Raw genomic sequence first — 72,089 nt, forward strand, 5'->3', positions numbered from 1 at the left:
TGACAATTATTCATTACCTAAACTAATCCATAAGATATTTCTTGTAATAATAATGTTAATGTCAAATAAAGTGGTTAGTAATAAGTGAATAACGTCGTCCCAAGAATATAGATAACAAATTTAAATATATTAACTATTACTAAAACAGAAAATGATGACATCATCACTGTCCACGTGTCGTTCTCTTGATAAAAATTTTCCCGCTTAAATGCAATGATGATGTCATCTCTTTTCTTTCCTTTTCTCTCTCTCTCTTTTTTTTTTTTAATTTTTTTAGAGTTATCCAATTTAACATTTTTGAAATTTAAATATTATAAGCTTCTATCTTACAACTAAAACCTATTAATTTATCGCAAGAAATTGAAACAATTTTTAATAACACACTAATAAATGAACACCTACATTGAACTAAGAATTAGACGACGTCAAACAGATACTATATTATAGTTTTGATGAAAATAAAAGATTTTAAATTACAAAATGTACACAATTCTTATATATATTCATGTATAATAACGATTTATTATTATTAAAATGGACAAATTAAAAATAGGTTTTATATAAACCGTGCATCCCACGGGTTCTAACCTAGTTATTACTAAACATTGATAGGTGTTCAAGCTTTCTACCACCGATTTGAACATTCCCCCAATAAATTAACTAATAGTTTGGATTTATTTTGTCTTGATCTTTGATAGAGATTGTCTTACCTTTTTTTTTTTTTTTTTGGTTAAAAATGAAAATAATAATTGTTTTTGCCATAAAATTTGAGCAAGAAAGATGGGTTTTTAGGTGCATTATCAAATCATCATTTTCAAACGAAGTTACTACAAATGAACTTTATCACCTATATGATCAATAATTTGGTGGCACAGTTAAGGTTTTTCGTAAGTGTTGTCCAAGGATTGAAGCTTACACTAGACCACATTCCTTTAGAAGTTCAAGTGGGATCTTTACTAGAGTTTCGATTATTCAGGAAATTGTTGAGTGTTATCCTCGATTGGTAAATTTTGTCAATCAAGTGGCTTTTTTTCCAATCTTTTTAATTTGTAAAGAGTACATATATGCTCATCAATACCTATCGAACATACAAACATTGCATCTGGTTTTCCAAATACAAATAACCTTGAAAAGAAAATAGAAATGAAAAGAAAAGAGAAAAGTGTGACTAAGGTTACTTATTTAGGGGTTACCCTGCTTGTTTCTCTGTAATTCTCATTCATAAACTCGGCCACAATACAATATTTATATAGTTAGAATACTTGAGGGGCAAACCCTAATATTCTCTAAAGATACATCACAATCTTTACACAATAATATCTTCACAATATTTTACCATATTTGATATTATCCCAATACCTCCCTCAAGTTGGAGCATACGAGTAAAAAATGCCCAGCTTGCGGAGTGGATAATCAAATTTAACATTCCCCAAGGCCTTGGTAAAAATATTTGCCAACTGATCTGTCGTAGATACATATGACAGACTAATCGTGCCATTAGTAATCGGCTAATCACATCTCTCACAAAATGATAATAATTTGCCTCTATATGCTTGGTTCGTTCATGAAACACTGGATAAAATCACTATATAAAGCGGATTGATTGTCAAAATAAAGGCACATGCCATTTGTTTCGGGGTTTTTTTAGAATCCCTCGCGACACTAGTCGCGTTCTTTTGACAAGTAGACTCGGACACCTGCAAAATGAACGAATATTCCTTTAGTGGAATATTCGCCTCCGACGATCAAATTAGTGATCGGAAACAGAAAAGCTAGAGAGAGAAAGTAGAGAGAAGTGGGAGCTATTTAGTGCTCTATTGAATGTTATGTCACCATCCACCCCTCCCATCATAAATGATTGGGGTATTTATAGGGGTGGAAAATTGTGCCCTTTAGGGTTTGTACCCTAGATTTATGTGCCCTGATTGGCTCAGCAATTAGGTGACGGCACATGTCAGATGGGGCGCCGTTTTGCGGCATTCTACACTATTTTCGGGATTTGGGCCTCTGATGTAAGAAAAGCCCTTTTTCTCTCATTTCAGGTGCTCTTTTTGAGCTTTGGCACATGTCATCTTCCCATAGGAACACGTGTTGCCCTTTGGTTGGGTCACATGTCACTACGAGATTGGACCACGTGTTACGGGTATTTTTACCCTAAACACCATTTTCATGTTGAACACCTAAATCTCCAAGTAGTTGTTTCAACCATTTTAATTTACAAGTCACACCACTTGTGAGTGAAAGTGTTGTCCCACATTGATAAAAGTATAAAAGTGTAAAAGTGTATCTCACATTGAAGAAACAAGAACGTTGTGTGGCTAAGGGGCTACTCCCCTCATTGCCATATGATTTTGAGGTGGAACCTCCTTAGTTATATAAAATGGACAGTTGTGACGGGTATGGCCAGACCCGTTTATCACATGCTAATCGACTGACTAACAAGCTCTCAAGGTAACTATAAATAAAAAAATTCATACTGTACGACTTTTAATTTACCAATGCAAGTGTTAGAGGCTTTGAGCCAAATTAAAGTTTTGTGTGATTTTGTCTATTATTTTTTTTAACGAAAATATTGTTTTGTTTTCAGTACAAAGTATAACATATGTTAGTCATAAAGTTTGTGGGCTCATAAGCCCAATAGCTTATTACGCTAGGCCCTTTTCAGTCACATATTTATAATTGGTACACACTAGACCCTAGTGTAGGTACCACACCTTACACCCCCTTTCTAAACGATGCGTTTAACAATCTCCCTCATATACCTACTTTATGCAATTGTACAGTAAAAATCAAACCACCATTTATCTTTTTTCACTTTCTCTCTCCTCACCCATTTTCTGCATTTTCTCTCTCTACACCCATTTTCAGCATTTTCTAATCCAAAATTTTCAACAAACTTTGCGACAAATTATCCAAAAAAGTTGTTCAACTGCTACATAATTCAATAAATCAAGGTCGAAATTCAAAGGAGCAAGTGATTTTGTTCATATTTAATTCGAAAAAGAGTATAAACCCTAATTTTTATAATTTATTGTTGCAATTGTGTTACAGGAACATTAACAATTTTTAGTTTTAAAACTAGTAATTTGAACAAGTACATTTTGAATTTTGAGTATGAAGTATTTCATTTTTTTTTATTGCAGTATGAAGGAAATAGCTTCAGAGAAGAACATCAAAAAAAATCTGGAGAAAAGTAAGAATTACTTAAATTAGTTCGTAGTGGTTTTTTTTTTTTTTTTTTTTTTAAAAAAAAAAAAAATTTGTAACTGTTCATTTTCATTTTGATAAATGTTCATTTTTATATTAGTATACAATCATTCACATGTTAATAAATGATTAATACAAATATTTATTCATATATTACTACATAGTCATTGTAAAAATCTCCTATTGTAGATCAAGAACTTTTAAAAGATATTAAAACTTATGGTATAGATGTTAACATTTCTACAATTCCGAGGTAATATATGAACATATACTGAATTATAAATGTTCATTTGTATATTTGAATCTATTTGAGTATATATTTGACTTTATATGCCAAAATAAAAAATGTTCATTTTTATGATACGTTATGCACATTTATGAAATGCATAAATATTCATTCATGTGAGTTGAGAAACTGACTTTTTCATACTATGAAATCTTTTGATCATATATGAAATTCATAATGTTCATTTACATATATAGTAATGTAAATCAATGTAAGTATTATACTATAATCTTAGCAATTTTTATTGAAGAACTAATAAATTATATCTGTAAATTCTTCAGTTTTGTTTGCAGAGCGAAGGAAACCGTTTCAGAGAAGAGAAACAAAGATTATAGTTCGTAGTTATTTTTTTATTATTATTATTTCTTTAATTTTTTTTATTTTTATGAATGTTCATTTTCATTTTGTTAAATGTTCATTTATATGTTAGTATAACGCCATTCACATTTTAATAGATGATAAATGTTAATTTACGTATTGATAAATGTTCATTTTCATTATATATAAATGTTAATTTACGTATTGATAAATGTTCATTTTCGTTCTTATTCATGTTCAACAAGTAAATGCATTAATTTTAAAATGAATATGTGCATATACTTAAAAGTTCATTTTTATACTACTAATTAAAGCACCCAATTATATCATGAATTAGTTATTTTAACAAATTTAATAAGGAATTTCAATAAGAGTGTGTGCTATGTTGTAGTTTTCATGGAAATGACTCTTACAATTACAATAAGGAGTGTGTGCTACCTTCAAAAATTTTCAATAACAAGTACAAAATTATAAATTTTATACATTTTTCATCTACAATAATGCTCCTTAATTAAATGTTCAATTATAAATAATTGTATGTTCATTTAAAACTATTAATAAAATATGTTCAGTTTTGAAATATTATATGTGCAAAATGACGTCACTTGGGGAGGGGGGGTGTAGGTAGCAGAAGCTACACCGGGGTGTAGTGTAAAATTTTCAACATATTTGTGAGATTAATCCATGATTTTTTTATCTTTTTACATAGATTTCATAATATAGTAATATATTCCACATTTGTAGCTGTTATAAACTTGCATACATTGGCTATTAAGTTGTGGAATCATTTGAAATTGGAGCCTTGCATACATTAGCTGTTATAAACTTGCATAAACTTGCATACATTAGCTGTTATAAACTTGCATACATTGGCTGTAGTTAGGAATGCCAACAATGTTCATTCTGTTGGTATTACGGGTAGTACTTGCTGTAGAAAGCATTTTCTGAATCCCATTACTAGCCATGTATGTTGGTATTTTGGTCTCTTGACTAGTAGGGATCTCAGCTTTTGTTGTAATATACTCTTTAAGGCTATAAGCCATTAATATAATTTCGTCGAGTTATGTTAAAAAAAAAGTTGTGGAATCATTTGAAATTGGAGCCTTTAACCATTTTTTTTTTTTGTCATTTGATCTACTCCCTCCGTATTTTTTTAAGTGACACACTTTCCATTTCTGGCCGTGTTTTTTTAAGTGACACACTTCCTCTTTTAGAAATTCCTTACATTTTAATAACATATCTTCACCCCATTATCTCTTACTTTATCATTTCTAACTACTTTCATGGTCCCCACTTCCTCTCACATTCTTTTACTTTATCATTTCTCACTCCTCCAACCTACCCCACTAACATCTTATTATATTAAAGTCAATAAAATCTCCTAAAATCCCTATGTGTCGGTCAAACTGTGTCACTTAAAAAAATACGGAGGGAGTACGTTATATTGTTATTACTCAGACCATTTATTTGTATGAACATTTCGACACTTAATAAATTTACAAATTAGACACTTGAACATGTTGACCGACACTTGGATCTAATTCCATGTAACATTGGACTTGATTCAATACTCCGTAAAAATGATTATATGTTCACTCAAATTGCAACATAGTTTCATGATACATGATTTAAAGCTGTAGCGAATCTAGCATTTTATACAACTGGATTCAAATTAAATTCAAAAATAAATAAATTATATTATAGTTATTTATAAATAAACAAATTACATAAAATTACGTATATATTATATTGAACATGTTTTCAATAATATATATATATATATATATATATATATATATATATATATATATATATATATATATATATATATACAAGACATTATTAACACATAAAATTATTGATATTAATGTAACAATCATAAATTTATTTTACTTGAAATGCTCTTAAATTTTCATGGGTGGCATTTGCATGAGACTCAGGATCGTGTAAAAAGGACATCTATAAGGTAAAATCATAAAAAGCAGAATAAGGGAATAAATAACAACGATCCATACTCTCACGCATGCAGTAGCAACCACGCCAAAAAAATTTTAGGTATATGATTTTTCTACCGTTTTTTTTTTTTTTTTGAAAGAATTTTCTATATTTGGTTGAACTATATTGATATGTGTTGTAGGGTGATGATTGTGTTATATTAAATATATCGAAACAGATCTACAGTGTGTTTTATGGAACTACACTTACAATAGAGGATGCCTATTTCTTTTGCAGCATCCTCTTGCAGAAATAAAACCCAACCATCCAGAATATCCCCATCATTAAAATACAATGTAAAAGACATATTTTGAGTGAAAGATTCGCTGACATTGTGTCCACACGTTAGAATTACCGTTTAGACACTATCACTGTAAATTACCATCCCCGTGCCGAATACATAAACATCAACGTTTGTAGTTTGCTTAGATACAACCACAACAGTCTTATCATCCACTTCATTCCAAAATAAAGGATCCATTTTTTTTTTGCTTCCCTTTCTATCTTTCTTTTCTAATTTTTGCACTTTTTTTTTTTTTTTTGAAGGGGGGAGATTAAAATTCATTAATAATAAGTCATACGACACTTACATAAGAGATCGTAATTGAACAATACAAAAACAAAAGAACCAAATACAAGTTCGAAATAAAGGAAACTACAATTGCACTCGCACAATGACTTTCTTAATTAAGTACCCTTGGCTCATATAACGCTGTCCTATGCAGCCTCTTGCAAGGGGGTCTGGCAATATGTTGTAGTTTCTGAAGTGAACCTTCATTGGCTCAGAATCCCGTACTCCTCAACCTGAAATCAAAATTGGTGTCGTACACTTCACCATAGACAAGACTACGATTCAAACACGGATATCGGCGTGGAAGCATAACCCTTTAGTCCAACCCAACAGAAGATCAAACCGAAGCCCCATAGCCAAAAAACCCGGCTTAAATCCTGCACCAGAAGATCGGTACACTGATCTGCATGCCCCATATCACCCAACCACACCACACAGATAAAAAAAATAACAAAACTAAAAAGCACACAAAGACTCCTAAAAGAAAAAAACAGGAAGAAACTTAAAAACTAAGACAACGAACGAAACCCTAACAACCCACCCCGCCGCCACTCCGAGCACAACCACCAAAGCTTCGAGGTTCACCAACCCAACCCACATGCCGCCTGACAATAAAACCTAAACCACCAAGGCCCGCCCGAGAAGCCCATACCCCCACACCCCTGAACCGCGGCAGCGACGGCCCTACGCGAGGGACTAAGAACGGCCCTACGCGAGGGACTCAGAGGGATCTCCCTCCCCGTTCTCGAAAACAACGACGCAACTACGGACAAAACGGAGGGGCATAGCCACGGCGGGGAAGCGGGAATGAAAACCGGCGGCAAGCCAGCAGCAAGGCCGGTGAGGAACTGGAGCGACCGAAAAGGGGAAGCGGTGCGCGATGCTAGGCCGGAAATACAAAAAACCAAAACGAAAACTAAAACACAAAAGAGAAAGGAAAAAAAACAAACTAAAGGAGTAGATCGGAGGCTCGCCGACGCCGTGGCATGGGCGGTGAGCCTCACGCCGGCCGGCGAGCCTCATGGCTGGAGCAGTTATGGGGAGGCGATAGGGTTTGAGAGAGAGAGTAGAAAAAGGGTTTTCCTAATCTATCATGCAATAAAGGATCCATTTATACAACCTATTTTTTTTTTTTAAAAAAAAAAATGAAAAAATCAATAAAATTCGGATATCCAAAAACACAAAAATTTCAACAATACTAATTTGTATTTTTCACATTTCTTCTAAATAATGTATGATGTTCAAAAAGTGGATTATCTAGCTAGTGTATTATTGCATGTAATAATGGTAAGATAGAGAACTACACAGGTGCAAAAATAGAGACAAAAATGCGAAAAAATAAAAAACAGAGATAAAAACGCAAAAAACAGAGACAAGAGAGAAATAATTACTCAGAACATTTTTCTTTTGTCATTTGATCTACGTTATATTGTTATTACTCAGACCATTTATTTGTATGAACACTTCGAGACTTAATAAATTTTACAAATTAGACACTTGAACATGTTGTCCGACACTTGGATCTAATTCCATGTAACATTGGACTTGATTCAATACTCCGTAAAAATGATTATATGTTCACTCAATTTGCAACATAGTTTCATGATACATGATTTAAAGCTGTAGCGAATCTAGCATTTTATACAATTGGATTCAAATTAAATTCAAAAATAAATAAATTATATTATAGTTATTTATAAATTAACAAATTACAAACGTATATATTATATTGAACATGTTTTCAAAAAAAAAAATATATATATATATACAAGATATTATTAACACATAAAATTATTGATATTAATATATCAATCATAAATTTATTTTACTTGAAATGCTTAGCAACCACACCAAAACATTGTTAGGTATATTATTAATTACTTTTTTTTTTTTGAATTTTTTGAAAGAATTTTCTATATTTGGTTGAACTGTATTGATTTGTGTTGTAGGTTGATGATTGTGTTATATAAAATATGTCGAGGCAGATCTACATGGTAAAAAATTCCTACAATGAGTAATGACACAATTAAGGTTCGGATTTTTATTTATTGTTGAAAAAAATTGACCCCATTACTTTAAACATAGATCTGCCTTTAATTTAAAGAAGTCATTAGAGTACTTTTTTTTTTTTTTGGTGAAGAGTCATTAGAGTACTTAAGTATACATACCAATACATCAAGATATATAATTTAAGCACCATTAAGAGAAAAGGGAAAGTCTTGTGCTTAGTACTCTAGTACATAAGAAAAAGTGTAACACCCCCGATTTACTAACTAATAATAAACAATAAATAAAGGAAAAACAAACAACCTTTAAATAAAATTTGCGGAAGCATACACCTAAATCGGAGGTATTACCGCCACACTCGACAACCTGTCAAGTGTTAAGGCTTACAAAATCCCAATAATTACAACCCAATAAACTAGGTGAGCTATTTATACAACTTTATAAACTCGTTATAGATACTAATCAATCACTTGAGCTCCTTTAGCTACGATCACTTGATCAACCTGCTAAAATAATCTTGTCTGCTCACCATTAAGGACAAATTCAAAATAGATCGTCGTAGGGCCACCATAAGAAAAAAGACATGGCCGCAAACACAAGTAGCACAACAAAATAACACACACGTCAGCAAAAGCTGAGTAATCACCACATATCAGAATAAAAAGAATAATTGAATAATCTATATTACTAGCTCAATTAAACAATGTAGTTCGAAACTACATTACACATTGTACTCTGAAAAAAATAACCTTTATCAACTCAACCTCGAATAGTATAATACAACCCTTTACTCAATTAACTCATAACCAATGAGTGTGCCACACTCTTTGTTTTATACCTAGCCTTGGACAAGGGTAATTCGAATAACAAACCAACAAGTATAAAAACTTGAATACTCCCAATAACCAGAAAACACCTTGAACCAGACCACATACAGGCCAATTCCCACTATAGGGGACCATAGAAAAATAAATAATAAAGATTGTACCTCATTCTTAACTCATGATTATCATCCTCTTACCAACATGCCAAGGACTAAGGTATATAACGCCGAGCCTCAAACCAAGAACAAAATAATAATTCCCAACCTTTTGATCTCATACATCGATCAAATAATCATTCACAAACTCACTGATGATATCTCAATAATGGCACAAGTACCCAAATAATATAACAATTCGAACTCTGTTCAATCATAGTATATCTCGACTCTTATAGGACAATAAAACTAATACCCAAATATAATTAACTCACAACCCAAAAAAATTATACTCTGCACTAATAACCCTAAAACCTCAATAAAACAATACTCCCTATAGCAACAACATTAAAACCCTAGAAATAATCAATCATACAACAAAATAATACAACAATTAACTTATATATATCAAGACATATTAACCAATATGTACACAAAACTTGATCATCATAGAATAACAACAAATTATAATATTTGCACATAATTATACAAAAGAATATCACAAACATCTCCAAAAAGTTTCGTTTGATAACAAATTTAGAATCATCCATATTACACATCTAAAAAAAAACGATCAATTAACTCCAAATTGTAGGGAATAATCGTGTGATTACCTTAGCAAAAATTAGGCAAGATTAGGCAAGACACTCCACCTTCACATTCAGCAAGTCACGCACATGAATAGCAAGTTGGGAGAAAGTAATTATTGATTGCTCAAATGTTAACATGGAGATTATAAGTATTAATTGAACATATGGGGCTGCTATAAACCCACGGACAGAAGGTGAAGAGAAGGATTTTCAATATCAAAACTTAAGGCTGCACAAATATTAATAGGGTTAAGATCAGGACCGTTCCTGACATTTTATGGGCCCTAGGCAAAATCATAAATAAGGGCCCTTAGAAAAAAAAAAAAGCAATCTCTAGTACAATATATACAATATACTGCATACTCCATATTACTCCGTATTACACTTAGCTATTAATCTAGACATAGTTCTGTGTACTACGGAGTAAATAAGAACAATGTTTCATTGTAACTATGATATATTGCTATACTATGTAGTATATTTTAAGAGTATGAACAATTGAAATATTTTTTAATTACATAGATTTAAAATAAAGTTGAATACTTGATCATAAGTTTGTTAATTTAAAAGTTAAAACTACAGTATCTAAATTAAACACTAATTCCCAATAATTATCCATGGATAAAAACAAAGAAAGGAGAGAGAAACTTTATCTGAATTTAAAAGAGAATAAACACAATTAGTGGACACAAATACAGGCAAACAACTCAATGAGATGATTAAATAAATGATTTTGTTATTTTCATTCATAGTAGGATAATTAAAATGTACGAGTATAATTGAAGCTAATGACTGGTGTAGTCTTTTACGAGTAATAGTTTTTAACAATATTTTAAGTGCTTATAACATTCCCATAATTTCATTTACATTATCAAAATATTTGGGGAATTGATAAGAGTGAAAGGCAAGACCCATTAATTTACTTGATGGGAAATGAAGTTTTTTACTTGAATTTAATGCTGAGAGAAATGGATATAGTGGGAATTGCAACAATTTTGAAGTGAAGCGAACGATGAAGGATTAAAGAGTGTTGTCTTTTTTTTTTTTTTTTTTAATTTATTTATTATAATTTTATGAAAGCTGAGGTAATATATTATTTTGGGCCCCCATTGGCTATGGGCCCTAGGCCATGGCACTCCCCGCCTACCCTCAGGGCCGGGGCTGGTTAAGATAGTTTATATACGCTTAAAAAAATAAAGAGTCGTATTTAAAATAAAATAGAGTTTTAAACTTTTTCGAACTCTAAAATAAAAATATGAGATTAGGAAAGTTTTTTTTAATAAATAAAAATAAACTATATATAAAATCATAAAATATTCGGGTATTACAAAAAGAGCTACAAAAGAAAAAAAAAAAAAAAAAGTACATAATTTATTGGAGATCTACCCGTAATCTAAAAGATATTACAAAGTTCAAGCAGAAAAATCATGTTTATTTGATCATACTACAAAGTATAAATTAAACTTGTCTATTATTTAGCCGGTACCAGAAACACCCAAGTCTTGCTTATTAGGAGGGTCATCTTTACCGGCCCCAAAAACCGGACCGCCTTTCCCGGCGGCATCCTCAACTTTATCTTGAAGTTTGTCAATCTCAATCCCCTTGTCATCCTCCCAAGACCTTAACTCGGTCCTTGGCCTACTCTTTTGCTCCTGCTCCGACACCGACTCATACGTCGTCGCCGTAAAAGACATAGGCGGCTGCGCTCCTTGTGCTCCTGACATTATTCTCGATCACTAGTATGTATATGATTATGCAAAGATATTGATAAAGGGTATGGTAATGGAAAATTGTAGAGCAACGTAGCAAAGTTACAATGGTAGTAGGCTAGTGTACGTTCACGGAGGGTGATATATGAATATATGTTGATAAGAATGCATGGAAATCAAATGATGAGATAAACATAAATAAAAGAATGAATAAAGCCATTATCATTCAAATGCATTAGATGTTCACACGTAAACATGTAGGTGATACTTGGCGATTTATGGTATTGAGCTTTGCCACCGCATCAGTAGGCTACTGTGAAGATTAAAGACCTGTTCTCATACGTTGAAATTCACTTCAATTCAGTTCAGTTCAGTTTAGCTCCTAATTTCCTTATCTTATAAAATATTCATTTCAATTCAGTTCAGTCAATGAGAACAGGCCCTAAGTGTTACCCGCTCTCTTCAATTCGTACCAAAATAACTAACACAATATCATGTTAGATTTTTTTTTTTGGATATTCATATTTTAATTTTGACTGGCCTGTTCTCATTTACTGAGTTGAACTCAATTGAACTGAACTGAGTTGAACTGAACTAAACTGTATATGAGAGAAGGAAATTAGGAACGGAGTTGAACTAAAATTAAGTTGAACAGAACAGACCCTTAGAGGTGATCATTAAGCGGATCGGGCCGAGGCAAAAAAAATAGTCTAATTTTCGGGCCAATCCGAGCCAAATTTTGGGTCAGAAATTACATATCCAAAATGGCCCGATCATGCGGGACTTTCAGGATAGACAAAAAATAACAACTAAAATTGCATATAACGCTTATTCAAGCCTGTCCACAAATTTTAAAAATCGGGTCAGGCCGGCCCTGGCCCAATTTTGGACCAAAAAAATTCTTCCCGAAACCTCCCCAAATTTGGGCTGGACTGACTTTGATCATCTCTACTACTCCCTCCGTGTTTTTTAAGTGTTACAGTTTGACCGGCACATAGTTTTAGGCAATTTAATTGACTTAAATAAAATAAGATGTAAGTGGGGTAGTTGGAGTATTCAAAAATTGTAAAAGAAAGATAGTGGGGTTAATAGTTTATTGAAAATTAATGAATGTGAGAGGAAAGATATAATAAAAAAGTAGTAGTGGGTTTGGGTGGGGACCATGAGAGGAGAGAGATATAATATTTTAATGTAGCTTTTTACCAAAAAAGGAAGTGTAACACTTAAAAAAACACGACCGGAAATGGAAAGTGTAACACTCAAAAAAGCACGGAGGGAGTATAGTTTTATTAAAATAATAAAAACATATTTTATAATAACAGTAAGGTCAACTTACATGTGTGCGAAATTTAAGTGGCCAGAGGGAGTACAATATTACTTCTTCAGTTTTATAATATAGTACTCCCTCTGTGTTTTTTTAAGTGTTACAGTTTGACCGGCATATAGTTTTAGGCAATTTAATTGACTTAAATAAAATAAGATGTAAGTGGGGTAGTTGGAGTATTAAAAAATTGTAAAAGAAAGATAGTGGAGTTAATAGTTTATTGAAAATTAATGAATCTGAGAGAAAAAAGTAGTAGTACATTTAAAAAAACACGGCCGGAAATGAAAAGTGTAACACTTAAAAAACACGGAGGGAGTAAATATATATGGATGAAATGGTTCGAACCCTTGACCTCTTTGAAGAAATGTTATTGTTTAACCATCTAGGCAAATTGTTGGTTATGCTTTAATGTTTCACACTAAATAATATTATACCATAAAAGTATTGAATATACATACTACATACACACTATTAAATGCTCTTAAAAATTAGCACTTGCACAACTACAAAAGTAGTATCCCGGGGCAACGCCCGGGCTACTCACTAGTTGAGATCTAAATAGTGTAGTTTGAGTCGGATTATGACACGTACAAAAGTCCATGAAACCCATCACATTGCCATTTCCCTGATGACTTTTTTACCGTCACAATATTTTCAACCATTCTAGCTAAGTAAATGGCTCGATAAATTCGGTCGCTATTAGTTAATTCACATTTGGCATGTACCGTTTCCAACTTCTTAGTAGAAAAGCTTAGATAATTATGATTTCGGTTCATATCCAAAATTCATGGCCATCCTCATATACACTTGTGCAAATTTTGGGATAAATGTACTATTATACCCCTTGGCTTGGACCTTGCAAAGTTGCAAATTTGCAAATCCCATAGGCAACCGGGGTTTAGTGTCACACACACACACAAGCATCATATGTACTATGTAAACATCCCCAAAGTAGTTGAAGCAGCTTGAAAAAGGCCTAAAAATGGTGTTTGGAACAGCAATAAGGTTATTGATTGCCAAGAAACCAAAGCCAAAAATGAAACCAATAGAACTCAAATCTCAACAACCTGAACAAACTCAAACCATTACTCGCGCCATCTTTGACATCCTCAAGGACCACGGTCCTCTCACTATCGCTCAAACCTGGGAACGACTTCAGGTTCCTCCCTCTTTTTCAATTGTTTTTTTTTTTTAATCGAATGTTGATGATTTAATGTTTATTTCGGAATAGTATAAGGTTTTCTTGACAAATATTTGTTATTATGTAAATGTAATTGCTGATTAATATTTGATTTTGATATAATTTTGTTCATTACTTATGATTAATAGTATGTAATTCTTTCTTCGTATTATTGAATTGCTGATCATTTTTTGCTTTTGGGATGTTAATTTTTTGCTTTGCTGGTCATTATTTGAAGTGAATTAAAGTCTGTAATTTCACAGAAAAACGATAGTTCTAAGATTTCACCAAAATAACATAAATAAAAGTTTTAGGGCAGGTCTAATCAAGGTTGATCGGGTCCAATTAGGCTTAAACACGAGGTGAAATGAGGGTTGATCAACCAATTTAGGTTGTCACGTTAATAGTTCAAATTACACCGTCTATCTATGTAATTAATAGTTATATGCGGAGGGAGGACTGCCCTCACTCTTGAAGAAGCAGTGAAAGCTGAATTTGATACTATGAGGCTTCAATGTACCAATTTTCCCTTGCTTCAATGCTCTAAATTGTTGATGATGTAGATTTTTCAATGCTAAGACTTTTAATAATCGTGTATATTTTGATCATATATGTGTGTCTTATATAGTCGGCTTGTACTTTGTATAAGAAATCTTACCTCAATCCTGAATTTTTCTTGTTTTCTTGGTTGTGTGGCATGTGTGCCTAACTTGGTGTTCTGATTGATTTGGGAGCATAGGCTGCAGTTATCCTAACGTTGTTCCATTATATGCATGGTGATTTTGATGCATTTTAAAAGTGGAAATCGTTACAAACATTTTAAAGATTTAAAGCGTGTCCATAATGTTTTCATTGTTACAAGTTCTGATGCTGTTGTAAGGTACTTCGTATTTTCAAAATTAGGATCGTGGCTTGTTTGGCTGCTCTAGATCTGTTGCTGTAACTTTCAGGCACCTTCAACACAATTTGTCTTCTGAATGATATTTACCTTTTTACTTTTGTATTTGATTATTGCCATATTGGTTTATCATCTAATGAAATTTTGTCAAAAGTTTGATAGCTAACGAGTATTGAGCATTGCCTTCTAGCTTCTATGATCACGAATCCTTTCATGTGGATTGTGGACAAAATTCCTGGGCAGTTGAGGAGCTCATGGTTTACCATTTCCTAAGTTCAATCTTCATTTTCGAGTTTCTGTTATGTGATTGCTAAGATTTTTGTGTAATTTCAGAGTGTTGATTATTCATAATTTACTTTTAAAATGTTAATTTAGTAGTTTGAATAATCATATGCTTGCTTAAACTATCAAAAGTGTGTTAAATAGACTGATTTGAGTAAGTGATTTACCCCGAAAGGGTTTGAGAATATGCTGTCTAGCTACTAGATTGTACAAAGTACTCCTTGTTTGTTTTGGTCATCTTTGATTATCCGATGTATGTATGGCATAAGGAATACTAGCAACTTGTTTTAACCAAGCTGTAATACCTTTCAGGAAGTTGGTTTGAAGGAACTAACAAGCAAAACACACATGAAAACAGTTATGAGGTGGATGCGAGAGAGACAAAAACTTAAAATGATTTGTAACCATGTTGGGCCTCATAAGCAATTTCTGTATACCACCTGGTTCACAAAGGCAAATATCAAGCCTGCAAAACCCGGAAGTTGTGCCTCAAAGTAGTAAGATGTGTGCATCACCATTAGTTTACCATTCAAGAATCATTCAGGCTTTGGAAACGTTTTTGTGTCAATTAAATCATGGCTTTGTCATATGTTTCTAGCAGTTGCTTGGTTTTGCTGTGAAAACATCTTTCATGGATGTTATGAACTTCATATCTTTGTAGCCTGTACCTATACCTTTTTTTTTTTTTTTTTTTTTTTTTTTTTTTTTGACACAAGTAAAATACAAATAGCAAAATCAATGAACGGGAAGCTAATCAAGGAAATTTTTTGCTCGTTGCCTACGAAGACTATGGTTGGTTACTTGGTTATATCTTGTAAGACTTGTAAACTAACAAATCCCTAAATGGATCACAATTTGTTGGACATTGTATCTTGAGGATGCTAAAATCTCTAATCATTTTTACATATGATATAATTCAACTTTTGATTTTGGAAAATATTTAAGGGGCCAAGATTTGAACTATCTCACTCAAAATGCCACAAAATTAATTGATTTATTATTTACATTTCATATTAATAGAATACTATTGGTGAATAGATTTCCATTTTTTTTATTTTATTTTATTATTATTATTATTATTTTTTTTTTTTTTTTGTGTGTTAAGAAAGAGAAACTGTAGAGATGTTGGCAAGTATGCGATGCCGAACTCATTAGTTAGATCCTTTACCGATAATTTTCAAGTATGTTGTTCGATTCATTGTTTCACTTGAGTATTTACTTTAACTGGCAAACGAGTGACTACCTCATTGAAGAAAATACTGATGATGGTGCCTATGGTTCAGATAACTCTCTTCGGTTATGATAGGAGTAGGACATTGATCTTATGTTAAGTCTCTACTCTCTAGTTGGTTTTCTAATTTGCCCACCAAAGATGACACCGTACCATGGCACACTAATTCTATTAAGTTCAACTAAGTACTACTGGTGTATTTGTACTTTCGATAATGGTCTGTGCAACCTTTTGTATGCCTAGGGTACCTAAAATGGCCCAAATCGGAAAGTGGACCTGAACCGTACCGTCAGATTCAGGTCCATTGTCGGTCCACATGAACCGGTCTAGGTCCAATCCGGTTCTGGTCCTGGGTCTGGATTGGTGTTCACCCTCAAGTATACATAAAATGGCCCAGACTGGGAGATTCAGGTCCATTACCGGTCATCGACACCAGTCCAAACCAGTTCGAGTCCGGTATCTTTAGTGAACTGAAAAAAAAAAAAAAAAATTGTCCAGTCAGCAAGAACCGTAGAGTTATAGACTGATAAGTTTCCGATTAAGCAACTAATAGAATTCGCCTAGAAATCAAAATTGATGAGAAGATTGAGAACAACTAACAATGGTGAAAGCTGTAGTCGGTGAAGAAACCCGCCTTCAGTTAGCCGAAGATCGTCTTGCTCAATCTGCAATCCCTGCTCAGGTTTTCTTATCTCTCTCCTCAAAAATCCCTAATTTTAGGGCATCATCGCATTATAATTCAATGTTTAATTTTGATTTTCCAGGTAGGGTTAGTGATTGGCAAGCTTAATTCAAAATTAGATCGAGGTTTCATCTTTGATTTAGTTCCAACACCCCCAAATGATGCGGGAGATCCTCCATGTTCAATCATTGATCCTCTCAAAGGGGCTGCTGATAAGAAGAAACTTTCTAAGCCCAAATCTTCTGTTGATTCTTCGTCGCTTTCGATCGATAAGGAATGGGTCGCAGAGCACGCTCGTCAGGTTATTTCAATTCTGAATTAAAGAATTATGTGTTTAATTTGTGTATTTTTCAATAATTGGTTGTTGAATTGCATTTTTCTGGTGGAGGATATGTCATTTGTAGTACATTGCTTGTGAATTGCAGTTGAGTTTGGGTTTAAGAGTGTGGAATGTTAATGGAACTGCTATAAATTTGTAGTTGGATATTCGCCAATTTTGGGAGATGATGTAGGTGGTTGGTGTTACTATTCTTACTAATAATGTGAAATTGCATGGTATTCAAATTGTGTTTACTCTTTACTCTTTAGCTTGAGAATCCTCCGATAATTATCAGACTTTTATTGGCTATTAAGCTATGTGTTGTTTTTTGATTGGTTTTAGTGATTCTTTGGTGTTGTACATTTATTGCCAACTATGGATTTTTCGACGAAGTAAAAATTTATTCATTAATAGAAGAATCATACAAAATTTACTACAAAAATCAAGCCTAGCAAGTACAAATTAAATTGGATCAATAATATTCTAATTGGGCAAAATTGTGATTCTTGTCGATGACATCTGACATTGGTGAATACTTTCTCATACCGTTGTTTGATATAGATTTCCATGCGGGGTCATTTAATCTATTATAATTTTGAAGTAGAACATATTTTAACGAGATTTGTTGTAGGTGTAAAATTGACCTTTGTTGCGACACCGCATAAATCTTCATCAACAAAGAATTTTTCTTGCATAATTAAAATACATAGCTGTAACTTTAAGGACACAGATAAAACCCAACATATGGGTAGATATGACCCAAAAATTGTATAACTTTGAAATTAAATATTGTATTACTTTGAAAATGGTAGTTTAGAATGTTATGAGTGGGAGATTCAAGAATGAAACCCTTACCTTAATTACTACCATGTAAAGACCCTAGTTCATGCTACAAGTCCCATTTAACTTATAAGTTATTGAATTTAATTGATGGGATAAAAAAATAATCGAAGTTAAAGATTACTTAATGTAAGTTTCCTTGGAAAAAAGCTGTTAATTTTTTTTTTTCTCAATGTACCCTTAAGGCCGTAACCATGTCCTAAATTTCAGACGGCCCCCCGTGTCTTGATTTTCGGGATTGACGTATGAGACATTAAGATCCATACCAATATTGGATCCCTCATATCTGAGTCTAGGCAAGAGATTACATAGATTTTGTCCTTGTTGCGCTGCGTGGGTTTTATTTTTATTTTTGTTGGATTTGAGTTGCTTAAAGTTGGCATTGGATTGTAAGGGATGGAGGAGGAAGTTTTTTGTCGATGACTAAACGAAATAATCATTTTTGGTTCATGTAGCCGACCCTACTTATGGCCATTATGGGATTAAGGCTTTGGTTGATTGATTGAGTTGCTTAAAGTTCTATCTACCACTTTATATGTAGAGGTTGGTAATTGGGGGCTTATGATGTGATTCATGTGAAAGCCTCAAAAGGAAGTCATTTGGAGCAATTAGGAACAATTCTGTGCAATAAGACCCTAAACTGTGCACAGTACACTGCGCTAGACCTCTAAGTCCTGGGAGCTAGTTATTTATATAGCTTCTATGAGGGTTCACATTATGGGGATCTCAATTTTGTTGTATTTCTGGCTCTCCTCCTTTACTTTCATTTCTATTACTTATTTATGAATCAAACAGAAAAGTATGTATTAATATCTGATTTGGCACTCTTTGAAAAATATTGATGGAAGTAAGCCTTATCGTTAGGATTCATTGTGCATCTATAATATTCGGATCCAAACATTTTTCTTTAGCTACACTAGTAGTTTAAAATTCTCTCTATCTCATCACCTGCATTCAAGGTTGTTAATTTTGTTGTTTTGCAGGTTTCTCGGTTGCTGGTAGGTGGTGTTAAGGTTGTTGGTATATATGTATGGGTCGGTGAAACTTCCTTCAAGAACTCAACTTTAGTACTTTGCCAGGTAAATATATTGCTTCTACCTTACTCTTTGTGTTAATGCAGTATTCTTGATTTTTAAATTTCTGCAAAGGCATGGGTCTGTAGACTCTGTACAAATCTGATGCCTTTGAAACCTCAAAATTTCACAAATAGAAACATATTTGTCGCTTGTCTTTGAATGCATGATAGAGGCCTAAGTTGTGAGTTTAATAATATATTCCTACTGCAGGCTATAACACCACCTCATGACCAATTGAACATTATATATTTCTGAAACAATAGTGCTTCTACTCTTCATTTTGTGACCAACCATCCCATTGATGGGGATATTTAATTAGAGGTATACCATCTATTTTGGGATGTTTATCATGTATACCATGTTAATGTCTTTATGTAATAATGGTTATGGCTGAGCATAGGAGAAAATGCTAAAGACATCTGTAAAGGTGTAAATCTCTCCCCTGCTTCCAAATTATATTTTAGTCAATCAAGCTATGCATTAGGTATAGTTAAGACCAAAAATTATTTAAATTATAAGACCAAGGGGGCAATTCATATCCTTCAAATAGGCTTGGTGAGAAATTATACACCAAAATATCATGTCACTCCTATCCTACATAACATCAACAAATGACATAACATTGAAATTGCAACAGAATTTTTCCGCCTCATATTCTTACCAAAATTGAAGTTAGAAACTTGTATATGCATCGAGAATAGTCAAAGTATTTAACACTAATTGTGTACAAATAATGATGACCTCTAAGAGGTTTTTCAGGCATAGATAATTTGCGTTGTGTTCACAATCACAATAGGATGACGGTATCAATGTCGTGGAATCAGCAAGTGTATTTTGTCATATATATTGTGTAAATTGACAAACTATAAACTTTTCCATTTTGTCAACATATATTATGATGCATTTTGGAACTCAAGGTTCTTCATGTTAATTCATGTGTCTGGGAAGTCCATAAAATTTCAATTCCAGAAATGCAATACTGCTCTCTTAGTGCCGACGTATTAGAACTTAGAAGGGTATTCTATTGTAATTATGCTTTTAATTGTTAACAGATTTCTAGGTGAAATGGTAGCCGGAGAGTTGCATTAGTTTATTATTTTTCTTAGAGTCAGCTTTCAGGAGGAATAAGTGACTGATGTTCCAAAAAGAAGAAAACGGAAAGAGTGTAAAAATGGGAGGTCATCACTAGAAAAACTGATTTCATACATCCAAAATGAATTTAGTAAATGATCATCTTGATTATATCACTTATAGTTTTATTACTATTTCTTTATTGAGACAGAAGGACGTACCAATGGAAGTCTTCAAACAATGCTTGTCCTTCCTCTTTTCTTAAATTTAATAAGAGAAAGTAGAAGCTCAATTCTTGTGTCTGTGTCATTACTGATGAGTGGAAGGACCACAACCAGCTTTGGTGTTTGCATTGATGCTGGCGAGTGATTGGTGGTGTGATGGTGGAGTGGAGAGAAAGGTGTTTGAGGGAGGAGCTCTGCCTTGTAATTATGAAAAGAAGGCCTGGGTTAGGTTGATGGGTTTTGGCTAGGAATTGTAAATTTTAAGGTATAACATAGTATTTCAAATGCTTCATTTATTGGTTTTAATCATTATCGTAGGTCTTGACCAATCTTCAATCAATCAACCAAAGCCTTAATCCCATAGTTTGCTTGCAGCACCTCGAGACAAACGCAAGAAATGGGAGAAATGAAAACGAAAAGGCCCGAGTGGACTAATCTTCTCGAAGGTCTTTCGCTGAACCCTCTTTGAAAGCGGATTTTTCTGCTTATTCAATGGATTTTTCGTACCTTCTTGGCTTAGGTTTCAAACTGAACTTAATGGCCTTGAAGCCCCGCCGCTAGCAGAAGCTAAGCGCTTTGGAAAGCGCGCTAAAAATGTTGCTTCAGTTTCCGTGCAACAGTCCACCGGTAGCGGAAGAGAGGGAGGGTTGGTGACATGAACCAAATTTGATCATTACAAAAATCTTACTCCTCCATCCCTTAAGATCCAATGCCTCATTCTCATGCAAATCCATATACTTCATGTTCTTCCTAACTCCTTCCAACCAAATCATTTTCGGTCTCCCTCTCCCTTGTTAACCCCTCCATGGTCTCACTCTTCCATTCTTTGTACCGGTGAACTCTCGGGTTTCCGTCTTACATGCCCAAACTAACGCAGACGATTTTCCTTTAGTTTGTTTGCAATGCTTGCTACATCTACTTTCTTGCGAATACCCTTATTTCTGATTTATCTCTTGGAGTAATCCCGCACATCCACCTTAACATGCGCATTTCCGTAATCTCCATCTTTTTTAATGTGATTCTTCTTAGAAGCCCAACATTTTGTACCATACCCTTCAACTGTAAGGAATGCTTCGGTCACATAGCACTCTCGTGACCGCTCTCAATTTAAGCCACCCCGACTTAATCCTATGGGCCACGTCTTGATCATTCATCATTGTCACCATTTTTGTGGATGATTGACTTGAGATACTCCAATATAACGGGGTCTAAATACATTAATGTTAGGGTTATGGTAGTGCTTGAGTATATAAGAGAAGCAGGCTAGCATTAGGATGTTTGGCAGAGTGAGTGACATTTTGAATGTGAGATTAGTAGCCTCAAGCTACCACCAAGAGTTATAGCCCAAAGTTACATTTATCCTGTAAGCTTTTGCTAGTTTCATTTAAAAAAGACTCAAGCTTTCTTATTAATCTTACAATCAGATTACAATATTTGCAGCAGCAATACTAGTCTATAACAGTTACATCAAGAAAAAATAAACCACTGCCGTATTTCATTTTTTGATTCATACTCAAGTTCGACATGTTTATCTGACTTCTACTACCATAGGACCATAGGTTGGAAAAATGAATGGGTAGAGTGGTGTTCTGGCTTTGATTTCAATTTGGTATAGTGTTGTTTTGTGACCAAGGCATAGAAATTCAGAAGATACAGGACTAAACACCAAAAGTGTATAGCATTTTCACTTTGGATACAGCTAGGCTTCAACATTCTCTACTAATTTTGATTTATCAGTTATCACTTCATATGATATTTTTTCTTATACCTCATTTTAGCGCTGATCTACTCAAATCTTCAGAATTTTGGGACACCGGAGAATTAGTTTTAGAATCCATACATTAACATGTATTGAATATTAAATATAGTCATTATTTAATCATCTCATCACCATTATATTTCTGATAATTGGGTATAACTTATCATTCCCAAACAACATAGATGATGACAATAACTTAGTAATACAAACAACAATAATTGGAAAAAGATTTAGGCTAACATCAATTGTTTGATCTAGTTTTTCCATGCTGTAGTATTTAGTCAAGACTAGATACTACATCTGTGAGTCTGTGACATCAGATTGGAATCCCCCAGTTTTCTCTAGAGGATAAGCTTTTTCACGTACTCTCCAAATCTCTTTAGCCATAGATATGTCGTCTGGTATGACAGTGACACGTTTAGCATGAATTGCACACAGCTTAGCTGCTTCAAAGAGATCAACAAGGTATTTCTCTGATGCTATGTGAAGAGTAGAGATAGCTTGGTCCTCTAACTGTGTGCCAACTTTCTTTGCTATTTCACATACAATTTTTGTGAAAGGATTTTTTCGAATAGCATCCCGAGACTTTTGGTTGTCATGAGGAACAACTTTGCGAGGCCGATTGCTATGGTGCATCATCATGCCATCTCGTGAAATAGACTTACCTGCAGTTTTCAATTGCTTTTTTATAACCTTTAATGATGAATATCTCTGTGGAGTCTGTTTGGTACGAGCCATTGGAGTTTTCTTCGTTGTGAGATATGAAACGTTAATGGTTGAATTATTATTTGTCGCTCTCTCTTTCTTTGAGAAGCTTTGTGATTATGAAGGGAACTGAATCATAAAGGATCATTTATATAAAACCTAATTTACAAAATAGAAATTCGGACTTTTTGTGATTATAATAATCTCACAATCCATTATGATATGGAAATCGTGGATTACTTTCTTTAGAATATTTACAAAAAGTGTATAAAATCAATAAAACAAGGAAACAATATCGCAATGATATATGTAAATAATGAAAAAATGATTATTTCCTCCATCACTCTTTTTGACCATATTATTATGGTAGAAAAGAAATTATGTGGGGCTTTGTTAGTTTCATAATATCAACTTTTACAATTTTTATTCTTATATTATTATTGATATTTAACATATAATTTGCTTTGGGATGCATAATTTTATCCTTGTTGCAATTTTATTAGTACGGAGGAAGTATTTTTTCAATGAGAATGTAGTTACATGAAAACATTCTTACATATATTAATGTAACTAGTGCCAATTGTTTACGCTAATTGTATATACCATCCGTTCCAAAATAAGTAACACAATTTTGATTTTATTTTACTATTCATGTTTTTATCAATACAATCTCTCCTTAGACTAGACCTCTCTTGGAAATGCTTTAATTGCTAGTATAGTCACCATTTATATGTGAAACTAAAATTAATTTATCAATTAACAGTCATGTGACCAGACCTGTACCTTATAAGAGTAGTCAAAGATTAACAATTGCATACAAAATTAAATCACATTAAACTCAACTTTTGCAAAATTATGATCTTTGTGGATGTGATCAAACCTACGTATCCTTTTTCACACTCTTTCCCATATCGCTGTTTGCAAAACCTTCTATGCAGGGTCTGACAAGATCTGAACTCAGTTGAGAATTGCATAAACTTTGAAAAAAGATAACTTAAACCCAAATATGGGTTAAGATACATTGAATAATGGAGATTTATTGTGACAATAATTATAGATCTTGCTAAAAATAAGAAAAGAAAAAGGGGCTTCCTACCGCCGTAAAGGCTGGTGGCGGCCCCAAGATGAACAAGAAAGAACTAGGTGTGTGAGAGAAGAGAGATAGAAGGAAGAAGGCTAGTAGATTGCTGAACTATCTAAACAAATCTCATTTAAACATATTTTGTCTTCAAAATTTATTACTTTATTTGAGGCTGTCTTATTTGTATGTGAAATTGTGAATTTGTCTGAGGAAACTTATTTTGTTTGGAACAGATTAATGTATTTTTTGTGAACTTTTGTCCGAATATTTATGAACTTTATTGGTGTGAAATAAGTCAAAACAAGTTGAATTAAATGGGACCTTAGTACTTCTGCATATTTTGTTTAGATACTTCTTATCATTGTAATCTTTGGCCATATAATAGTATTCCCACCCTACATTCTTTCAGATTCTTTTTCTGGTGGCATTCTTTATGCACAAACAAGTTAATGAGCTATGGATTTGAAAATTCTATGTGCCTAAGCTCCATATTTTTTTTGGTGTGTAGTCAATGGAATGAATTGACTAGATTTTTTATTTTTATTTTTAAATTCAGACTGTTACAGGAGTAGCAGATGCAGCTCCTTTATTGGAAAGTGGTTCTGATGAAATGTTGCTTCTTCACATATCTTATAGCCCTAGGAGGTAACTTTATTTTTTTCCTGCTGCCATTTTCTTTTCTCCTTTAGATTGTTTTTGTCCGAATGGTTATGAGATTGACATATCACTCAAGCAGGTGGACGTGTCGAAATTGCTCAGTGTCCTCAAATATAACATCAAGTAGCCTTCGACCTTGTGATTTTAAATTGGGAAAAGTTCTAAATTCCCTCCAAACTTTTCGGTGCATCTACAATTTTTGTATGAGGTATATCTCTAGATGTATTGTAAAATTATTACTTTGGCTCATGTTTGTTTGTGATTGTTGGATGTTTGTTATTTTTCCCTTTATCCATCTGTTATTTTAAATTCATGTACTAAGTATTCTGCTTTGCTTATCTCCTAATTAAACCAGGGTTATCTTTTTTCTGTTTTTTTTTTTATACAAAAGTCAGTTCATTGACTTATGAAAAAAAATCAGGATTGATAATTTTTTTTTTCTAGCAGTAGGTTGGGAGAATTTGATTTGTAATTAAGTCATTCACTAAAGTCCCCCTTTTTTTTTTTTTTTTTTTTTATCTTTTATTTTTTATCCGGAAAAAGGAATAGTAACTCTAATTTTATCCGTAGGGATGGGAATGCTGTTGCTCATCACCTTGCTAGTTTAGTGCCATTTGGTTGTGAACAGGTCTGGGAGAATCACTGTCCTTCGGTCATTGCTCCGGTGCTCCCTATGTACTTATGGACACTTTGTCCATTGATTAATGAAATGGCTCCTAAACTTCCCCCCCCCCCCCCCCCCCCCCCCCCCCCCAAAAAAAAAGAAATAAAATATTTAGCTAAGCTATTATGATTAGCAACAAAAAAAATAGGTGGTGTAGAGAGAGAGAGGAAATATACCATCATATAAAGCTAGGAAAAATTTTAGTTATTGCATTAAAAACTTACCATAATTTCTATATGACATTAAATCACATTGCTATAAGAAGCCACACCAACGGTGGCTTGAAGTGAATAGATGTTTGTAGAGAACTAGTGATCAATTAGGGAAGGAGGCTGATAAGCTTTTGTCTTCTAATTTTAAAGCAAAGAGAATTGGCATCATATGGACTTGTGGTAAGTAGAATGGCTGAGATTCTCTTTATAATTATTAAAGGCTTACAAGGCCACTAATTACTAATTCTAAAAGGTTTATTATAAGTCTGAGTTGTCTTATCATGACTCCTTTGAGTCTGGAGGTTGAATTTGACCACCCAGTTCAAAGAAAACTCAAGTGTTTTCTTGTAATAATGATGGTACTTGCAATTTAGGTATTGTTTGGCTGCCAAAAAAAAAAAAAAAAAATTAAAAAAAAAATCCGGGAATTGAAAATTCATAATATAGGATTTATTTGGTTGACCGTAAACACTGAAAATGTTGGAAATGTAAATTTATGGAATTTTCAATGCCCACAAAATATGAGAATTAATTACTAAGCCTCCCTTGGTAACTCAGCATTCCCATGATTTGCAAATGCCTTCATAACAAAATAACAACCTAACAACTTTAGCCAATTCTTAGGAAATTTTATGTGGGATTTTAATTTCGATGAGATACAAATGCCTATGGCAATACAGTTCTCATGTCGACCAAATAATACCATAATTTATCATTATTATTGAAGACCATTCCTATAATTTATTTTGCAGAATTAACTTGTGGTTTTTCTCAAACTAATTATGTAGGCATTAGCATATACTAATGGTGTTTAAATTTTGTTATAATCATTATCAGATTGCCATTTACTCATGAAAATATGTCAAAAGCCAAATTGATGAATGATGTCTTACTTGATGGGATTTCAAATCACGTGAAGGAGCTAAAAGGAGCAAAAGCAATCGTTGATGGTGATTTGGTAAGGTTTCTACTAATAAAACTTCATCTCACTCTTCTCTGTTAATATTAATTACATCTTTCATGAGGGTTTTTATTTATTCATTTCATTTTTCTTTGTTTTTTTGGTACACAAGATAGGACAAAATATAAGTAGCAATCGCTATATATATTTTTTTTCACTGATTTTATTTACTACTTATGTTTCACCCTTTTTTTTTTTTGAACAAAAGGCTTTGCACAAATTTCTAGGCAAAAAATCTTAATGCTTAATTATTAAATTTAAGGGCTTCTCATCAAGGTTAAGAGAGAGATAGTGGGTATGATTAAATTATGACCCCACCACCACCACCATCCACCTTACCCACGGACCCACAACACCAACACCAAATTCTTGACACCAACACCAATTTTTTTTTTTTTAAACAGAAAGATGGTATTGATGAATTATACATTAAGACAATTCAAACAAAATCCCACATTATTTTGTTTTATAATAACTATAAATGACAAAAACTAGTCTGAGTAAAGTTTGTAAATGGAGTTAAGAGTCAAAAGATGTCAACTAATAAAAATCGTCGGAAGTATAATGTTTTTTCTAAAGCAAATTACATACACGCCCATATAATACACTTCTAGAAATTTATTTATTTCATTTTCCAAAAAAAAAAACTGTTAATAAAAATTCAACCATATTATAATATATTTATTTATTTCATACTCAATTGTACTGGATTCACCATGCGTAGCGTTCTGCATATCTGTTTTATACCACGTATCGTACCCTTTCCCATGTAATCTTGTTTTGTAGTATAATGGTTTTTGCAATACCCCTTTTATATACTCCGTCTGTTCTTTTTTTTCTACCCAATTTGCTTTATTTTATTTTTGGCTTACCCTTTTTGCTATCTTACCCCTTCGTCCCCACAATAATTACACATTATCTTTCCCTCTCTCTTAATTATTCACCTTTTTCTTATACAAACCCTCCTTTTTACATTCTCTTACTTTATCCTGCTTCATCTTACACATCCTTACATTCTTCAATAATTTTTAAAACTGCGAATTACTAGTAATTGAGTAGAATATAAAAATAACAGAGGAAGTACACGTATATGTCCCCTAGATTGAGTTTTATCTTATGCATGCATACATCAACCTTATTATTATTATGTTGGAGCATTGAAGTCTGTGTTGTCTATGATTGTGGTCCTTATGGCACTACCTTTTCGTATCCTTATGTATACATTATGACATATATATATTTTGGAGCTTCTCATCATGCTATCTTTGATAGGTTGATGTAATCACGGATGGGTCATGTGCATCTGGTGGTGTGCATGAAGTTGAAATTCTTTTTCCTTTTATGAAAGACACATCATCAGAAGGTGCTGATATAATTTTCAATCTTGCAATTACTGTCAATTTTGCATAAATTCTGAATATGTTGTTTTTTGTGGTTGTGTGTGAAGCCAGCAGCCAGAATAATGTTGTTGGTATCCTCGTTTTTTCGGGAACAGTGTGCTCATATTCATATCTGAACTCAAAAGAACCTATTTCACAAGCAGTGGCTGATATTAAGGTATTTTCAAATAGGATGTACTTTGGAATTTTGTTATTGTGTATAAGTTTCTTGTCTCAATATCTTAAATAATCAGGGACATTTTGTTCCATATACTTATGATACTAGTAGAATCTGATATGGCAAAGGCATGGCTTTAATGATGTATACTATTATGAGAATCAATAAGCAAGAATTATATCATCACTATCCTGTAGTAGGTTTTAGATTCTGTTGTCCTGTTCCTGGCTCTCATCTTACCATTTTCAATTCTACATGAATGTTTGTTTGATGTAGGAAGATATCATCATGAGCTTGAGAACCAGATTGGATATGATCTCTGACGAGGCTGATAGGGAAACTGCTACTGCTTCTGAAAATGGTTCTGAAACACATATAACGACATCCAAAATGGAATCTATCAACCAGATCATCCAGCAGCCCTTGAGGTAATTCTTGACATAGCAGTTTTTCCATATTGGGTGAGTTAGATAGAAAAAAATAAAAATAAAAATCCAATTTATTCTGATTGAGAATCAAAGTGCATAAAACTTCCTCTCTCTTTTAGATAGATTTTAAGGTTTCATGCTTGCCAATGAACAATAATTTCAACCGTTAATATCTTTAATTACAAATTAGTAAAAATTATAAATATTACACGTAATAAAGTAAACATTGAGACAGATCTAATGAAATCCCATACGACTATGTTTTTCTGTAAGTATAAATAACGAAATGCAGTTGTGGAGTATGTGACTAGTGTGCGCTGTAGAAATGTTGCCAGTACAAAAGAAAGGAGGAAATAGTTAATATCACTTGGTTTGTCATAAATGTCATAATTGCTTTTTTGGTTGATCGCCTTCTACAATGTTAATGTCCCACTTTATACCCCTTCCCTCCTAGCCCCCTAGAAAACAAACCCTTAGTATCTGTAGTAACAGATCTACATGCTTTCTTTTTCACTCTATTATCACTGTTCCCTTTTAAAAATATTTGTATTGGTCTTTTCAAAGCAATCTGCAATTAGCATAATGTAAGGCTTGTGTGTGCTTAGACCTGGTTATTGCATTATCTTTGTTGAATCGACCGAAGTTTGATGGAATGTGTTACTTGGAGTGGAGTCATGTTTGACATGCCCATCTTTTATCTTTATTTTGTATAAAATAGTTTTTTTTTTTATGGATGCAGAAAGCAATGCATGCTGACATTTCCGCGGAGAGTATTCATACCTTGGGTGGCAGGCACTTTCGTTTGTGATTATCTTTTGCCAGCTGAAAGCTTTGAGGTTTGTGGTTTATGTTTCATATGCCAAATATCCTGTTACTTTTTCTTTTCTTTTTTTTTTTTGCTGGAAAATAGAATTGGAAGAGGGTAATCATGCATATTATTCTGAAATATATAATTAGTGTATCAGTGGTGTGCGTGGCATAACTTGTTGAAAATTGCTTGTTAAATGTTATTATAAATCCTGGCAGAAAAGCTGTGAGGCAAACCATTGTTAGAAGGAACTGAACTTGGCTCCTGTTAAAATTTTGGGATATTCTCATTGGAAATCCTTAATTTGTCTGTTATATTTGGTAAACAAAAAAGTAAAACACAAATGGCCCTGTATTATTTTATATTAATCTGTCACCTTAATTATAAAAACTCGTTGAAAAAACTGTTACGTAAATACAAATTGATGAAAATCATTAAACATTTAGGGAAGTTTGCTTATGGGATTTTAGGAAATGGAAAAGGTAATCCAATTCTGTTTTCTTTTTATGGTGTTTAGCTGGTTTTATTTCATCTTAACATTCCTCAAAATATTAAAAAACCTCACTCACTAGTCCACCATAACTCCTACTCCATTGTGACTGAGTGACATGTCTTTCAGTGCCACCACGCTACTGGCATTTCCCAACCATTGACATCATTATGACACAAGCATCACCCAGCCCGGTGCTATTAGGCTTCCCCTACGCCATCTTTTCTCTGGTCCATTAACTCAATTGCCATTGACCACTAACATCTACCATACATGGTAGTATGGTACCACCCACAAAAAGTGACCACCTCAAAACCTGCCCACCATGCCACAGCCATCAACGACCCTCCCTAACAATGCTTACTCCACCACCTAACAGGTGTGCTAGAAAAGGAAGTTCTAGAGGAAAATAAAAGGGAAAAAAAAAAAGAAAGGGGTGAGAAATAGAGCTTGATAAATAATTACAAAATATTTACTCCTTTGCTTGATAAATTGGGATCTGCCTCTATTTTATTTTTTAATTTTTTAATTTATTTCCATTATGAGAACTGTCGAAGGCCAGATCTTAGCAGACAATCGTCAGTGATGGAAGTAGTGTGTGTGCGTGTGTGTACTAACACTGTTCAGATGACAGAATAAAAAGAAAGGAAAAATATTGCACTAAAGGATAATAATGCTAATGGTCTTCTTTCTTCTTCTCCTTCCCTGTAATCTTCCCACCATGTTACTTCCTTAACCTAATCCTTCTTGGCATTCTCCCCTCCATGTACTCTTCCTTAACCTTATCCTCCCTACTTTTCAGTGATTTATCACATGTACTGCATCACAGCAAGTCTGCAACAAATTCTTTCCAATTTCATTGTTTTAATTTTGAAAATGGTAAAAGGTTTCTGCTAAGGGCATGCCTGGTTTCCATTGACTTAATAAAGCGAGTAAAAGTTATTTGGGAAAGTTTACTAGGAATTATTTGAAGGATATTGTTTCACATCCTTGAAGTTTCGCAATGTTCCTCAGATAAAAATCTCCCTCTGATGTCTTCAAGCCTCTTGCATGACAACAAACAAATCCTCACAGCTATACCACCGCAATCTCCGCCACTTTCCTGCAAACCACCATATAAAGCCACTGAAAGTTTACCCTGAGGGGAGGGGAGGGAATAGACTATCCCCTTATGATTTTATTCTCATTCTAGGCATTAATAGGAAAATTCACATGATTTATCTCAAATATCAGCGGTGTTCCCATATTAATTCAAACTTTGGGTAGTCTTTGAATAATCTCAACTATGAAGGGTAAGCTAGCTAGAGAAGCAGTTGAAAATTGTTCAGTTAAAAGCTTATGGAAGTTGAATAGCTGTCTTGATTTGGGAAGCTATATTCACTTGTTGGAGTCAACAAGTTTGCTAATATAGACAGTTGAAAGTTTTTAGCTTAAAAAAAAGACCTGATTGAAGTGTTTGCTTAATAGAATTGAACATAATAAGTTAGCTGGATTTGAGTTTAAGTGGAAAATCAGCTGCTTGTGACGCTTGCCAATTCGAGCCCAAGGGTTTAATTAGAAAAAATTGACCTTGTGTTAAAGATGCATGACTTGTCATTTAACTGTGGAATGTTATTGGAAAAGAAAGAAGGTGAATACTTTTATACTATCTGCACTTTATGCTCTTCTGTAATTTCGTTAAACTTGTGCACTTGGCTCTCAAAAGTGTAGAAAGTGTGTGAGTACCCTGTTATATAAGCTAGTTTTATTTTTTACTTGTGCAGTTAGCTCCCAAATTAAGTTTATAATCACTTTCTTCCTTTTTTTTTTTTTTTTTTTCCTTTCTCTTCATCAAAAGTAAAAACTATGCACATGTTTTGCAATTTTCATTTCTTGATGTTTAGATAAACTATTGTTTACAGGCCCTTAGTGATCACTTTGTTGAGTTGTTGTCGATGGAAGCTCCTGAAGACGCCTCAACATTCTTACAACCAGAGAATGAACTGCCAAATTTGACTGCCAAACCATTCTGGAATGTAGTGGCCCCCTCTTATCAAATATCAGGTACTGCTCATATTGTAAGCCAAAGCAAGAACCCTATGAAGGGTGATCCCAAAAATTCAATCGCCAAAAATATTAATGCCTTGTTGGCTGGTTTCATTCTGCTCATTGCGATAATGCTGGGTTCAGTGTTCTATGCAAGGAGTTCTAATTGAAGATGTGTTTACCAGTAGTGATAAGTTGTTTTGTAGAAGACCATCGGTTGGTTTCATTGTAGTTTTCTTTTTACTTCACATTGTCCAATATAGTGACCCTGCAAATTTAATTAACTTACAGCAAATAGAGAAAAACAGCTTAGTTATGTATATTGGTTTATGATAGGATTTGTTTGAAGATTTCTACAATGATTGTTCTAGTTCACTGTGGTGAATCGCCCTTTTTTGGATATCAGGTCATGACTGACGACTACCTGCACTTTTATGCTCTTCTGTAATTTCGTTGTTCAGGTTTTGTTATTCCATTTTGTTGATGTTACTTTCTTCTGGAATGTTTTTGTTGCAACATTCTGTAAGATATTGCAGAGGGAGTATCAATGCATCACTTAAGGATTTACCGAAGCATTACAAGATCAATTTGGCATTAGCACGCATCACTTGCATGGCTTAAAAAAAAAAAAAAAGAATCTCCAGATTCATTAAGTTGAACAAGTATGACATTTGTGAAATCCTATGTATTCACATAAGATAATATATTACTTGTACATGTTGAAATTTTGAAAATGTAAAAAAACAAGCACAAAACAAAACGAAAAACTCTAGCAATTAAGAATACATATATTGCACAAGATATAAGAAAATACCCGGTTTTTTGAGGTTTAATACAAGATATAAGAAAATACAAGATATAATTTTTCATATATATATGCATTGCTAATTCTATACGAACCAAATCATATCATGTGAGGATAAATAATTCTTATTCTATACGAAGTAGAACCCAATCAATATCATTTGCTTCGTATATATAAATCAATGAAACGGTAGCAATGACAATTCTTTTTCTGCTCTCAGTTACCCCCATTTTGTTGATGCTGATTGTCATTGGATTCTCTTTTTGCATTCGCTACGTCGCTAAGTAAGTCGAGTGCAAAAGGAATCCTTCCAGTTCCAGAATGAGTTTTTTGTGCAGCATCTACTCCAGTCAAACTGCAGATGAACGTGTTATGTAATTACAAACATTGGATGGTGATAATTGTTTACAGATTCTTCTTAAAGGGTTAAGGTGAATCACACTAACTAAAACTGTACTCTGAAATGCAGGTTTAGCTCCTTCCTCAGTTTATGAAATTCATGTTTTAAATGTTAAAATTTAAAGACAACTGTAAAACAAAATAGCTAATTTACATAATATTGTATATTCTATAATTTATATAATGCTCCTAAACTATTCGAACCAATTTTTGTTCTGTTAAAGTCTCAAGTTAACCTCGAACTCAAATCAAGCTCAATCAAGGCTAACTCGAGTGTTGGGAAAGCTCATTATGACCCCTAGTTAAGAAAATGAAGCATTCTCACCTTTTGTCCACCATCACTACCGATCGCAGTTCAGAGTTTGCAAAGCTGCACAAAATTTGGGCACCAAAATCAGTAAAAGAACAAATAAAGTAAATAACCTAATCCCAGAGTTGTCTAAACTAGGACTAGTGAATTGAAGCTCTTAACTACAGGAAGACACAGCACTTACAATTTGCAAATCTCATTCTTTGTTGATGGGTGGCAATCGTACACAAACTTGCGCAAAGTTTGAAATAAAAATGCACTGTGAGTAACAATTGCAATCTCCTTCTCTTCCCTAGTCCACAACCTGCAGGAAACATTGTGGATTCAGAGCCAACTTATACAAGTTATATACTCCAATAAAAAAAACAAAGTACATTCTTGGCGATTACATCAGTCAAACTTGTGGGCAATCAGGTTAAAGCAGAGAAAGAAATTGGCAAATAGCCCATTGAATATGAAAAAGTAGAGCACTAATTCTACAAAGTTGTAAGTTCCTCAAAATCATGATAAGATGAAATTTACTCCATTTATCTGGAATTAGTTGTCTCATTGTCCAAAACGGCTATAATTAAGAATAGACAAGAGTTTACTAATATCCTTTCCTCATCAATTAATTTCATGGTGGTATGTTGGAATGTAATCATAAACCATAATTATATTAGAGAAGGTGACAACTTTTTATGGGCATATGAGATTATTCTATTCAGAATGTCGACATAACAAATGTCTCTTCCATTTTAGTTTTGGAAGGTAAGATATTTCCCTCCACCACCCCTTTAACCCAATCTAGATATAGGCTAATTAAATTGCTGGAAACCAAGGCAAAAGACAGGGCATGAGCCTAGCTTACCAAGAGAGCTACCCCAGATTCTCTCGGATCAGGCTTGATCAGCCGAGACAAGCTGGAGAAATATCATACAAATAATTAAATTCTGAAGTGGGATTGTGGTTCCTTTGCAAATTTCTAATAATCATAAAAAGTACTGGTTGCTTGGATAAAAATTTAGCTTAGTGGTTTCATACCATTTCATGAACTTCATTCCTCGAGCTGAAACCTCCTCATCTGACTCCCGGACATCTGCTTTCCATAAGATGTCTTCGTCACTTTCTATCTGAATACATAGGAAAACTGAAGTTAAACATCCATATTCTCTCCAGCTGTTAGCTTGAAAGAGCATAAACTCCACATATAAGGTTTATACTTCATATGTGTAAAAACTCCACATATAAGGTTTATACTTCGTATATGTGTATCTTTCCATTATAGAGGTGTATCGCCTTTTTAATGCATGTACAGGCCTGCATACTGTAGATTGTACTGGAAAGATGATAATGTGAGCAACTAGGAACAATAGAGTTAACAAAAAGTCAGAAAGAAAGCTAGTGTGCTTACCAAGGAAAAATCAATTGCCGGAAATAGACTCTTATACTCACTAATGCTTCCCCTCTTATCACACGTATTCACTCCCTGTATCAAAGCTTCACAAAATCAGATGCATTGTGGTACAAGTTAAACAATAGACACACAGGCTCATACAAACTCACTTTCATCACATACCCTCGATCTGTGAAGCAATTATCAAGAAAGATAAGTATGTGTTTCTAGCTAGTAACTAGATTTAAGGTTCAGAGATATCATTAGATGGACTTTCCCAACAGAAGTGAAACAATCCATCATCATACCGTCCAGAAGAACAAATAAGGGACTTACCAGGCGTTCTCGACAAAGCTCATGCGCCAAAAAGGGTGGGCAGTTAAGACTTGATACTGTAGCATGGTCATTTTTCCCATTTTCCAACATTAAAGGGGATGCACCATTCCCATTCTTATGATTATCCCCACCAAAGACTATGGCTGCAGTTTGCATTGTCCTACAAACACAATTAAAAATCAGAATAATTACAGAACAGAACACCTAGCATCTACAGGACAGCAAGAGGAAGAAAAACATATCAATGACGAGAGAATCATCCCATTACTCACAACTTTTTCAACTAACAAAGACAAAAGAAACACTTATGAACTCCAGAAATGGTCGAAACTTGAAAGTGGTTAATTTACAAAGACTTTAGATGTAAAGATACTCCATACAAGAGATCATAAACATCACAGTAGATTGAATATTAGGGAATAGAGATATAGTATAAGGAGGTATATAGTGTAATTCTAAACAATGATGGTTCCTTAATTACTGATAATTAACCTATAAAAAGTATTGGGGACATTATCTACTACTCCAAACAACACAGATATGGTTAGCTTGGGATCATTGACCAACAATACATTGCTTTCCATGCACAATAATTGTGACCATCAATGACAACTTTTGAATAATGACTAAGCAACTTGAACTTTCAGAAAAGATCTGTGTGAAAAACCAGAGAGATACCTTAACAAAGGAGAGGTGATGACTAGCTCGATTCTCTGCAATAGCCCACTAGCATGAACATGTTTTCGGAGATTCTCAACCTATGATAAAACAATATTATTATCCCAACTTAACTCCAAATACTATCCCATAGATGATCTACTACTTTTAAAGAATCAAGTCACAAAACACAAAAATACCTGTTCCCATCCAAGTGGTGAGAGGCGAGGATCAAGTAGTTCTGGAGATGTTTTGTATTTCTCTGCACCTGCAACATTGTGAATCCCTTCTGCATGCCTAACCTATATTAACATGATAAAAACCTTCTATCTATAAGCACGTTCATAAAAAGTTGTACAACAAAATGATAGAGAGCGAAATCACTGCAAGTTAAGCTTATAGAGACAAACCAGATGGAGAATTTTACATCGGTGCAATGGGTACAAACTCGAGCTAGGCACAGTCTCCATATCTAAGAACAAGAAATTTAGAAATTCAAGTCGAGATTAACAATAATACTGATTACGATCAGGTACAATGCAACAAACAACTATATATAGGCAACAACTTGAAGTTCCTCGAAAATGGACAGAATATAGACAATGTCAAGTCATATTCACTGCATACATTTTTTTTAAATAATGTGAAATCAGAAACAGTGAGATTAACAGCAGCTAACTGTATTGTAGTTGCAATTGTTTAAGACCCTAATTAATAATTATATATTTCTATGTGGAGGAAAAACCATTGGAATTTTTTTTTAAAATTCAAATCCAATTCTGCCTGAATGATAATACTTTAGGGGAACGAGTCCAATCAAAACACGATCAGAGTTCATTGCAGTATCCTGTTGTGCCACGAAATGGGCTACCATATTCCCGGCTCTTTTCACATAATTATAATATAACATATTAAAACTAAAATTATTCTGATAACACAAAGAATATACTAATTAGATCGTGTTTAAGACCCCCAATCAATATTTAAATTGAAATGCTGAACAAAGTCAAATTACCAATCAGGAAGTAAAGTACTTCCGTAATTCCGTAGATCTCACAACTACATCAACTTACATAAAAAATACAACTAATTCAGATCATGAAGTAACTTCTGTTGCATTGTAACCTATAAAATAATAAATTAAACACATACGATAAATTTAATATTCCTTTCATCACCAATTTACTTGCACCATAACCATATTTTCGAGATTTATTTATACAAATACAAAAATAAGAGAGAAAAAAAATGAGTAGATGAATGTGGGACCACAATTTAGAAAAAAAAAAAAAAAAAAAGAAAAAGTAGAGAAATCGTTGTATAAAAAAATGGGGTAAGTAAACTGTGATGGAGTAGCAAAACAGAATAAAAGGTAGTATTTATTTCCTCAGTTTCTTTTTACTTGCTAATACTTTCATTTCATGTTTGTCAATACATTATTGCAATCACTAATAAACTTACGCAGCATTTATCATGAACTAAAAATCGTAAATAAAAAAAAAAAAAAGATAGTATGATTAGAAGTCTTTTTAGCTCTAAATCATTAAAACTAATCAAAGTAAAGTACGTGAATATTAATATAATCTGATAGCAAATGAATTATACCAAAAGTTATTAAAATGATATAGAAATTTGAAAACCAATTACGCAAAAAAAAAAATCAAGGGATCTTAAACTAAATTACACACACACACACACAAAAAAACAAAAAAACAAAAAAAAAAAAAAATCAGGCATATAATTCGTTAATAGTGCAATTGTGAAGTAATTAACTACAATCAAATATAAATATCCAACTCTAAAACACATTAGCTATTCAATTGTGGAAAAAAAAGCCGTTGATCAGTTAATTTTAAGTTTCAGTTGAAAGTTAAACAATTGAAATTACAAGCAAGTATATATGCAGCAACATTTTCAAAGAAGAAAATAAAACATGTTCATCAAATAATAGAGGAAACAATGGTAGCAATAACAAATTTCAAAAAAAAAAAAAAAAAAAAAAAAAAAAAAAAAAAAAAAACAAGAGATGAGAAAAAATAGAAGTTTGCCACTTACCAAGTTACCAGAAGAGAGAGAGAGAAGAGAGGCAAAGACAAAGGGAAGATGAAATGGCGGGGGCTACTTAAATAATGCTTAATTTAATTTAAAGGTCACAATTGACGGTTTTTTTTTTTTTTGATGAAGTTTCTCTTTACTGGAATATGTACATTAATATGATTCATGTGGTTTGAACAAAGGGACATCAAATTTAAAAAAAAAAGGGACAATAAATTGATTTAAATGGATAAAAAGCGAGTGATGGATAAAGAAGATGACTAATTGGATTTAAATGTTAATTTTTTTTTTAAATCTGATACTCTACTGTAATAATAGTTTTATCTATATACTACCTCCGTTACATGTTTTGTGCAACAAAGAGGGTTGCACATTTCCCAAGAAAAAAAATGAAAAGAACAATTAGCAAATTGTATGGCATGTGATTATAGAGTAATTAATAAGTTAAATAGCTCCACCCCACCATTACTGGCTTTACTGCCACACACTGCACCACCACCCACAACAATCGGAAGCAGCACCCACTACACAACCTCGCCACCGAAATCACCATAGCAGCTCACTCCACACCCACGAACGACCGACCACAACAACCGCAAGCCACACCACCCTAACCCACCGAAACCACCATACCAACCCACCCCACTACCATCAAGATCTAAAAACCCATCTCCTACCTACCCGACGGAAACCACCCTCTCACCAACACCAAGATCTGAAACCCACCCCACCGCACTCGAATTCACACCGCGAAGCTACCCCACACCCACACGGGCCACACCGCAACGACCATTGCACCTTTCCTCCCATCTTATTTTTGTTTCAGATCTAAGGTTTCAAGCTCAAAATCAAATTATCTTGTCTAGGATTTCAATTTCGAGGTAGGGCTACACTTTTAACAAGAGAAGAGAAAGCGACTGCGACTCTAATGATGGGGAGGAGAAAGTGCCGGCAACTCCACGCGCGCGACGAGAAGGATGCTGGTGGTTGTGAGACTCCGACGAGAAGGTCGGTGACTTGGTCTGGACGACGGTAGTGGTTTGGTGGTTGAGAGAGAAGGGAGATAAAAGTAGTGGTGGCTGAGAGGGAGGAGAGAGAAAACATGGTGGTGTTGGTGTTGGTGGTGGAGGTGGTTGTGAGGGAGGAGAGAGAATGTGGGTTATGGTTGTAATGATGGATGATTAGGTAGTTAATAAGCTAATAAGATATGAATTAATGTGTTAATTGTATTTTAGTAAGGGTTTATTGGTAATTTCCTTAGAAAAAATTAGCTAAAAAGGGAAAGTTTTGGTTTGTTGCACATAATATGTAGCATCCGTTTTTGGCAAATGTTGCACAAAACATGTAACGGAGGTAGTATATACACATTTAACTTTATGTAGCGTTGAATGAAGTAAGGAATAAGAGTAATCTGTAGATTGTTTGTAGATGTGCAGGTTGGTTTGGCACATAAAAAAAGGTAGTGCAATGACCTAAAAGGCTCAGGCCTTAAGCACTCATCTTTTTACTCATCTTATAAGTTGTTACATTCTTTATCTACATTGTGGATAGATGATCAATTACTCAATTAGGTTACTTGATTACAAATTTGAGGGGTAGTACTTTAAACTTGGGATGAAATCTTGTTTACTTTATTTGCTCGTGTACTTTATATTGAAAATATATATATATATATTATTCTTATCCGCCATGGTAAAATTAGATTGTTACAACTTACAAAGCTAAATAAAAAAATATATATTCGTTTGTATGGTTTTAGTTGTAATGTTTGAAAATTTGCGCTATTCTTCCATTTGTACCACCTTTGTTGATTTATATATTAGGCTATAGAGTCATGTGGTATTGAATTGGATTCATTTCCATTTAAAGTATCACAATAATAATTTTTATATTTTTTTTTATTTTTTATTTTATAAAATCTATAATTAGAGATAAAAATGATTTAAATTATTCATTGACAAGCGTGAAAGTCAAACCATTACTCCCTCCGTCCCCTTTTGATAGTCTCTTATGGGCATATTTTAGTCCCAAAATGTTCACCCCATTTGCTTTTTTCAACAACAATAAATATTAATTTTTAACCAAACTTCCCTCCAATTTGCAACAATACTTGTGTAAATTTATATTTTCCATGTAAATTTTATTTTCCCATGTACATTTATCACTTTCTCTCCCTATTTTTTTTGCATACCCAATGTCAATTTACTTTTTCAATGTACTTTACCTATTCTTATTTGTGTTTATTAATTCCCGTGAAAAATGCCCATAAGGGACTATCAAAAGGGGACGGAGGTAGTATAAGTTAAGAACATAAACTTCCCCCACTCTCTAAAGAAGATGACTCAAGATCTATGAATAAAGTCATGTTCCTCATTTTGAAGTATTGAAGTATGTATTTAGAACTTAGGAATCTAAAGATGATGATTCAAAATCATAAGAATAAAGTCATGTTCCTCGTTTTGAATTTATTAAAGTATTAATTATACTCTTTATGTGTGTAAATAAATGAAATGTTTTGACTTTTTGCACTATTCATCTATTTCAATTTGACTAGTGTAATAATTTTGAAATGTTTTGACTTTTAGTGAAAGGTTTGCATTGGCATACATACACATGGGAAACGTTTCATTTATTTAAACATGGTAAGAGTAATCATGAAAAATGTTTCATTTGACCCTTCTAATTTCAATTTTAACTTGTATGGACACAATAATTTAACATAACTCAACTTTAAAATATACCCAACCTGATCTCACCAAACCCTGCCTAAAGACTAGAATTGACACCTTTTACTCACCTGTTAAAGAGTGCATTTGTCCCTAACAATCCATATTGAAAAATTCATTGAATTAAACTCATCTGTTACATAGTGGATTTGTCCCTACCAATCCATTAATAAAGACAACTTAAATTTGGGTATCATTCACATAATTGCATTGTTTAAAATTCTAACATAAAGTGAAATCAAACACATCAAATTTCTTACACGAAATTTGCACTATTTACTTTCTCCCATATGGACCACCTTTGTTGATTTATATATTTGGCAAAATTAGTTTTTTTGAAATCTAGTTAGATTTGTCTTAATTAATTAATATATTCACATTATTAATTTTATTTTCTTTGTTTATCTATAATTAGAAGTAAAATTGATTTTAACTATGCATTAATTAGCGTTAAAGTTAAAACGTTGTAACTATATGACAGCAGGTTGGTTATATTCATATCCACAAGGGTAGAGTTTGAACTAAGGAATCCAAAGAAGACGACTCAAGATCATAAGAATATAGTCATGTTCCTCACTTTTGAAGTATTGAAGTATGAATTTAGAACTTAAGAATCTAAAGATGATGACTCAAGATCATAAGAATAAAGCCATGTTCCCTGTTTTGAAATATTGAACTACAAGTTATAATCACATGAAATTTCCTACTATCACAGTAAGTTTACTTTATGCAAAATGACCTCTTTAAATAATTAGCTCATGTAAAAAATATGAAGGCTGTCCTTATTTATTTAGCAAAATATGCATTCTAACATATATAAGATTAGATATATGATTAATTGAGTAACTCTGTTTTTTTTTTTTTTTTTTTTTTTTTTTTTTTTTTTTTTTTTTTTTTTGGGGTGTTTGTCACAAGCCACAAGGGCGAAGTGAAAATCGATCCTAAAATCTTATGAAATTAGAAGAGAAGCTCTAACCACTTGAGAGCTCTTTCTCTCTCAATAACTCAAAATTATAAATTGCTGTTTTGATGCTATCTAAACAGTCCGAAATCAATCAATGATAACAGTACGCAAGTGCTCAAATTTTAATTTAATAAAAACTAAGAAGTGGACAGTTTCAAGTTTCAAGCATGTATTGCTTAGGCACGGCCCCGCACCACCTTCTACCATGTTACTCCTTACTACTACGTAGATGCTATTCCAATTTCCAATATCATTTAAAATTTTAACCAATCATACAAAATCGCGCTTACTTGAATGTATTGAATGATTATTGATTCTCATTTTCTCACTATAATGGCGCCAATGATAGTACTTTTCATAATATTAAAAGGTCTAATGGGCATCTGTTGAGGTATAATTAATAAAATCACTATCGCGGCGTACACTCACTTTCAAAATTGTAAGAGAAGAAAAATAAAGTTCTAGTAATTATTGTTACGGCAAATTACACATTAAAAAAAATGTTCCAAATGTGTCAAAATGTCAGATCATGACAAAGAATAGAACCTGTTTTTATACCCAGTTTGCTGGGTTGATTACTATTCTGTAATTATTCATTATAACCGAATTTCGGTGACTATATGCTTCAGACCTCCAGTACTCCAGCTGAAAAAGTTCCAGAATACTGAGTATTGCTTGGCTACTTGCCACAATTTCAAATTTAAAAATGAAGGGACGATTGAAGTTTTGGTGATCAATATTCAATCAATCAAGCAAAAACAATGGGTATATAGATGTTGTATCGACTTTGGATATACTTTTATGTGAGCTTCTCATCTGCAGCATCACTAGGAAGGTCTGGTCCATTTGGAATTTTACCAGGGAAGTTTGTCGCTGATGAATCAGAACTCGCCATACTGCAAAGATATAGCATAACCGTAAATACAATGAGTTGAAGGGTTGTTGAGGAACAATGATCAAACAAATGTTAATATGACTCACCTTTTGTCCACAAAGACCATTGAACGCAGTTCACAATTAGCAAAGCTGCAAATGCCATAAGGAAAATTCAGCTGCCAACCATAACAGACTAAAATCTAATTTAGCAGAATATAGAAGCCTGCTGATTAGATGGAAATGCAGTTACAATGTGGGGATAAGCAATATGCCCACAAGGTTTTCAAGAAAAATCAGGACTTGTATCATTTTTACAATAGGTAATGCCGCGAACCTATTTGTTACCAATGTCAGTTTTCAGTTTTTGTAAAAAAGAAATCATAATTTGCATGGCAAGTATAAGCTATATCATGAATTTGTAAAAAGTAATCAATCCACAGTAAATTACGATAGCAAATTATTCCTTCCGTCCTAGAATGATTTTATGTAACGTATTAAAACAAATTTTATAATGAAATATGTCTTTGAATAGGTGCTTAAATAAAGTATCATAATATCAAATGTTTTATATTTTTCACTAACATATAGATTATATACATTCAAGGTCAAACTAATGCATTAGTATATGTGCCAAGTTTGATTGTGTTAATTATTCTGAAACAAAGTGAGTATGAATTGCAAGTAGTTTCGAAATTGTTTAGTTTCTAAGCTAGAAGGTCAAAGATAACAAATATTCTCTAAGCTATACAGCAATTTAAAGTACATCATCAAACAGTTTGGAAAGGCAGTACAGCACTTACTGAGTACAAATTTCATCTTTCACCACTTGATGACAATCCTTTCCAAAAGCACTGAGTGTGTGAAACAGAAAGCCACTATGGCTGACAATAGCAATCTCTTTTTCACTCCGGGTCCATAGCCTTAATCATAGATGAAATAGTAATTAATATGTTTAGTAAAGCAGAGTCACCAGTTATATAAATTCACGAGCAAACAATACCATTTCAAGAACTTCATTCCTCTTTCTGCAAGTTCTTCATCTGTTTCCCTTACATCCTCCTTCCACAATATGTCCTCATTTTCAATCTGAATTTCAGATGTTTCGCATTAAAGAAAAATAGCATGCACAAAAGTCGGGAGCTATACCATGATCATATAAGAGAATACAAACAAGCAGTTGATTCCCATATAATCATAACCAAAACCTAGAAAACAAGTTACTTTCGAACTTACCAATGAGAAATCAATTGCAGGAAAGAGAGCTTCGTATTCGCTTTTAGTCCTCCTCTTGTCGCATGGATGGACTCCCTGCAAACAAAAATAGGGAGCACAAGTCATCATAGATTGCAGTCCATTGCACAGAGAAGCAATCACATTAGTGATAAGCAAAGAATGAGGCACTAAAATTCTATAGTGGCATACTGCTTTCAAACGGCAAATTCTTGGATTAACTCCTCCTGTAAGAGAGACTACAATATACATTTATTTTTATTTGATATACAGTTCAACCATGTAAACAAGAGAAACTAGTAAACAATGTGAGTCCCACAAGCCCCTACAAGTAAACCTCAAAACAAATGTAAATTGCTCTAAAACAGCTATCATATCAATCTCAGATTCTTAGGCATTGAGAAGCATGTTTAAACCAAAGTTTGTATGCTCTCATAATTACAAAGCTCATAGCAGATGGTCATTAAATCAGAAGGATTACTATACATTTATTCCCTAACACTTTGTTTGGATAGAGGGAATTGGAAGGAAAAGAAGGGAAGAGAAAGGGAGGGGGACAAACTCTCTTGTTTGGGAAAAGGAATGGGGGAAGGAAGGGAAAGGAGAGGAAGGGATTCATTTTCCCTCTCCCTTTAGTAAGCATAATCCCTCCAAATTTGGAGAGATTTGGAGGGAAAATGTAGCTCACTCCCCCTCCCTTTCTTTCCTTTCCCTTCCTCCTCTTTCCCTCCCCTTCCTTTCCTTCCTTATAACCTATCCAAACAAAGCGTAAGTTTAGTCTTGCAGTTAATATATATTTATTATTCTGAGATTTTGCCGTATTTTATTAAGTTATGTCTCTTTATTTGCAGAATTATTTTGCGTTAGTTTTACTAGTTTACTATTTTTATGTCGTAGCTGTTTAAAATGAAAATAACATACAACGTAGCATCCCAACTAAAAGTCTTTTGCAAGCATCATATGTGATTAAAGCACAGGCCAACTAATTCTTGGCCCATCTCCAGAAAGTAGGATGAATGTCAACTAAAGGAGTTCACACCCCATTTTTATCTAAGTCCAACAAGTGGAGGAGGCTAGATAATGAAAAGATAAGAAGATATTAGCGAGGAGCAACTCAATAAGGAATTGAACATCCATTTCATTATTCCTTCATATCTTCACCAATGAAAAAGGAACTCTAATAGCAAAATACAACAACAATACCAGAGTCTTGATCCCAAGATGGGTTTAAAACACGATTACACAAACCAAGAAATTATACCATGTGATCATCAACCAAGATCCCTCCCTTCATGCCTTAATATCATGTGCTATATGTTCTTGCAAGCCCAAAATATCATTTCTAACTCCCTCCACACGAGTCATCTTTGGTCTCCATTAGCTTCCTCAAAGAGTTGAACTCGCGCTCCTAACTCTCTACTTTTATCACCAATGCATCTTCTAGTCCACGCCTTACATGCTCAAATCACTGTAATCAAATCTCCCTCGCTTTATTTTTGATGTCTGCCACTTCGAATTTCCTTCAAACATCTTAATTTATACTCCTTTCGTCTCCTAATTACGTGCCCGTTTGAATTTTTTCACGATAATTAAGGAAATTGGAGATTTCTTGAATCCTATAATTATAAATACAATTGTGCATGTGGCAATGAAGAGAGAGATAGAGAGGAAAAAAAAGTGGTTGGGAATTAATGAAGAGAGGGGGAGAGAGAAAAAGTGTGGTAGGGAATCAATGCCAAAAGGCATCAATAGTACAAAAAAGAAAGAAAAAGGATGTCAACTCAGCAGAAAGAAGGAGATGGTAGGAATCAAATAAGTATTATGAGGGTAATATTGTCAAAAAGTACAACCTTTAAATAGAAAGATTCTTGACAAAACTTTTTGGGCCCCCTAATAGAAATACAATTACGTAATTAAGAGACAAAAAAATAGTTTTATTCTATAAGATGTTCCCATACATCATCTCAACATATGTAACTTAGCTACTTTCCCAATAATAAGATCCATCCTAATAAGCCTAATAGTTATCCAATAAAATTTGTTCTTTAACCATAAAGGTATATTAATTCACGCAAAAAACCCCTAACATAAGTCACATTTTAGTCAATACATCCATTCCTAATTAGGATCAACCTATAACACTTAATAACCCTCACTCTCGAGCATTACCATCCAAGTTACTACATCCTCACTTAACTCCAAATAGAAGATGATTAATTCGAGTATTAGTTCGAATAGGATGAAGAAATTAGTAGGGAAATTTTATCTTTTTCTAGTCATGTTTTTGTTTGGGTATTTCGATAGTAGAATGCCCCATTTTCCTTGAGAAACAAGCCCATAATACACAAATAAATGATTTAATACATATGCAAAAAAATACAATCATAGTGAGGTGTGTAAATAACTCAAAAAGTCAAAACGTTGCAAGTAATTTGGGACGTAAGAAGTATTATCTAAGGTTTCTTAGTTCAACAATTTTAGTTCACGTGAATGAACTTTAGGTAAGGTTTAGAAACCTTGAATTCATTTGAAATGAAAGAATTTAGTTCTAGATTTAGATTCTAGAAATTCAATTCCAAATACTGCCTCCGGTTCGATTTACTCGCAACAAAGGACATGTTTGCAGAAACCAAGACAAAAGATTGAAAACATGATTAAGGAAAAATAAGGGTAATATGCTTAACTATTAATCCAACCCAAAAAAAAAAAAACAAATTCAACCTTAATTAAATTAAATAACCCACCACCACCAAGCATCACCCAAACCACCCACCACCACCCAGCACCGTCGACGCACCACCACCACTTCACGCACCCAGCAACCCGCCAACCTACCAGCAGCCACCCACGAACCCAGCAACTTGCCGACCCACCACCACCACCACCACCCCACACACCCAAAAACCCACGAACCAAGCCACCCCACGAACCCAGCAACCCGCCCACTACCACCACCCCACTAACCCAGCAAACAACCCACTACCACCACCCCACGCACCCAGCCACGAACCCATCACAACGACGCCGCTAATTTGAACCCACGAACCCAACACAACGACGCCGCTGATCTGCAATTACGAAACCCAGCACCACGTCGCCGATCTTCAACCACGAAACCAAGCACCACCAACTCACCAAACCAATGAAACCTAACCAGAAACCTAACCCACAAAACCCGCCGATCTAAACCACGATGCCCGACCCACATAACCAAACCCACGACGACGCCGATCTGTAACCCACTAACAAACCCACGAAACCTAACCCACGACGCCGCCGATCTGCAACCCCCACTGCTCTTAACACCACGAAGCCACCATGAATGGGGTTGGAGGAGGAGAGAGAAAATTAATAGGGATGAGAGTTTAATTAATTAAGGTTGGGGTTTAATCTAATGAAATCAGATTTGTAATTTAATAAGGTTGTTTAAAAAAAAGTAAGGATATATTGGTCAATTATCACCCAAAAACATACTAAAAAAGGAAAGAAACAATTTTGTTGCGAGTAAATTGAACCACCTAAAAAAGGAAATTGTTGCGAGTAAATTGAACCGGAGGTAGTATCATGTTTTAGAGATACTAGAATCCGGATTCAAGAATTTTCAATTACACTAAAATGTTTGGGAGAAATCTACAATTTAAATTCTATAGTTAAAATCATTCAAATTTTTTCATACTATGTAAGCTAAGTATGAAATCAAAGTTATTTCTTAACCCAAATTAATTAAAATGTTGAATAGGTGTTATTCAACACCAAATTTGAATTTTGATTTTTTTTACCCTAATTTTATTTCTCTTTCATCAAATTGCTTCGCTTCTCATCATCTTCATTGTCTTCGTCGAGGCCGATATCAATAATCTCAACTATGCTTCAAGGTAATCGAAAGTTGTGCTATTATTTATACTTGTCTGAGTTTGAACAATTAGCTTCAAGATTTAATAAAGGATAGTGGAGACATATTATCATTCAAGATACAGAAATATGACAAAGGAATGAGAGGTACATGAAAGAAAAAAAAAAAAACTATCGAGCATAATCGTGAAAATTACATGACAATCACACTAATAATTAATTTTTCAAGGATTTTGAGCTTCCATAATGGTGGTGGATAAGAGAGAAGAGGAGAGTAAAAGAGTAGCAACAAAAATAGGAATTTTTTTATGAATTTTTAATGGATTTTGTTCGATTTCAAACTCATTAAATTGGACATATTTGTTTAGAGTGTTAGATTTGGGCCAAATCCACTTCTAAATTCTAAGTACTTCCAAAGTTCCAAACAAGTTAATTGGGTCATATCTAAAATTTAAAATAAAAATCTAATTCTCAAACGGACCTCTTATTTACAGTTTTTTTGTTTGTTCGTACAATTTAACTACTTGTGATTGTGAATACAGTTATAGTTTAGGGTGACTGAATTATGATAGACGACGTCACGACGGTAGTTGTTGTTTGGAGCAAATAGATTGAGATTACTAGGAGTGTGTAGCTCATCTTGGCGATCTCAAATGTATAAATTGATCTAATGATACAAATTTAATAGGGACTTAGGGTCGATTCATCTTAGCAAGATTATAAGTTTCTAGTGATCTAGAAACTACATAGCCAACTAATAGTGGTAATAATTTACCAATTCAACTACGAAAGTATCCACACAATTTGAATCTAAGAAGCTTTGATTTATCTAAATCTTTTGTGATTGAATCAGAGACTTACTCTGTTAACTTTTATATAGAGACACTTCATATAACTTTCAACAACCCACCAATTTTTAGTACATATTTACTAGTAAAATAATGTGTATAGGTTTAGTAATTCTGATACATAGAGAATTGATATTCTTTTTACTTTATTAAACAAATAGCTAGAATTCCTAGGAAGTTAGATAAACTTTTATCAGTTCTGCAAATCAATTCATTTTTCAAAGCTTAAAAAAAAGATACTTTGAACTTTAAAGCTGCAAAAGTTTAACCATTTCAAACTTCACCACCCATTTAAGGGCAGGATAGTAAGATACTAAAACTTATTTGATGACATGATTAGTATCAAAGTTTAGATAACCGCAATTAACAACCTGGAATCACATATCCAAAGAGGAGCAAAGGATGATATTTAATGTCCTATAAGCCCTGGTGTCATCTCAATTTATATGAAAACATCTCGTCAAAATATAAATAAAGAGATATATAAAATTTTGTGCACAAAACTTATTTTATTCAGCAATAATCTTCCACCTAAGGATTAGATGACATACCAAGTGTTCTCGACAAGATTCAACTGCTAGAAAAGGAGGGCAGCCAAAGCTTGAAATTGCAGGTCGACCACTGTTCCCTGCGTCTGCCACCATCAGGGGTGCAACATCTACACCATCATTATAACTACCACCTCCAAAAACTCCTACTGCAGTTTGTATGGTCCTACAAAGAATCGCAAGAGCCCATGAGATAGGACTCAAGATAAATATGGAGTATAATTATTGAACTGGTAACCGTGAATGATTAATAAAAATCCAAACTCATTGGACACTTCACTTTTGTAATTTATGTATTCATGATTTCATGAAGTCTTGAGAGAATGCAGTCCGTGACTCTGTCCCTCCTTTTCTTACACTCATCTACATTCTCTTACCCTTTGCAGTAGTACTGCACCTCAGGAAAGTATGAAGGCAAGTCCCTTTGGGATTCCATCAGATAAAAACCAGCTTATCACATAGGGTATGGATTGTCCCTGTTCTTAATCTAATTAACTAATGTATGAAGCTAAAGACAATTTTGCAAAGATGCTCATGCCTCATCAAAATTGGCTCATTAACAGAGATATTTAGCACAGTATTACAGTAATGTTAAAAGTAATTTCTCGAAGCTTACATACAGAATTGAACATAATTAACTTTCAACTTTCAGTAGATGCATACCTTGTCAAAGGAGATGTGATTACTAAATCAATTTTCTTGGATAGTCCACTTCCTTGGACATGTTTCCGCAAGTTATCCACCTGTTACGCCAAAGGGGGAAAAGATTAATAAAATAACAAAACAGATGCATACCATCATGTTAAAATTTTATTTAACACTATAATAGCGTAGGTAAGGGGTGAAAGAAGAACATTAAAATAAGTTCGATATGCAACCTGCTCCCATCCACGAGAAGTTAGGCTAGCATCAAGATAGTCATAGGATAAGTATGCCTTAACATCTTTCTCTCCTGCAACATTATGATATCCTTGTGCATGCCTTACCTGTAAAAACCATACATCCATTCATCAAATAGAAGAATCAGCCCATTTCAATCTTCTCATACCTAAGAAGAGAAATACAAGAAAATAAAAGGAATACAAGTTTAACACACCAAATGAAGAGTTTTGCAGTGGTGCAGCGGGTAGATTCCTTGACCAGCAGAAGTATCCATGTCTGGGACAAGAATAAAACAATATCAAGATTACTAGAACTCAAAACCCGATAATACTAAACACGAAAAGACTCCTTTGATAGCTGCTCAAAAAAGGGGACTGAAAATAAGCATTCAAACCCAACTGCTCAATGTAATCAGCCAAAATAAAAAATAAAAAATCTCAATCACTTTCTTTTTTGGTGCAATCACTTTCACCACCTCACAATAAACAATTATCAACTTGATGGTCTCATCATAAAATACTTTATTGTCATTACCTGCATGACCTTTGGCCTTGCACATTGTTTATCACAGTATTAATGTACCCACTAAATTAAGCTAAAAGGTAAGCTAAAGTATTAAGACTCCATAATGTAAATTGTCCTACACTAAGTAAGAATAATATATGTGCACATCGCACATGTAAGTTGTCCCACGAGAAGAAGTGTAATACTGATCAGACCGATAATTAGTTTTGGGAGAACCTCATTTGGGTTACATAATTCAAACTCGCTTTCTCTTTTCAGGATAGTCCAGACTGATGATTTTACAAATAGGGAATACCAACTACCAACACTGCCTAATATCCACATAACAAGCATGAAATGAACGACTTTAATGTCATTTACCAATAAACTACAAACCAACCAATACTTTACAGAAATTAATGTCACTATCATCAAGTAGCAACAGAAATTTACATTATCCCATCGATTTAATTATTGATATATTATACTTCAAATCTTCAATCAAACATTAGAACCCTTCATTCCAAGCCAATATAACAGCCAAAATCCAAATAGGAATATCCGAATATTCCCTTTCCAAATTCATTGTATACCAACAAATTTACAATAACTATCCTGAAAATTCAGTAAAATAATTCTCAAGAAATATCTACTTGTTATGAAATATATAGAAATTAGAGGATTATGAGAAGGAGGTAATAAGAGAAGTATTACTTCTTTTATGTATTACTCTTGGTAATATTTTGTGTGTCATACAAGTGAAATTACATGGCTATTTATAGTAGTAAAAACCACTATTACATTGTGGGCTATAACCTTAGAGGGTGGCAATTAGGGTTGGCTACTACATTAAATGTAATGAAGAAATTGGAGTGTGGACATTCACACCTTGACTAAATTAATTAACTCTTAACACTCCCCCTTGAATGTCCATACAGAATAGGGTATATGTTGCCTCGTTAAAACCTTGCTAGGTAAAACCCTTTAGGATAAAAGCCATAGCTAAGGGAAAAGAGTACAACAATATATTACTATATGCTTTAGTGTACTGCCTCATTAAAAACCTTGTCAGGAAAAACCCATTGGGATAAAAACCTGATCGAAGGGAAAAAGAGTGCAGTGCATATAATGCTCCCCCTGATTTTAACATAGTTTATGAAGACGACGCATCCCAATCTTGTGGACCAACCGCTCAACACTCTTCGAAGGTAGGGACTTTGTAAACAAGTCTGCAAGATTATCAGATGATTGGATCTGTTGGACATTTATCTTCCCTTCCTTCTGCAAATCGTGTGTAAAGAACAGTTTTGGGGATATATGTTTAGTCCTATCACCTTTAATATATCCTTCAGTTACTTGTGCGATACATGCAGTATTATCTTCATAAATGATGGTTGGACTTTCAGTTACTTCTTTCATCCCACATTCTTCTTGGATATTGCCGATCATTGACCTTAGCCATACACACTCACGTCCTGCTTCATAAAGGGCAATCAACTCAGCATGATTTGATGATGTCGCAGTTAAGGTTTGCTTTGTTGATTTCCAAGAAATTGCAGTTCCACCATAGGTGAACAGATATCCAGTTTGTGACTTGGCGTTTTGTGGGTCTGATAGATATCCAGCATCTGCATATCCGATGAGGGTGGCATCTTGCCTTGATTGATAAAACAAACCAAGATCTTTTGTTCCTCGTAGATATCGTAGTAAGTGTCTTACTCCTTTCCAGTGTCTCTTCGTTGGTGCGTTGCTAAACCTGGCTAACAAATTCACAGAAAAAGCTATGTCTGGTCTAGTATTGTTAGCTAGATACATTAGAGCCCCAATTGCACTTAGATATGGTACTTCAGGACCAAGGACATCCTCGTTTTCCTCTCGAGGTCTAAATGGATCATATTTCATAGTCAAAGACCGAACAATCATCGGGGTGTTTGTTGGGGTCGCTTTGTCCATGAAAAAACGTTTTAACACTCTTTCGGTGTAGTTGGACTGATGGACGAAAATACCATTATTTAAGTGCTCAATTTGCAATCCAAGGCAAAATTTAGTTTGTCCAAGGTCTTTCATCTCAAATTCTTTCATCAAGTATTTTGCAGTTATTTCAAGTTCATTTGGGGTTCCAATGATATTCAAGTCATCAACATAAACTGCAACAATTGCAAACCCTGATTGTGATCTCTTAATGAAAACACAAGGACTGATTTGATTATTCTTGAACCCTTCTTTCATAAGGTATTCACTAAGACGATTATACCACATCCTCCCAGACTGTTTTAATCCATAAAGTGACCTTTTTAATTTTATGGAAAGTAAATGTCTAGGCTTGTGGTTTACTGGTAATTTTAGTCCATCTGGGACTTTCATATAAATATCTGTATCGAGTGACCCATATAAATATGCGGTTACTACATCCATTAATCGCATCTTTAGTCCTTCTGAGACTGTCAAGCTTACCAGAAATCTTAACGTAGTTGCATCAACTACGGGAGAATATGTCTCCTCATAATCAATCCCTGGAATTTGAGAAAAACCTTGGGCTACAAGTCTTGCCTTGTATCTAACAATTTCATTTTTCTCATTTCGTTTTCTCACAAATACCCACTTGTATCCAACTGGCTTTACACCTTCTGGTGTAAGGGTTATTTTTCCAAACACTTCTCGTTTTTCGAGTGACTTTAACTCTGTCTGCATTGCCTCTTTCCATTTTGGCCAATCATGCCTGCAACGACATTCTTCCACTGTTCTTGGTTCACTATCATTTTCGTCAGATGCCATTTCAATTGCAATGGAATATGCAAATATTTCATTTACGATAACATCATTTCTATTCCAATAATTCCTGGTAGAAACAAAGTTTATTGAAGTTTCATTGTTATCGATGTTATGGTCATCTTGTTCATCCCCTTTCGGATTATCATCTTTTTCTCTATTCTTATCTGTACTTTGTCTTTCTTGACCTTCTGTAAGGGGAATATTGTCGATCTCATCAGGTCTTTTTAATTTTCTTGGTTTAGAGTCTTTTGAACCAAGTGGTCTTCCACGCTTTCGGCGTGCTAGAGATTCATTTTCAGTGATCTTATCACCAGATGGAATTTCAATTCGTGCAGGGGCATTTTCAGCTGGTATATGTGATTTTGTCACTTTCTTTGCATCTATAAATGCATCAGGCAGCTGATTTGCAATGCTTTGTAAATGAACAATTTTCTGAACTTCTTGTTCACACATATTTGTTCGTGGATCAAACATTGACAATTGTGTTGCATTCCAAATGATTTCTATTTCTTTTTTTCGTGGGTCCACTTTCTCTCCCCCTAAGGCTGGGAATACTGTCTCATTGAAATGACAGTCGGCAAATCTGGCCGTAAATAAATCACCGGTCATTGGTTCAAGATATTTAATTATGGAGGGTGATTCAAACCCAACATAAATTCCCAGCCTTCTTTGTGGACCCATCTTTGTTCGTTGGGGTGGAGCAATAGGAACATACACCGCACAACCAAAAATTTTTAGATGTGAGACATTAGGTTCTCGACCAAAAACTAACTGTAGTGGTGAGAACTTATGATAAGCAGTTGGTCTCAACCTAATTAGAGTTGCCGCATGTATTATGGCATGACCCCAAGCAGATGAAGGCAATTTTGATCTCATCAATAATGGCCTTGCAATCAATTGTAGTCTCTTAATTAATGACTCAGCAAGTCCATTTTGTGTATGAACATGAGCTACTGGATGTTCTACAACAATTCCAATCGACATACAATAATCATTAAAAGTTTGGGATGTAAATTCCCCTGCATTGTCAAGCCTTATTCTTTTTATTGTATGGTCTGGAAATTGTGCTCTTAGTTTAATAATTTGAGCAAGGAGTTTTGCAAAAGCAACATTTCTACTGGATAAGAGACTTACATGTGACCATCGAGTTGAGGCATCAATTAATACCATAAAATATCGGAATGGTCCACATGCAGGATTAATTGGTCCACAAATGTCTCCTTGAATCCTCTCTAAAAATGTTGGAGATTCAGTAGCAATTTTGTTCATAGATGGTCTTATTATTAATTTGCCAAGTGAACATGCAGAGCATGTTAATTCATCTGATCGAGGGATTTTAACATTCCTAATTGAATGTCCTACTGAATTTGCTATAATCTTGTGCATCATTCCTGTACCAGGATGACCCAAACGATCATGCCATAAATTTAGCAGATTCTTATTATCTAACTTCTGGTTAGATATCGAATTTATTTCAACTGGTCGTATATCTATATGATATAACCCTGAAGAATATGCTGGCAATTTCTCATACACATGTTTCTTGCCATGTTTTTCTGCCGTGAGACATAAATATTCCTTTTGATCCACTATCATTGTTTCTAAATGAAAACCATTTTGACGCACATCTTTAAAACTTATAAGATTTCTTCGAGATTTACTCGAATATAAAGCGTCATTAATGATTAATTTTGTTCCATTTGGGAGTATTATGCAAGCTTTTCCAGAACCTTCTATTAGCTTGGCTGACCCAGAAATGGTATTAACATTTGCTTGAAATAATTTTAACTTTAAAAAATATTTTCTATCCTTCAGAATAGTGTGTGTTGTTCCACTGTCCAAAAGGCATTGAAATTTGGAACCAACTTCGGGCAGATCCATATCTTCATAAAATAATAAGTATAAGATTAGTTTAAGATAATTAAACTGGACTTACTTTATTAATGATGAAAAATTAAAAGTACATAACTTGAACATGAAAAAAAAACATACAAGAAAAGTACATAATGAAAACATAATACATATCATAGTAATTGATGAATTATCTAAACATGATTATTCTCTCCAAAGATAAATTCACCACCAGCTTCACCATTGTCTATGTGGAAATCAGACACATCAAGGCTAATTCCAGGGACATTTTCTTCATTAACATAATTTGTTTCGGCATGTTTTTCTTTCCCTTTAATGGAAGCCTGGTATAGTTCTACCAGATGTTTGGCCGTACGACAAGTACGTCCCCAATGTCCAGTCATGCCACATCTATAACATGTGTCTTTTCCTTTTGTGGTGGCTTGATTTTTGTTTCCTTGTTGATGCCCCCTTTGAGTGTTGTTTCTAGGGGGAAATTGGCCTCTACCACGGCCATAACCACGTCCACGGCCACGTCCACGGAAATTTCCACGACCTCTGCCACGGTTATTATATTTTCCACGTCCACCTCTATGAGCAACATTTGTCTCAGGTGGATTTGAGCTTTCTACAGCATTTGTTTCATTGAATGCTTGAGACCCAGTTGGTCTTAGGTTGTGATTCTTCAACAGAAGATCATTATTCTTTTCAGCAACCAATAATGTAGAAATAAGCTCAGAATATTTTGCAAAGCCTCTTTCACGGTATTGCTGTTGCAATACAATGTTGTTAGCATGGAATGTAGAGAGTGTTTTCTCTATCATTTGCACTTCAGTGACTGGTTGATCACAATATCTCAATATTGATACGATTTTATATAGTGATGAATTATAATCACTGACAGATTTAAAGTCCTGAAATCTCAGGTTTGTCCACTCAAATTGTGCTGAAGGAAGGAGTACCCTTTTATGGTGGTCATATCTTCCTTTCAGGCTATCCCATAGTTCTCTGGGATTTTCCACCATTAAATACTCAGTTTTCAAACTGTTATGTAAATGATGCCTTAAGAGAACTATAGCTTTTGCTTTCTCTTGATCAGTTGGAACTTTAACTTGAGCAGGGGCATCTTTTTCGTTTCCTGGGATGGTAATTTCTTTGATTGTATGTTCCAATCCCTGAGCCTTCAAATTCATTTGGGCATCAACTGTCCATTCAAGATAATTATGTCCGGACAAGTCTAATACGTCAAATTGTCTTTTCATCAAGTCTCCCATTTTAACTACAATCAAATAGGTAATTATTATTAAGCCAATTAAGCAAGTGATAATTAAAGTAATCAAATTGTAATCATAATAATAATCCATTTAAAACATATTTGCTTCTCCCCCTTGGGTTATTATTATGATGTACATAAAGTTAAGCTAAAATTAAACATGATAATTACGTTAGTAACGACAACAACAATAATAACAATAACAATGATAATAATAACAATAACAATAAATACTACTACTATTACTACATCACCGACAACGACAACAACAACAATAATAATAATAATAATAATAATAATAATAATAATATTAATGACATACATTAATGATAAGACAAAAGAAACATTTATTATAACAAAATGCACTTATAATCTACCTAGAAGACAAAAAAACTTGAAGTATTACGGAGATTACATGCATGAATTCCCTTTGTCGAAAAACCGAGCGCTACTTATGTAAAATGATGAAAATCATCATTGCCATTAATAAAACTACTAGGGCCATAATTAAAACTAAATATAGTTTTAATTTCCTTAAATCTTCTTCAAAGGTAAAGGGGTGTGGTGGTTGTCGGTTGTCGACGGGGAACATGGTGTGTGACCGGTGTAAATGGAGGAGGAAGAAGAGGAGATAATTTGGGTAAAGTTTAAGGAGGGGATAAGGTTTGTATGGTGAAATAAGGGGGTGTAATCCGCCTTTTATAGGGGGGTAAATTATCCGTTTCAGCTTTACACTACTGTAAAAATATCATACAATGTTCTAGTAGACTGGTAAAATAATCGTAATCAAACTATAAATATTTACAAACGTAAATAAGTATCACACTGGGATGCAAGCCGTAGTGGTCCGAGAACCCTAATCTATTCATGAGGTCAAGGGTTCGAAAACTGAAAGAAACATAAAAGTGTGTAATCTAAAAATTAAATAAATATAAAGGCTGCATCATTTTTTTTTCATTTCAGTAATTATGCACAAGTAAGTAAGTATAAACATGATTTGTGTGACCATGAAATTTACTCTATTAACATGCATACAACAAATATTTCCACATGCAAAAGTAATTATATATTACTTTCTATAACCATGCATGAGAGTTACCAAACTAAATATCATAAATAAGGTATGTATTGATATCCTCATTTTTAATCAACATGGCTAATTATGTGGAGTAATTTTGTGGAGAAATATATTGTGAGTTTCTGGTATAGAGGATCCCATATGGGCAACTATAGAGCATACTCCTCAAAATATATTTTGTGAAAGAAATTGAATCTTTGTAAAAATTGGATAATCGGTATAAGTATACCTGATTGAAGATGGTGCTGATAACGTGTTATGAAATATATAGAAATTAGAGGATTATGAGAAGGAGGTAATAAGAGAAGTATTACTGCTTTTATGTATTACTCTTGGTAATATTTTGTGTGTCATACAAGTGAAATTACATGGCTAATTATAGTAGTAAAAACCACTATTACATTGTGGGCTATAACCTTAGAGGGTGGCAATTAGGGTTGGCTACTACATTAAATGTAATGAAGAAATTGGAGTGTGGACATTCACACCTTGACTAAATTAATTAACTCTTAACACTACTGAGTTTTTTTTTAATACTGCATTATTTTTATCAAATGAGAAAATAAAGCCCATTAACATATTTGTATAAACGATTCTAATAAATAAAGAATGTGGACAACAATTAGATTAGTTGATTAAAGTTGCAAAAGGTGAAATCTCATCCTGTCTATATCAAATTCTTAAAAAAAAAATAAAAATAAAAAAACCACCCAAATTCGTATTCCCAACTAATATTAACAAGAAATTAATGGAGCCGAAAATGAAAGACCCAGAACAGTGGATTATTGACCAATGAGATAAATTTATTTTTAATGTTGATAAAAATATAAAAAATTATGCCAAAAAAAATGCAACATACTCGTAGAATGTAATATCAACAAAGAGGAAAAAAAAAAGGGTGTTACCTGAAGAGAGAGAAGCAAAAGAGAGGGAAGAAGTGGTGGGTTTAAATTTCTGGAGATTGAAAAATGCAAAAATGGAGGAAGAAGAAGTGAAATAAATAGTTTTGTGGTGAATTTTTGTATTTGTTAAATATTTATGCGAATTTACACCACACACGGGGGAGGAGAGAGGGAGGGAATAGTGAAACAATTCATTTTTTTATTTTTATTTTTTTGTTTATAATTGAAGAATTTGTTTGTACTTGTTGTAGGTGAAAAGGTGAGAGCATTCCCAACAAGGCAACAATGAGCGAAAAAATGCTCATGAGCAAAACTTTGGGTGAAATTAAAACAAAAATGACTTACATTAATGAGCAAAAGCAAAAATGCTCATGAGCAAAATGAAAATTGCTCATAAGATGAGCATTTTTATAGATGAATAGTAACCATGTGGGGTCCACAAGGCAAGTTAAAAAAAAAGAATTAAAAATAATATAGTAGAGAGAATTATAAGATGGTATTAGTAAAAGTAAGAGAGAAGATGTAGTAGAGAGAGAATGGGGAAGAAAATTTTTTGATCATTGGTGGGATAAAAATATGATCACAAAAATGCTCATGAGTTAGAAGAGAAAGAAAGTGGCTAGAGAGAGAATGAGCAACTCATTTTTTGCTCACTGATGTGAGTGCTCTGATACTCCGTATATAGCAATTAGTATTATAAACTCGTGGATCACGGTACTACACTACTCTATACCCAATCTAGTTGAGTTATTTTGACTAAGTATTATGTTATTTTGCTTAAAACCTTATGGTATTTTGCTAAAATAATATCTTATTCACTTATTTACTTTAACATCATGTATAAAAAAAAATGCATTTATTAAAATTATATGTACTTATTTAAAAAAATAACATATATATAAATTGAAATAATAAGAGGTTCACATTTTATAAATCTGGAGTACAGTGAAAGGGTCAATGTTAAAAAAAAAAAAATTGCAAATATAACATAACATATACTTATTTTAAAATAACATATATATAAATTGAAATAACAAAAAGTTCATATTAAAATAACATAAATTTTATAAACTTGGAGTACCATGCAAACGGTACTCCAGGAGTAGCATAGAATTTGTGACATATAGGAGCATACGTCAACTAGTTTTTGGCCCGGGTCACCTGGATCATTATATGTAAGTATAAAGTACGGAGTAGGAGGTACACATATTGTGCGTGCAATTAAATCTAGGAAAAATTCACATTTGCTGCCAGCAAAAGGACCCTGCTTCACATTTACTACCGCTTTAATTTTTTACTTTAAATTGCTACCACCTTAATCAGAGTTTGTTAAATATCACTACCACTTAACGGACACCGTTAGTATTTCCGTTACCACCACCCAACCACCGTTCAGCCACCACTCGCTCCTTCCCACCCACCACTCCTTCTCACCCACCAGCTGCCAATCCACCACCACTGTTCAACATCGAACCACCGCAACCACTGCCAATCCACCACTGTCCAGCCAACCGTGAGCCTACTCCCTGCCCGCGACTCCGACTACGACCTATTCGCCTGAGTCTACTCCCTGCCCACGATTTTGAATAACGACTCCGACCACCCACCCTGTCGGCGCCGGCGTCGCGTTCCCAGCCCCCTCAAAAACCCGATCTCACCCCCCTCTCTCCTCTCGAAACCCCCCTCGATCCCAGCCCCTCTCCCCTCGAAAACCTGATCCTAGCCCTTCTGCCCTCGAAAACCCGATCCTAGCTGCTCCTCGTCACCCGTTCCCTTTTCTGGCCGCGACGAAGGAATTCCCTTCACCCAAAACCACCCTAAGTGAAACCCTAGAACTCGTTTAGGGTGGTTTCGTGTAGGGGGTTTAGGGTAAGGGTTGTCGATTTTGGGTGGGGAAGGGGAGGGGTTCGATTCCGACCTAAATCGCCGGCGCTGGCCGCAGCTTTGGGCGCTGGCTGCCGCAGGGGGAGGGGGAAGGGTGGCTGACGGGGAGGGCTAGGGTTTTTGGGTGGCTGGTTTTTATATTTTTTTATTTATTATTTATTTATTTTTTTTTAATTTTTTTTTAAATTTTTTTATTTTTTTTAATAAACTTAACGGATATCCTAACGGATTCCATAAGTGGTAGTGATTTTAACAGTTAGTGTGCTTGTGTGGTAGTAATATAAAATAAAAAAATTAAAGGGGTAGCAAATGTGAGTTAGGGTGCTTTCCCTGGTAGCAAATGTGAAATTTTCCTTAAATCTACAGCAACTTGTGGCTGGTCACACCGTGTAGCCAGCTATTCACGAGTAACCCCTGCCTGACTGAGTAACTCCTAGCTAGATAACCCCAGTTATTCTTTTATCTTTCTTATTCTAATTTTAAAAAAGAGTAGTTTTTTTTTTTTTTTTTTTTTTTTTTTTTTTTTTTTTTTTTTTTTTTTTTTTTGAACAGAAGATATTCTCTCCATTTTTAAATACTTGCTCCATTTCTCCATGTGCGGAGTTTTAGGGGAAATTGGATAAAGTAATAAAATATGGAGATAGTGGGGTTGGTGGAATAATAAATAATTATAGAAAGCAAAAGTAGTGGAGAGAATTGGAGGAGAGAGAATATATGTTGGGTCCACTTAGTGAGAGAAATTAATTAAATATTGTAAAAGCTTTCCAAACAAGGAAATAGAGCAAGTATTTAAAAACAGCCGCAAATGGAAAGTGGAGCAAGTATTTAAAAACGGAGGGAGTGGTGTGTGTGTGTGTGTTTTTTTTTTTTTTTTTTTTTTTTTTTTTTTTTTTTTTTGACACTAGTTATATTAAAAGAAAGATGAAATGGTAATTTTTGGGAAAGTAAAATTTATCACCCAAAACCCCTTTCACTTTATATTTTATTATAGATGGATAGATATTGAGAATAAGATTTCATAATAAAAATTATGTGATAAAATAAAGTAATGAAGTTCGTTTTTTATGGACCCGGTCCACACTAAATTTATGGTAAACCTGGCAATTTTTATACTACCTCTTCAATCACACCACCGCCACCGTTGCTGCTTCCTTCTCTCTCTTTCAACTAATGACTCACTTCCTTCATTGCTTCTAGAACCTTCTAATCTCCTTTACTGCCAATCTCCTCCAGCGCAACCGGTTGCCAGTTAACCTTGCAACCTCTACCTCGGTTACCAGCGGTAGTGATACCTTTTCATCATCTTTCGTGGCCCAAATGTTCTACCTTCGTTACTCGTTGGTCGTCGATCACTTAATCTTGTTATTGTTGTGAGTCGCACGTCATACCATACAGGCCCGTAGAAGGCCATGTGCAAGGTGCCCCTTAGCACAGGGCCCCCAATTTAAAAGGGCCTAATTTTTTTTTCCAATTATTATTTAAAAAAAAAACACTAAGATCTTGTTTTTAACGCCAAAAGACAATAAAGAGGAAGGAGAAGCAACATTCACGCATTCAAGTATTCAACTTTCCCAATTCCCATTCAATCAATTCAACCTTCCATATTAATTTCTCCATGTTTCCAATTTCCTCCATAATTACATCAATCAACACTATGGAAAATTGTATTGCATATTTTCCCATTCAAGGAATTTCAACGGAAAAAAAATAAACTCAGTCAAGAAATCAATTTCAATCTTCCGAATTTCTTGTTATCAAACGGTAATTATTTTCCTCTATATATGGGTTATCTTCCATTCAATCATCTTCATCTATCTATTTCCAATTGATACAATTATACTTTATACAAAATCAAAAACGAATTGAAGGGTTGAAGCAATTTTTTTTTTGCTTTTTGAGGGGAATGAATTAAAGCAATTGAAGCAATCGATTTTAGGTAAATTTTTGATTTTTGTTTTTAATTATTTCTGGGTTTGATAATTTCAATTGAAGCAATTTTTATTTCATTTTTTTAATTTTTCGGCCCTGCTTTGAATGCTTCGTGTCTTGTGGTAAATTTTTTATTTTTGTTTTTAATTAATTCTGGGTTTGAATGTTTGATAATTTCAATTGATGAATTGAAGCAATTTTTATTTCATTTTTTTTTTAAATTTTCGGCCCTGCTCGTGTTGCAACAGAGATGTATGATGTTAAGTGAGAATTTGTTCTATCTTTTATGTACAGCTTAACTAGAATTTTTCTCAGGATGTTTTAACTATTATGTACATCTTCTTTCTGTGATAATTCGTGAACTCGTGAAGCAATCTTCATTGTTTTGATTTTTTTTTTTAATGTCAATTGAAGCAATTTTTAATTTTTGATTTTGTTTATACTCTTCTGTATCTAACTATCTAAGCAATTTTATTTTTTGATTTTTGAAGGTCCAAATTGGTCGTATTCTTTTGAACAAAGATTGAGTATCAACGTTATCAAGTAATTTCCCAATTCGTCCAATTGAATGAAATAAAGATTCTGCTTTCCAGGTTTTTTCAATCCATATATATGATACTGTAATTTTTTTTTTTTTTTTGCGATTTTGAGATTATGCCTCCTAGAAAGTATGAATCTGGGTCTCAAAAGCGTAACAAAAAGAGAAAATTAGAAGTGTTAGTTAATTCTCAAAAAGGTTCTCTTGATAAATTCGTTATAATAGAACCTCAAGTTCCTCTTGTTGAGCCCGTTGATGATGTCCCTATTGAGAATAATAATGTTGATGTTGATGATATTAATAATGTTAATGTTGATCTTGTTAGTGATGATATGCCTATTGCGGAGAATGTTGACGATGTGGATAATATTTTTGATGATGTGCCTAGTGTTAATTGCAATGTTGACAATGTGCCTATTGAGAATGATAATAATGCTGAAAATATTGATGATATGCCCTCTGATAATGATAATGTTGATCACCGTGAAACTAGTTATGTGCCTAATATATATGATCCTAGAGTTTGGGATGGTCTTGATTCTAAAATGATTGATTTATTAGTGAAAAATGGTCCTAAAAGAGATAATTCTATTGTGAAAGGTCCTAAAGATAAATCTTCAAGACGATTTATGGCTAACTTGTATACTAGAGTTTTATCAAACGGTGAGAAATGTGATAGGGATTGGCTTGTTTATTCCAAAGAGCTTGATAGAGTCTATTGTTTTTGCTGTAAAATATTTAAAAAAGGGATGGGAAGAGGACAATTGACAAATGAAGGATTTTCAGATTGGGGGCATGTAGGCTTTAGACTTAAAGAGCATGAGACAAGCATATATCATGTTAAGAATATGACTACTTGGTATGAGTTGCGTCTTAGGTTTTAAAAGAATCAAACTATTGATAAGACGGCTCAAATGCTAATTGAAAAAGAAAAAGACCATTGGAAGAAAGTAATGCAAAGAATTATTTCAATTGTCAAATTTCTTGCCAAACATAATCTATTCTTTCGTGGTTCAAATGGGAAACTATACCAAAAAATTAATGGTAATTTTTTGGGCTTGATTGAAATGTTGGTCGAGTTTGACCCAATCATTCAAGAACATGTCAACCGTATTACTAATAATGATATTCACTTTCATTATTTAGGTCATACAATTCAAAACGAGTTAATACTTTTACTTGGTTCTGCAATAAAAAATGAAATCATTAGAAAGATAAAGCAAGCAAAATATTTCTCGGTAATTCTTGATTGTACTCCCGATGTTAGCCATCAAGAGCAAATGTCATTGATATTAAGATATGTGAATGTCTCTAATTATAATGTTTGCATTGAGGAATCTTTCTTAGGATTTTTGAATGTAAACGATACAACTGGCCAAGGGCTTTTTGATGTTTTATAAAATGAGTTGAAAAATCTTGATCTTGATATAATGGATGTGCGAGGACAAGGCTATGATAATGGATCTAATATGAAAGGAAAACATCAAGGAGTTCAAAAGAAATTTTTGGATTTAAATTCTAATGCTTTTTATACTCCTTGTGGTTGTCACAGTCTAAACTTGACATTATGTGATATGGCTAACACATGTAGTAAAGCTAGAGACTTTTTTGGAGTCATCTAACGTATATATACAATTTTTACAGCTTCTACTAAGAGATGGCAAATCTTGAAAGACAATGTAAAAGGACTAACTGTTAAGTCTTTGTCATCTACTCGTTGGGAAAGTCGTGTTGAAAGTGTTAAGGCTATTAGATTTCAAATGTCAGATATACGAGAAGCTTTACTTCAAGTAGCCGATAGCAATGATAAGGATTACAATATAAAGAGTGAAGCTAAATCCTTGGCAAATAATGAGCTTGGTGATTTTGAGTATTTAATTGCAATAGTGTAGGGAATATTTCAAGCATTTTGATCCCAAGCTTGAACCCCACTGTGATCATACACTAAAGTATGGTGGCGTTTCAAAGGGAAGAAAGCCGGAGAAAAAGAGTCGCCAACAAGTTTTAGGAACTTGTAAACCCAAAACGATCCAGGAGATCGTCAACTCCATAAGGTCAGGAACCAAACAGGGTTCGGGGATGATGGTACGAATCCAATCTACAAAATAAAGGACCCGCCCTATAAAATAGGCCTCTACTTTGTTCTGCTCGTATTCATGTGCGCTTTCTGACTAACATGCAAACATTATATTTAATCCTAAACCTATTTATCTATGTTGGTTGAATATTAATGCACAAATAACTCTATTATTGGCGATCACTTGACTTAAAATCATATTAGCCTAAAAAAAATTATTAATTATCTTATTAAGCGTGATTTCAAGTACAAATTCCCTTTAAACAAGCATAAAAGGTGTGATCAAGCAATAACAATAAAATATATCAAGCAACATAATCATAATAATCATAATCATAATAAGGCATAATAAAGCTTAATAATAATAGCAAGATCCTAGGCATGATACTAACAAGATTAATAACAAACCCTAGCATGTCACTAAACAATAAAAATCAAAGCTTTAATTTAATCCTAACATGATACTAGAAATCAATAAATAACATCCTAACATGATACTAGGAATTAATAAATAATAACATGCTTTCTACATTGTGAATAAAGTAGGGAGTAAGCTAATCTACTTACTTTGAAGCCTCGTACCTCTTTCTAATAACAAAATACATAAGTTAGTAAACTTCAATGACAATAATAAAGATTAAAGAATTAATTTAAAATCAAATTAAATAAAGTTTTGACTAGATTTGGACCAAACCCTCAGAAAATATTAAACCTTGCACGTCTAGGGCGAAGGCAACTTCGAACTTGGATAGGTGTTTCAATATCTTGTGAATGCGGAATTGTGTTTAAAAAAGCTAGTTTAGAAAAAGAGAGAGAAAGAAAGAATTAAGTAATTCTTGATGAGAGTTGATGAGAATTGATGAAAGTTGATGAATAAAAACAGAGGTCGAGGACCCTATTTATAAGAAAACAGTCCGGAAAATCATAGAATTTGATAAGGAATAAAACTCCACTCTGTCGCTAACAAACCGACCCTGTCGCCAGAAATTCATCTTGTCGCCAGGCGACAGGGTCTGTCGCGAGGCGACAAACCTGTCGTTTGGCGACATTGACAGTTTTTGCGGATTTTGTTTTTATCATATCTTTTGATCCAAAAGTCCAAATAAGTCATATAATATGTTGTTGGAAAGCTCTTGAAGTCTATTTTCTAATTCAATTAGAATCAGATTAAAATCTTTTGTAGATAAACAGATATGGCCGAAATAGTAGAAGGTATCAGTTTTGGATAGAGTTTCGTATTCCTTTCATATCTTTTTCGTTATAGCTCGGAATTAATATTATAATATATCATTGGAAAGATAATTTAAAGATCTATCCAACCATTTAAAATTTGGATAAAAAATATGAGGCACGAAAATAATATCTGACTGTCTTTGGACATGTTTAAATCCGAATAGAATTAGGACTTTAAATAAGGAAAGTTTTAAAGAAGGAAAGTTTTTATTTAAATCAAATTCCTTAATCTTATCTTTTCAAAAAAGGATAATTAAAATATTTTAGAAACTTGTAGAAGATTCTAATCAATCCTAATTAGTTTAGGAATAGGATTAAACCTTTGGACCCTCCTCATGATCATTGGGTCGTTGGTAAAATCCGGTTTGGGCCCAGTTTAGTATTTTGGTCATAACTTCCTCATTATTCATCGGAATTGGGCTTATAATATATCGTTGGAAAGGTCTTTTCAAGCCCCATCCAACTACACCATTATTGGACCCTTATCATGGACTAAACTAAACTGTATTTGACGTTTTTATAAAACAGAGTGGGTTTTTGAAAACAAAAAGAAAGATTTTAATAAAAACTAACCGCAACACTTGACTTTTCACACTTTCACCTCATTCGATTATGGTTCGACGTGAAAGGCATTCATCACTGGGTTTGGTTTAGGGGAGACACAAATGGGTGTCTACAGAAGCCCTCACTTTGACTGAGTTTGGAGAAACTTAGGTTTCGAAAACAAAAGTCAAAGTATCGATAGGGACGAAGAATGATTCAGAACGTTCTGCGATTCCAAATCATTCTTATAACGCCGATACCTGCAAACAATGTTAGTTAAACAGATAAAAGAGTTAAGAAACGCGTATCTTGCACCGTCGAGCACACGTCTCTGGATGTAACAGATTTGTTGCTGCATTTCGTTTTGACGACCTTCTAAAAGCTAGAGAACGCCATCTTTGAAGGTAACATTGCGTCGTCATCTTCAACATTTCTTGGGTAAAAATCCTCCACGGTATCTCGGGAACATCGTCGAAAATAACCGTACGTCGTTATCTTCAGGGTTGTGGCAGTACGTCGCCATGGCAGTGCGTCGCCGCTATAGACAATCTCTTCTTTATCTTGAGGGACCGTCGAAGGTGACCATATCTCGCCATCTTCAGAATCTGTGACAACTCTCCACATCCTAGGGAACACTGTCTATCATTGCTGCTACATCTCGAGCTTTTTCTTGAATCATGGTGACAACCTTCCCAATCATAGCGAATGTCGTCGAAGACCGCCTCATCACGAACCGCTCTTCTTAAATATAGGTGACAACTTCCACAATCTTAGCGAGCGTTGTCGAAGATAGCTCATCTCATGTTATCTTCTCAAATCAAGTGATAACCTCCACAATCTTAGCGAAAGCTACCAAAGACCGCTTCATCTTGAACCGTTCTTCTCAAATCTAATAATAACCTCCCCAATCATAGTGAAAGCTATTGAAGGTCGCTTCATCTCAAACCGTCTTTCTCAAATCCAAGTGAGACCCTTTAAATTTTAAAGCCCCCCTGTTGAAAGCTTTGTCTTCTTGAATCTTCAAATCTTCTTCCATCCTAGGAAATCGTTGTGAACCGTTACTTCGGTGCTTGCGATGAGCCAATGCTTAGGGCTTTAAGCTAAGTGAGACGATCTTTTGTCAGGTCGATCACTCATTGCGATTGTAATCGAGCCGACTACTAAACCATGTCAAATTTCTTAGAGGGGCTAACTGGCGCACCAAGGAACCCGAAATTGCTGAACTAAGTCCATATGACCACATCATGAAGCCACGTGACCTGTCACCACATCAGCGCAAGCCAAATGTGCTTGGCGCCGCAATATCGCTCTAAACTTTCAATTTGGTCGTTTCCTTATAACCAAATTTGCTCAAATATTTTACAAATAAAGGCTCTTCATAATTTTGCTCAAACTTCTCTCATCTTAGAAGAATCTCATATATCTATATTCGCGATTTTTTGAAAAAATTCGGGAATATTGTTGCTCTCTGGAATGTACCTGCATCTATATTTCAGACTATAGGACTTTGCTAATCTTTTATTATCTTAGGGTTGACCTAAGGCTTAGTGTTGCTTGAATCACTGATTTGACATGACTCGACTCAAAGCGTTTGACGCATGTGTTAGACTCTACTCGATGTGATATGACACAACATGACTCAATGTGTGCGACTCGAAAAAAAAAGCAAAAATTTTCCGTCATTTTTGTGGAGGGTACCGACTTTCTCCCGAAAAAAGAAAGACGTGCAAAAGAATCGTAGTGTTTAATGGTGCATGTCGAATGAGCTTAATCAAGTATATGCATTTGATGCTATCTCTCAAGGTGCAAGGATTAATTCCTCCTAAGCTATCTCAATTGTTGACTCAATGATGAAAGTATTTGGGTAACTTAGGCGCGGAGGCTAAGTACTTCATACTTTGTGATGCAATGATGATGATTATGATTGATGAGTGATGTGTGATTTTGATATGACAAAGCATGCTTCAACATTATGTTAAAACTTCATGACAAAGGGTTCCTAAAGGAAGTATCTTTTGGTCATGTATCTGTGCAGTGTGTGAAAGTGACACTAAGGTTAAGCTGCAAAGGCTAAGTGTATGGAAAATATATTATTTGATAAGAGTCAAATGATGATAACTCTTAGGCTAGGTAGGCTAATGATGTAAGGATCAAGCCCCCAAGTCTAGCTCTAAGTGAATAGGGATGAGCATTGGAGATCCCTTGATATGATCATGGTGTAAGTGTGTGAATGTGAAAGTGAATGCATTGTTATTATGGCCGCACCTCAATGTGAGGTTGCCTACGTATCCGTTAGGAATCAGGCCAAACGTAGCTCTAGCCGAACCTCGCACAAGTGTGTGTATACCTCAAAAAGGTCTTTTTAAAGGTTGTAACGTGGTTAGGCTAAAGATTAGAGAAGAAGGGGATAAAGGCTCAAGACCCTAAATAAGCCCCCAAGGTGTGCAACCTTGCTTTTGAATCTTTGTATTTTTATGCTTGAGGTTTTCTCATTTTTGAGCTCTTTTTTTTTTTTTTTTTGCTTATTTTTGCTCTATCTTTTTATTTTTCTTTTGCATTTTTATTTTTATAAGTGTGGGCAATCTCGATCATGCGGTCTATCACTCACTTGGCATTCATGTTTCTCAGGCACGGTACCGAGCACTCGATAAGAAACGCAATCTGAGACATGTTCTTATCAAAGATATTTTCATATCATAGACATTGGAACACTTGCCCTTTTGTACACTTTTATATATATATTTTTTGCCATTTTTTTTTTTGAAATTTTTGGTAAAAACACTCAAGCTTTGTATTTAGAACTTGCATAAGTTACACACCATCCCATCCCAAGGTTAAGTAGATGTGTGTTGAAGAAAGAAAGGTCTATCATTAGACGAGGCTCAAAGTGGTTTATCAAGAAAGGGATTATATATTTAAAGGGTGAAGACGGTATAATGGGCTACAAGGGGTGCCTCTAATCATGGGTATACCTTGTGCTTAGTTCGACCTTGATTATATATATATATATATATTTTATTTTTTTTTGCAATGCAATGATCATATGTGAGGGAAGAAACGCTCATTTTATTAAAAGGAAAAAGGAAAAAACCTATGAAATAAATCTAAGGAAGACAAAGGGTGCCTATGCTAGACTTATGGGGGAAAGGTTTGAAAAAAGAAGAAGAAAGCATGAAATCTTGGTAAGAAGCTTGCCTTGTATTTTGTCTCATCATTACTCTTTTTTTTATTATTGTCAATCACATGTCTTAAACTCAATTCAACATGCATGGATGGGAAGAGATCATGAAAGAATGAAGGGAATGATATGTGTGGAGAAAGCTTGTGGAGAGTGGAAAGATGATGTAGATGGAAAGATGTGGAAGAATTAGGAATAGAATGGACCCCAAACTCAAATGACGGAAAACGACTCATGCATGAACCTAAAACATGATCATGATGACATATACAAAGTGTGTGCTAAGACTAGTGAGTGTAGGTGACATGTTAAGACTTGTGTCATGACCACGTGGCTAGACAATGGGACTAGACTTAAGCAAAGACTAAATTAAGACTTCACGTATGTGCATTAAACTGGATAGGCTGTGGTATTTTAGTCATAACTTTTAATCTGTGACTCTGATTGGGACGAAACCAACGCTAAATTAAAGATAAAACTCGGGGCTACAGATCCATAGGTTATACGACTCGTGGTTCTTCCTAGAACTCCAGATATGACCAAAACAAGTTGACGCTAGTGCAGTATACGGGAATCAGGTTGACTTAAAGGAACTATGACTCGATTTAAGGCATATTCATTAGTTCAAATTAATTCATTAATTAATTAAACAAAGTCCTTTAGTCATTGGTTAGTTTATTAAGACTTATTTACAAACACAAGTCAAACCAAACGGTTAGTTTAGTCACATGTAAGCTATGCACAAGCAAATAATGCACAAGTAGTCAAGTACTCACAATATGATGCAATGAGTTTGCAACCTAACCATGGCTCTAGTTCTCTAAAGTTCAAGGATATGGGTTAAATCAAAAAGGGTCCATGGTTATGAGTCCGCATGCATCGCGCGGAAGCCTAACCTTGAAGGGTTGGCGCGTATGGATGGGACCCCGCAAGTTAAAAACTTGCTTCCATGGTTTGGTGGATTCACAAACTTGCATGTACCCGTCGTTGCCAGGAGCGTTAGATTGGGTAGATGAAGTGTGAACCCCCAGAGGGTTATGGCCATATGTAGAACACATATGGGTTTCAGAAAAGTGAGAAAAACTCAATCAGGAAGTAGATACGAGCTAACCGTACTAGAAATGGTCAAAACAAGAAGGCAGAGTTCTGGCTCGGTATTGGAAGAACTTGGCGCCAGACTACAGGAACTGTCGCCGCAAAAGAACCTCTGTCGCCAGGCGACAGAAGCACTTTGCAGGCGATGGTCTCTGTTTTCTAGACGCTAGTTCCTACATGCCTTGGCAGGTATCTGTGTTCTTAGAATTTTCCAGATTTCGCAGTATTATTTCGATTCTAGTTGTGAAAGATATTTCTCAAATTTCCTACGTGTAAAATCCTATGTTTTTGACTCATTTCGAATGGTCTATCCAATGAGGACCCTTTTTATGCATATGACAATAATGTTAATCAAAATTACGCACATGAAATACTTAGAATTTTTCGAGTCTCATCCGCTCATTCTAAATCATTGCCAAAATAAATTTCAGGAATTAAAATAGAAATCCTCCCCAGTAGAGTCGCCAAAAAACTGTAGGGAATATTTCAAGCATTATGATCCCAAGCTTGAACCCCACTGTGATCATACACTAAAGTATGGTGGCGTTCCAAAGGGAAGAAAGCCGGAGCAAAAGAGTCGCCAACAAGTTTTAGGAACTTGTAAACCCAAAACGATCCAGGAGATCGTCAACTCCATAAGGTCAGGAACCAAACAGGGTTCGGGGATGATGGTACGAATCCAATCTACAAAAGAAAGGACCCGCCCTATAAAATAGGCCTCTACTTTGTCCTGCTCGTATTCATGTGCGCTTTCTGACTAACATGCAAACATTATATTTAATCCTAAACCTATTTATCTATGTTGGTTGAATATTAATGCACAAATAACTCTATTATTGGCGATCACTTGACTTAAAATCATATTAGCCTAAACAAAATTATTAATTATCTTATTAAGCGTGATTTCAAGTACAAATTCCCTTTAAACAAGCATAAAAGGTGTGATCAAGCAATAACAATAAAATATATCAAGCAACATAATCATAATAATCATAATCATAATAAGGCATAATAAAGCTTAATAATAATAGCAAGATCCTAGGCATGATACTAACAAGATTAATAACAAACCCTAGCATGTCACTAAACAATAAAAATCAAAGCTTTAATTTAATCCTAACATGATACTAGAAATCAATAAATAACATCCTAACATGATACTAGGAATTAATAAATAATAACATGCTTTCTACATTGTGAATAAAGTAGGGAGTAAGCTAATCTACTTACTTT

General features: G+C 34.0%; 3 protein-coding genes and 1 pseudogene across 5 annotated transcripts; 2 read left to right on the forward strand and 2 right to left on the reverse strand.

The window, feature by feature from the left end:
• The first annotated feature begins 17,059 nt into the window (after positions 1–17,059).
• On the forward strand, positions 17,060–32,627 carry LOC145614402 (uncharacterized). Of its 2 annotated transcripts, none has more exons than XM_081669451.1 (11): positions 17,060–17,259; positions 17,342–17,560; positions 19,402–19,497; positions 24,891–24,979; positions 25,068–25,199; positions 26,705–26,825; positions 28,101–28,191; positions 28,276–28,385; positions 28,662–28,813; positions 29,553–29,649; positions 32,013–32,627. In XM_081669451.1, exons 1-11 carry the CDS (start codon positions 17,179–17,181, stop codon positions 32,304–32,306), a joined length of 1,482 nt encoding a protein of 493 aa, XP_081525577.1. In that variant the 5' UTR covers positions 17,060–17,178; the 3' UTR covers positions 32,307–32,627. The 2 variants fall into 2 exon arrangements, with proteins under 2 accessions (XP_081525577.1, XP_081525578.1); XM_081669452.1 differs by having other exon boundaries at positions 17,073–17,259; positions 25,071–25,199; positions 32,013–32,625.
• A 274-nt stretch (positions 32,628–32,901) lies between these two features.
• On the reverse strand, positions 32,902–38,219 carry LOC145614403 (phosphoglycerate mutase-like protein 1). The gene is made up of 10 exons (XM_081669453.1): positions 38,074–38,219; positions 36,429–36,490; positions 36,219–36,320; positions 36,040–36,119; positions 35,362–35,521; positions 35,044–35,118; positions 34,674–34,762; positions 33,835–33,954; positions 33,666–33,710; positions 32,902–33,296 (listed from the first exon to the last, which is right to left on the reverse strand). The coding sequence occupies exons 2-10, from the start codon at positions 36,486–36,488 to the stop codon at positions 33,158–33,160; spliced, it is 870 nt and encodes a 289-aa protein (XP_081525579.1). The 5' UTR covers positions 36,489–36,490; positions 38,074–38,219; the 3' UTR covers positions 32,902–33,157.
• Positions 38,220–42,200: 3,981 nt separating this feature from the next.
• LOC145615489 (phosphoglycerate mutase-like protein 1) lies at positions 42,201–58,473 on the reverse strand. Of its 2 annotated transcripts, none has more exons than XM_081670562.1 (10): positions 58,383–58,473; positions 50,214–50,275; positions 49,996–50,103; positions 49,781–49,860; positions 49,121–49,283; positions 43,873–43,947; positions 43,640–43,725; positions 43,440–43,559; positions 42,745–42,789; positions 42,201–42,659 (listed from the first exon to the last, which is right to left on the reverse strand). In XM_081670562.1, exons 2-10 carry the CDS (start codon positions 50,271–50,273, stop codon positions 42,563–42,565), a joined length of 834 nt encoding a protein of 277 aa, XP_081526688.1. In that variant the 5' UTR covers positions 50,274–50,275; positions 58,383–58,473; the 3' UTR covers positions 42,201–42,562. The 2 variants fall into 2 exon arrangements, with proteins under 2 accessions (XP_081526688.1, XP_081526687.1); XM_081670561.1 differs by lacking the exon at positions 58,383–58,473 and adding an exon at positions 50,534–50,622.
• A 4,373-nt stretch (positions 58,474–62,846) lies between these two features.
• Positions 62,847–72,089, forward strand: part of LOC145613975 (uncharacterized) — an 11,496-nt pseudogene continuing 2,253 nt past the window's right edge.

Source organism: Chenopodium album, chromosome 25 (genome assembly GCF_948465745.1).
Source record: "Chenopodium album chromosome 25, dcCheAlbu1.1, whole genome shotgun sequence".
NCBI lineage: Eukaryota > Viridiplantae > Streptophyta > Magnoliopsida > Caryophyllales > Amaranthaceae > Chenopodium > Chenopodium album.

Coding starts and splice junctions, on each gene's coding strand:
- LOC145614402 (XM_081669451.1), top strand. CDS start 17,179: ATGGTGAAAGCTGTAGTCGGTGAAGAAACCCGCCTTCAGTTAGCCGAA. Junction 25,200..26,704: donor ATCTACAATTTTTGTATGAG/GTATATCTCTAG, acceptor AATCATTATCAG/ATTGCCATTTACTCATGAAA. Junction 28,192..28,275: donor GAAAGACACATCATCAGAAG/GTGCTGATATAA, acceptor TTGTGTGTGAAG/CCAGCAGCCAGAATAATGTT.
- LOC145615489 (XM_081670561.1), bottom strand. CDS start 50,558: ATGTGCAAGGCCAAAGGTCATGCAG. Junction 50,104..50,213: donor ACTGCAAAACTCTTCATTTG/GTGTGTTAAACT, acceptor TGGTTTTTACAG/GTAAGGCATGCACAAGGATA. Junction 42,790..43,439: donor AAAGATGAAATTTGTACTCA/GTAAGTGCTGTA, acceptor TGGCATTTGCAG/CTTTGCTAATTGTGAACTGC.
- LOC145614403 (XM_081669453.1), bottom strand. CDS start 36,488: ATGGAGACTGTGCCTAGCTCGAGTTTGTACCCATTGCACCGATGTAAA. Junction 36,120..36,218: donor CACCACTTGGATGGGAACAG/GTATTTTTGTGT, acceptor GTTTTATCATAG/GTTGAGAATCTCCGAAAACA. Junction 33,955..34,673: donor GGAATGAAGTTCATGAAATG/GTATGAAACCAC, acceptor TGTTTCCTGCAG/GTTGTGGACTAGGGAAGAGA.